Source organism: Amphibalanus amphitrite, unplaced genomic scaffold (assembly GCF_019059575.1).
Source record: "Amphibalanus amphitrite isolate SeventyFive unplaced genomic scaffold, NRLGWU_Aamphi_draft 000199F_arrow, whole genome shotgun sequence".
In the NCBI taxonomy this organism is placed as follows: Eukaryota; Metazoa; Arthropoda; class Thecostraca; order Balanomorpha; family Balanidae; genus Amphibalanus; species Amphibalanus amphitrite.
Window position 1 is genome coordinate 606,068 of NW_024881694.1, and position 72,089 is coordinate 678,156.

At 49.5% G+C, this 72,089-nt stretch overlaps 1 protein-coding gene across 3 annotated transcripts; it reads right to left on the minus strand.

The window, feature by feature from the left end:
- Positions 1-6,728: 6,728 nt before the first annotated feature.
- LOC122384823 (paired box protein Pax-6-like) lies at positions 6,729-56,083 on the minus strand. 3 transcript variants are annotated; one of them, XM_043372598.1, is made up of 8 exons: positions 55,887-56,083; positions 46,366-46,424; positions 33,420-33,602; positions 29,886-30,029; positions 12,572-12,841; positions 10,002-10,204; positions 7,502-7,920; positions 6,729-7,212 (listed from the first exon to the last, which is right to left on the minus strand). In XM_043372598.1, exons 2-7 carry the CDS (start codon positions 46,388-46,390, stop codon positions 7,504-7,506), a joined length of 1,242 nt encoding a protein of 413 aa, XP_043228533.1. In that variant the 5' UTR covers positions 46,391-46,424; positions 55,887-56,083; the 3' UTR covers positions 6,729-7,212; positions 7,502-7,503. The 3 variants fall into 3 exon arrangements, 2 of the variants coding, with proteins under 2 accessions (XP_043228533.1, XP_043228532.1); XR_006257095.1 differs by lacking the exons at positions 46,366-46,424; positions 55,887-56,083 and adding an exon at positions 44,122-44,409 and having other exon boundaries at positions 7,502-7,903; XM_043372597.1 differs by lacking the exons at positions 46,366-46,424; positions 55,887-56,083 and adding an exon at positions 44,122-44,407.
- Positions 56,084-72,089: the final 16,006 nt, after the last annotated feature.

Here is a 72,089-nt window from a genome sequence, read left to right on the forward strand (position 1 = left end):
GTTTGCATCCGTCGGAGGGACTGGGTACTGGGCAGTGGGTAACGACCTGCCGAGTGGCCAGGGGTCGCCCACTGGACGCACTCAGAGGAGCACTGCGCGGCTGTCACCTACCGTTATACGCGGCCCGATGACCCAGCGGTGTTCGATTCGAACGACAACCGGCTGTCAGTATTGAAAAGTGGCGCATCCGCCAGTGGTCGACCTGTTCAATTGAAGCGCCGACAGCATTTTTAGGGCGACAAGAATGCGTGAGCAGGGGAAAATGTCAGTTCGATTTAGAGTTCATTGATGCTTTGGAAAAATGAATGCTTGTGACCGGCACGTAAGTGTCTTGTAATTGTATCGCTATTTATCAAACAGCTGTCATTACTAACATAACGCCGCTGAAGGAAATAAGTCATTCAATCAAAAGACCAATAAAACATTGATACCACTACAAACACCAAAACTGTTTACAGCAAATGGTATGTGCCGGTGTTTCCAATTGTTCAACTTGAAACTGGACATGACACAAATAGCAAGACAAGGCATATCGTAAATATTTTGATTTGCGGTGTACAATTATAAATGAAAATATGCTTTCTAGGTACATGTTTCGACAGGACTTCACACGCCTTGTCACCATGAGAAAGGAAATTTACGTAAAATGAGTTGTATGCTTACACGGGCTGTTGCACCTGCTATCTGTTCGCATTTATAACACCACCATCTTTCATATTCGGTACGTAAAAATGCTTTTAATAGTGATTTGTGTATGATGACAGGGGAGGCGTATGGGTCGGACGGAGATGGGGAAGAAAGGATAACGAGAGGATAGGCGGTCGTGAGCCATAGAAAATCGGTCGGGTGGTGAAGAAGACACGGTCTATATTGGATGACAGTGGCATATCAATGAGACAGACGATAACGTGGTGCCGGTACCGGATTGTTCTCGATCGGACAATCTGGGGCGGCTCCGATCAGCACCAGTAACGGTCCTGTCCGGGCGGAGCGGCGGTGGTCGGCCGGTCGGTCACACGGGTGGTACCGATCCGCCACACGGGCGGTGCCTGCCGACCGGTCACCTCTGCCCCCCCCCCCCCTGCTACCCCCGCTCGCCCCCGCTCGCCTCCCGCGCGCAGCAGATCCTATCGGCCCAGCGGCGGTGGTCAGGCGACTTTTTCTTCCGGCCAGCGCTTTGTGCGCATCTGGTTTGCGTTTAGACGATGACGGCAGCCATCAGTCATTGTTGCAGCCGACCGGGCCACCATGTAACCTCTCTATCGGCCGGGCCACCATGTAACCTCTCTATCGGCCGGGCCGCACCGTTAAACAGGTGTTCTCGGCGCACTGGTGGCTGCTCCAGATAGCGCGCCGACATGGTTTACACGTGGACACTACAGCGGAGTGGGGAGCTGAGGATAAACAGTGGCGGTGGGTGGCGACTGATAACCTAGTCTAAATCCAAGCTGCTAAAATTAAATTTGGGCAGTTTTGCACCGTAATGAATACTAGAAGGGCACCAGACTGGAAAAAAGACTGCAACTTAGGCTGCTGCCTGGGGAATATCGTACCTTTATCAGAACTCCTTCCACTCTGACAGTGCCAGAAATAGTTCAGGCACGCCTGTTTTGGACTGCTTGACGTTTGCACACAACGACATGCACGCTAGGGCGTCAGGCATGCGATAATATGTCGTCAAACGATAAGCTGCATATAGAAGAAATCGGCCGGGAAACAGCGAATAATGGGCGGGGCTTAAGCTTAACGGGCGGATCCACATTTGCATTTCGGCATTTGCATTTCTCGCAGCGGCCGAAATTGAAAGCAATATGCCGTTTGCCTCATACCTAGGCGGCGGAACGGAGGCACCGGGGCACCGTGCCCCCTTGATTTTGCCATTTTAACATTAGCCCTATGGGCGTTGCATGGTAAGAATGGGACCGAAAGTCGGCAGTGCCCCCCCCCCCCCTTCCTAATCGAAGATGTTCCGCCGCTACTGGTTTGTCATACCGTAAAGTGGGGCTATTTGAGACAGTGGGGCTATTTGAGACAGTATTTAAAATCGTTATAAAATGAAGAGCGTTTGATTTTTATGTGATATTTTTGCTCAGGAAGGTGTCGAATCGAGCAGTAAATCGCCTGAGCAAAAATAAAGCATGAATTTCAAACGGTTTTTATTTTATAGCAATTTTAAATACTGTCTCAAATAGCCCCACTGTCTCAAATAGCCCCACCTTACGGTACCCTCGATAAAAACTGTTATGTGCCTAGGATCGCACGTTTGTTTTGATTCATGTCTAATCTTTATTTGAATAGGTTATAGGTAATCGAATGAACATGCAACCAAAATCAAAAGTTGTCTTTTTCTTAACTCCTTAGATTTTGGTGCCTTATGCACTGCTGAACAATTATAGTTGTGTAAAAAAAAAACAGTATAAATTTCAAAGTACAATATGAGTGTTATCACCATACCCCCAGGCCAGTACCTGCTTCGTTGTTGTTACAGTTGCACAGTGCACCGCAGGCCGACATCTTTCAGTACGGGACGGTCTTCACGGGAAAGGTGCACGGTCGAACATCGACAAGTGGCGCCTCTAGCGGCCGGAGGTGTAAATACTCAGCCAACCTCTGAGTCTGGACTGACGCTCCAGTCTGGCACCTATCGGCGATCGGCGACTCGCCCCGGACCTCTCGCCCCGTCCCACGGCGATTGTTTGGCAAAGGACTCTGCGCTGACTTCCAGGACGACGTCTCGAAGGAGTCGCTAAGAGGTCAGCCGGGGAGAGCGCTGGTTCTCCCGCCCTTGAGAGCGGCGGTTTGGGCCGCGTTTAGCGAGCGCGCATTGTTCGCCGCCTCTCTATAATCCCTTTGTGGTGGGGCCGGAGTCGAACCGCACAAAACCACCTCTCTCGACCAAGAATGTGCCGACAAAAGCGCGCAGAAGTCCACCAAATTGACGGCCAAAACTAGCGGTCGAGAGTGGCGCAATTAAAGAGATCAGCGCCTCCTACCCTTCGACGTGATAATAACAACAATCGTTTAGCATTTCCCACGTTGGCGGCGCCATTATCACATTCCAGACTGCGGCGAACCGGGCCGATTGAATTGGTAAAGGCCGATGATTACACGATGCTCTCTGCGGGCTGTCGGCGCCGGCCTCAGGAACAGGATGTTATGCTGAGAGGAGCGGTGGTTCGCAGCGCGGCTCAATGAAGGAGGCGGTGGGCGGCGAGAGGCAATCACTGCGGTCTGATATTCCAGCCGGTCAGCCGGCCGGCGATGGAACGAGAGCGAGATTGAACAGGGGCTCATAACGCGGTGGGAAGAACGGTTTGTGGAAGCGTGACTATGAGTGTTTGAAATAGTCACACCAGTCCTATCGAATTTGTTGTACTGAGCATGCGAAATGCAAGCCGTGCACTGCTTCAGCTAGTGTGTGCAGAAAGGGAAGTAGGTCGGTAGCTCTTTGCTGCGACTTGGAGTTAGCGAACAATGCCAGAAATACCCCGCATTGAAACTAAAATCGACGATGGCAGCGCAACTACCAACATTCATTTACGCTGCAATTGTGAGCACAAAACAAACATTCCACAGTGACTTCACAGCGGCAGTCATTATAGGAACCGATCAAACGGCGGAACAGGCATCAATAAAGGACCGGCACATTTGCGGTATGTCAGACATAACAGTCCTGTCCGACAGCCCCAATAGTCGTGTTATCGGCGTTCCAGGGTCCAGAGATTCCAGTGCGGAACACCTGGTAGACAGCAGACAGTGGACAGCGGACACTGGGTATCGGGATCGGACAAACGTGGATGTCAGTGTGAGTCTCACAGAACAATCGACCGCGCGTATCTGCGGTTTTCCGGTTCACTAGACTGAGTCTGATCTCGCGAACATTATCTGAACATCAGTTCATGTTGCGGATGACACACTCACGAAAGCGGTCATCAAAGTCCTGCACTGCGAATGACATTCCAAAATGAAACAGGTAACCAGTTCGTTAGGAGCCCTCAGTGATATTTTACATTGCACTGTGCCGTAGAGAGGCATTAGTTTTTGTTAGAGGGAACTATTGATGATCTTTCGTTAAATAAGACTGTATGAACTTATGGCACCGTACAAATGGCTTATTAAATCTGACGCTAAATAGGGAAGCTTGAAGAATGGATAAATGATAAAAAGTGACCATGAAGAGAAAATGAAGAAACCTTGCGACTTTATTGAGTTCCATGCTATTCCACGATTTCTTCTGTTCCGTTACAGTGTATCCATTCAGTGGAAAATAAAGCTACTATCGCACATTTTCCGTAAATACCTAATACCTTTCAATTAGTTTTTGGAGACGAATATTATGATGTAATGAACACTGTCAAACAAAAGTCACTCAATTTCAAATGAACGTTAGAATAAATGACTGTCTTTTATGGAATGTTTAAGCATTTTTGTTCAGCGCCTTTTCTGGTATCGCCTTTTGGTAAATATATATTTTCGTTGTATCGTTGCGAAAAGAACACTATAGGTGTAACTCTCAACATACATGCCGCTTAAAATATACAGTGTCATCTTATCAACTAAGTGCCTCAGCAACAAGCAACCCAGGCACACTGCAGAGCCAATGAGACTGATTACACGCATTCAGCAGACTCAAAGTACTGGTTACGTGACTACCGCCTGAGGCGTTGTGTACGCCCGGGGTGACCTATCCCACCGGCTGCATCCAGGGCTGAGGCCAGTCGATGACGACAATGAATTGTTTTGAACAAGCTCCCAAGCACATTGCTTGTTCCCAAACACATTGCTTGGGAACAAGCACATTGCTTGGGAACAAGCAATGTGCTTCTTCCTGCCACAGGAAGAAGCACATTTTTCTGGTGTTAGTCGAATCTATAGATGCACGCACTTTAAAGGTAGTGTGCCACCTTTGAAAGATTTCCCATTTTATTTTTCCTAGGATAAGAAGCTTCTGTTTTTACCTAATATCGCAAAAAAATCAAAAATGGGCCTGGAATAGTGCCTTTTTGGCCTAAAAGTTTATCGGTTTTTAGATATGTATAACAACTGTAGTGGGCTCACCTGCAAACAGGCGTCAGGCAACAATCGCGAATGCGGCGCACTTGTGACAATAAGCAAAGGTCATTATAGTGTTACGACCATACGACGTACGGGAATGAGTTATCAGCTGTCTAATCGTAGACAACACAATGTCGAGCCTTAAACTGTAAGCCCGTATTGGTATTGTTTCTTTTATTTGGCTGTCGAACATTATTTATGGTTTGAAATATGATTTTATGTAAAATAATTGATATGAAAAAGCCGTCTTATAAGTTATGACCCCATTTCACCACACGCAAGTGGCAGAAATGACAATGATCAGCTGACGCATTTTTCTTGGCCGAAGTCAGAGCGCGCAGCCCGACGCACCACGCGTATTTGGAAATTCCGACCTCGACGAGCATCAGAAGCCACCTAACAGGCGTGTTCGAAACCGCAGGAGATGATGATGAACGGGTTTATCGAAACTTGATTGGATGAGCCTATCGGTAATAGCGATTTTAGTATGTGCATTTATTGTTCATAGTGGTGTGAAATGTGGTTGGGGTACGACCGACAACCCGTCGGGGCGAATTTCGCACTGGGGTACTCAAAATTTGAAGAATTTAAGACGTTTCCATGAGTTTTGAAGGTATGGATAAGTTCTAAAAATCCGGTTCTCCTTACCCGGGTCATTAACTCCATATGGTCCAGGAAAGCTGGCACACTACCTTTAACTGCTAGTAAATGTGCTGAGTGTTTCCAGGTGGTAGTTGAGTGTTAAGTGTCTGCAGTGTGTTTGCGTTCTAACTTCGTGGCTCAAACACCTACAAATATTTATTATAGGTGTGAAAACATCATTCATTTTTGGCAAAAGGACATAGGTGCTTAATTGTTAAAGTTGAAGTTGAAATGTGTGCGTGATATTCAAGGTGTGCTGTCGTCACTATTGGTCTCAGGACCAGGGTTTCAGCGACTAGCAGTTCGGATGCGAATGCGGCAAGCAACTTATTCTCGCCCTCACTGTTGGGCGAGGTGTATGTAGTCGGCCGGAGTCTGAAGCCCAGGCTTCTCGGACACAAGCGATCGTCTCCTTTCATATATGTACAAACCTATGTAAAATGCAGTCACACAAAGGCGGCGAATGGCTATTTATTTCACCGACGTCGCCGCTCACGGAGCGGGCAGGGAACAGGGGACTTGATGGCGTGATGCTCTATAGATGACACGTGGTTTCACACTTGTGATTACACATGTTTTCTGTGAACCTTTTTTATTTATCCATGAACGGCATGTTCTGATGCTCGGAACAATTGAGAGTCGTTACATTTTGGTCAGTTTTTTTTGGCCCTGGCGTGTGGGTGCGACCAGAATTTCCCAGTGTTTGTGATGTAGACCTTTATAAAATTAACTTCGTGATTGATAACATTGATAGTAACAACTCTTTATGATCACTTGCTAGGTGAGTATACTGAAGAAGCACGAAACTAGAACAGTGAAAAATCAAGAGCTTCAGTACATCACACCAAACTACTCTTCACTGTAGGTGGCTACTGGCTAGTTGGACGGCCTACATTTAAAATCGCGATGCTTTACTGTCGTTGAAGAAGCGCAAATGTGTTCGAGATCTAGTTTATGAAGACGACTTCCAACCGATGTCATTTGCTAGTCAAACAAGCTTCGCTGCCCCTCGCCATCCTCACACACGCGGCTCACTAGTGCAGGAGATGTATTTTGTTTGCCTGTGACATTGACCCGAGACGACCAAAACGCACATAAAGGTAACAATCAATGATCAAATGCGGTTGTGATGCTATAAATATACACACATCGTCACATTGTGACCAACAACATATCTGTACAGCTCACACGCTCAATACACGATACACAATACACACACACAAAATACACACACAAAGGACACGCGTAATTCACAAGCAGTGTTTTACGCACACCAACTGGCGCCGATTTCGCCACGATTGCGCAGCGACTGGCTCGCTGCCTTCTGGAGAACACTGGTGGGTGGGCGACCGCGCGCGCGCGCCCCGTACGCGAGCGGGCGCAAAGGGCGCCAAGCCGGGACTGTGCGAGTGTGACCGGGGCAAGACCGAGAACAAAACGCTACACGGCAAAATAGAGCTCTCCAAAGCGTAAGCCGCGTCCCGCGCCGGTCGAAGTGATCACGCTGCCGAGTACCTGCGATGAAGAGAGAAAACGGAAGGTTAGCGATATGACGATGGAGAATGGCAAACACGAGTGTCAGCTATAATGATATGCATCAAACGGTACATCTATAACCATGGTTTGCAGCATAACAATTTAATTTTAGATTTATTTACAATCTTTCGGTTTTAAACAATAGCTCACACGAGTTAACAGCAGCCAGCAGGAAAAGTCTCGCAAAGTTGCTGTAAAAGTATCTAAAGCTGAGCTTGCCGTATCAACCCTGAACCTGCCGTCCGACCCAGCAGGAAGTCGTTCTCACCTTTATCTATGGTCGGGACGGTCGCCGGAGGGCGTGTCCTCCCCGACGCTGACGTCCGACTCGGCGCCGTCATCCGAGTCGGCATGGTGCCTCCCCTCGACCGGCTGCGTGGACCCGTCCTGACCGCGCATGGACAGATCCAGGCCGACGCAGTCCGAGGGCGCGGGCGAGTCCACTGACGCGGCGCGGGGGAGGACGGGAGGCGCGAAGGCGCTACGTTCGCTCTGGATGCTGGCGGTCGGCGGCACCGCCGGGTGTGGTGGGGAGGGGCCGGAGCAGGGTCGGGGGGATGGGGGCGGAGAGCCAAGGGTGGTAGCGTCCGAGCCAGGGGAGCCAGGGGGGCCGAAGCCCGGCTGGTCCTGAAGCATGTTCATGCGCTGGTGGCGTCTCCACTTCGCTCGTCTGTTGGAAAACCAAACCTGCCATTAGAGAAAACAGAGTTACCTATTTTATCCCCTACCCAGTGACTTCTTATCGCAAAGTTGCAAACATGCGCTGCACAATGTAAGTGAGCCCCGGCAAAGCAAAATGAGCTGGTAATTAAACCGCATCTGGCTCATATCGACTGATCAAGAAGTTGAGGCGACAGCAACAACTGAGATTGCGTCACACATTATCGGGGCCTTAATTACGTCGTTTGTTGAACTAAAGAAAATCAATCGAACAACGACTGTCACTAAGTGCAAACGAACCGTTTACCACTCCCTTTTGTGTTTTTTACATTCAAAACAGTCCTAGCTTCCCAGCCAGTTCTACGCAACGACTACCGCAGTCAAACCGAAACTAATGATGGTCGCTTCAACGACACAATGCACCCATAAAAACTCCTCAGCCGTCTGAGTAGCTTGAGAAAGAGCGGCGAAACAAAGCAGTCCCTGGCTACGCTGTGGTTGGCAGCCGAGAACACAAAGGCTGCGCAGTGCGCATCCATCTTAGTGGCATCAGCGGCACAATTGCGCACCTGAGCATTCAAGCTAGTGGTCTGACTAAGCCACCCTGCCTTTAGGCATCACATAACAGGCAAGTTTTCGAGCAGCGATGGAGACTTTTCGCTACCTAATATGCATCCCTAGCCTAGTACTGTGTACCGGCCATAACGAAACCCCAGATAACACTGGAGTCATAGCTTGATGTGATTTTCTCGGGGCGAGCACGGCCATCCCGGCTTAGTTGGTCTCCGGGACCGCGGCGGCGCGAGGAGTGGCGGGAGTTAGGCGTGCACCGTTCGGCTGTCTCCCGCTGAGCTGTGCATCGAGAGCCAATCAGGGACCTCTCAGACACGGTGTCGGCCAATCACCGCCCACGGTACTGCGCTGTGACGTCATCCGAAGAGCACTGGACATCCCAGACATGGTTGAGCTATGCTGATGTTGGCTGAGATCTGAGATCTACCTATTGTAGCCAAATGGGATGCATTCTGCTCGTGGGTGAAGCTGGCGTTTTGCCTCAAAATCAAGCTGACTTCTGGTCCCTAAAATAATTCGCAAAATTCAAATTTTGGTAGCTCAGTGATCACAAGCTCAGCTCAGACGTTTGGGTTTGCGAATCCACTGTCCGTCTCCATCGCTTCCTCTCTCACTCTTCCTTCATCGCTCCTCATCCCTTTCGCCATCTTCCTCGACACTTTAAAACTCTTACTTATCTCCCGCCACCCTAACTCGCTCTCTCCCTCTTCCTCGCCCCGGCCGGTCGTGTCGTGGAGGGTCTCTGACTCTCCCACCCCCTTTTCTCGCCCTCTCCCTCTCCCTCGCCCTGACCGGTCGTGTCGCAGTGGGTGTCGGACGATATGAACGTAGGTCGGACCAGACCCTAACGCACTTGGTCACGAACCGGGCTGCCACTCGTTACTTATTCACGCTACTCCCCGAGCGGCCGAGCCGCGCCACCGACGGTTAATTAATCAACCACGCCGGGCGTCAACGCATCGGGATCACTCTAAAATACAAATATTATCTGATGCGGCGCACGCCATCGCCGCGTCGCGCCGCGTTCGGCACGCACGCGCCGTTTTTGTCGAGCTCTGGAGACGGTTTGTTTTTGGCCGGGCGCAGAAACGGCTCGCGTTCGGTTAATGAGCGTCCGAGGTCGGATTGGAGGTGCGATAGGCGCGGCCAGTGGACGGCCCGCACAGGTGCCCGCCCTGCCGCCGTGACGGGCCGACTGACACCTCCGCCAGATGGGCCCGATCGCACCCGATGCAGAGAGGTAATTATTTCAATCAGACGCAACGCTTACGGCTGTACGGCGGCGCAGCCTCTCGCCTTCATCGATTTCCGGCGACTCGTTTTGAGTGACAAGCGTGTCGTTTGATAGCGAGCTATCTCTCCGGTCGGTCAATTAGATTCATTCAATCAGATTCATTCAGAGCGATCATTCATTCTCATCCCGTCAGATCCAGTCACACGTCACATACGTGACCACCACAGAGCACCCCTCCCCCTCCCCTTCCGGTCCAGTCCCGGGCAGCTTTTTCTGACTCTCCACTCTCACCAGAACTCACCTGAACTCGTGCCTCTGAGAGGGCCGTGCGGCCGGCCAGCCGCTCGCGCGCGTTGACGCACGGGTAATGAGTCTTCTCGAATTCTTTCTCGAGCTCTTCGAGCTGCTCCTGGGAGAAAGTGGTGCGGTTCCGGCGGAACTTAGGCTGCTCGGAGTCAGAGTCGGCGCCGCGACTCGCCTCCACCTCCCTTCGTGACTCGCTCTCTGTGGAGGGAGAAGGAGCTTGTGAGATTAAAAGTGCTAAATGGACTGCAAAAATAGGTGCGATATGAGATTCAATCATGTGATGCTTAAACATGATCGAAAGGTGCGTAACGGTTAATGATCATCCTTCCTCGGCAAACGACCCCATTTATTTATGACTTTTTTATGTGTTTGCCGCAATGCAGCCAATCTTACCAAATAGCGCATTTGGATATTGGTGCTATCGCGGATCATTTATAATAACATACTTGGCCTGGTGAGAGCCAAGTATGTAAGAGCCAACAGACTGTTGCTTTCTCATTAATAAAAATAAATAAAGAAATGAATACAGTAAATAAATGCAAATAAAGTCTTATTTTCTAGTTCATGTTAATGACAACTGAAGCTCGACGAATGCCTATAAAATCTCAATCACACTCTATCTAGGGAAGATCCGTCCGTGCGGTGCCAGCCCACTCGGGCCCCGGACCGCGGGCGGTGACGGGTCCACAGAGCCGACCCGGTGACACAGGGCCGGTCCGCCGGCGAGGGGTCATCAGTCACCGGGCCAGAGGGCCGCGACCGCGACTCCACCCGACCTGCCCGCCGCACGCAAAGGCTCCTCCGCCGCCGCCGCCGCCCCCGCCCGCGCCGACCGCTCAGCGCGGCGGGGCGGGCCGGCGCGGGGCGGCGTTTGCAGCGCTGCAGCGCGCCGCATTGGTCGCAGCGCAGTGCAGAACGCCGCCCTTGTCGCGCCTATCAGCTGATCGTACAACAAACGTAGGATTTGACGGTCCACCCGATCAATTATCCCCGAAATTACAAGCTTGTTAGAGAAAGCATTGAGGACCGCAGCTCTACACCTCTTCATTAGCGCCCGGCTATAACTCAGCGGCCGATAACGTCAGGTCAAATGAAATCATTAGATGGATAATTAGCCGGCGACATTAACCGGATGGGAATTTATAATTGGATTCGGGGCGGACGGGGCCGTCGGCTACGGCCGCTTATGTCACCTCCGCGTCGGAGCCGTCTCGTCGGGCGGTGCGCCGCGTTTGGCGCCGCCGCGCCGCCGCTGTCACACTAAAAGCCCGGTGAAGCATGGTACGGCGCGGTTCGATGCGGCTGATAGTGGTCACCTGCTCAGCATCCAATTAACTTTACGAGCGGCGGCCGCGCCGTCCGCCGGTGTCGTCAGGTAGTAAAGCACGGAGTCGACGCGGCGGCGACGGTGTCGGCGGCGGCGGCGGCGGCTCCTCTGATCGTCCCGCGCCGGGCGCGCTGGGCGGACCCGGCCCTGTAACGATACTGCCGGCCGCCCGCCTGCCTGCAGTCGGCTGATCGGGCCACCTGTCGCAACCCACGCATAGGATACTACACCGTGTGCAAGATGTTAGTGACTATACGGTGACTTTTGCCTAGTAAGAAATTTCACTAACGGTAAGTGAAATTAGAAAATCCACAGCCGGAAATGTAAATTAAAATGGATGAATCAAAGTGAAACGCTCGAAATCAGTGGTGTCCTATGTTTGATACTTGAGCAGCCGCCGTCATCTTTGAATCGTTATCTTCTGTTTCGATCATCAGATCTTAAACATAAACTCAGGCGAGCTGTCCCGCATCCTCCAAATCTCCACAGCTCTTTAAGATAACATGACACTTCAGGGGATCAACACACAATCAACTGCGCCGCATTTGTGAACACCGGATCTGCCCGACTCTCACCCGGGTCTCAATTGTCTCGAGTACCTGCTGTGGCAGCTCTAGACCCGCTCATAGAACATGCTCCAGCGGCGGCCGCCCGCCCGGATTTTGTCTCGCTCGAGCCGTCGGGAGGCGACGTCAAGTATGCTCGGTCGTCGCTCGCCGCGGGACCTTTTGAAGTCGGGATTCGAAGAGCAAAGCCGGGCGCGCTCATCCGTATCGTATCGTGATGAGCGGCGCCGGGATGCGTCACGGACAGCCGAGACTTGATTGGCGCCGGGCGTGACTGTTGGATTCGCCCAGCCAGATGGATCCAGAGTAAGTGTTCAGAGGAGCTCGCGAGCGCTCCGGTTTGACATGTGCCTCTGATAGGAATCTGAAGGGAGGTCGCTGCGACGGCTAGAAACTAACTTATGCTCACTAACCCCGAAATCTCTTGTAGACGTGAGCTTAAATCAGACAATGGCGGACATGATGGCCGACAGGTTTTGTCGTTTAGAAACGTCGAGTTCGTGCACCGGAAACTTAAGCTTAATTAATTTGTTCATGAATTTAATATTGATTGTTTTGTTTCAAATCGGATTGCATTTTATCTGCTTTGGCTCATCTTAGGTTCTTTATTATTCACGAAGCAATAGAACTTTTGTTCTAATTTAGGCACACCGTTCCCGTATCCCCACTCACCGTCTAGGCTCGGTTTGGGCGATGTCGAGCTGGCCGAGGAGGCCGTATCCCCTGCCGGAGGGGTGACCGTCAGTCCCCCGCCGGTCGCCGGGCTGGGGGTGGACAGATTGGGCCACACGGCCGGCGGGTACGGGAGAGCCGACGCGTACGGATGGTAGAACCCGTACCCGGCGGCGCGCGCAAACTCGGCTGCCGCGCGCTCGGCGGCCCGGTTGCGCAGGATTCGGTTGATGCTGCTCACACTGGGAGCCGTGTTATTGGTGCAGACACCTGCAAATGGAGAGAGAACAGAAGAGTTAGAGGTCACTGGGTCCGGGGTACGGGAGGTCATGGTGAAAGGAGTGGGTAGTGCTCGCTACTGTTCCGTTCCGGCTGTAGCTTTTGGTCATTTGGTGCACCAGGACATACGAAAATGAAACGGATTTTAGGGTAGGCCGAATGTTGATAGCATCTAGCTGTATTTCCGGCGAAATAACCGATTGTTTATCTCATGTCATTCGAAGCTAACCAGTCAAGCACTATTCTCCAGGCTCATAGACTTTTGCAATGTTTTTAGAAATATAATTTTGATCATGAAAACGTTTTGAAATCAATGCTGTATCTGGTTGGACTACGAAACATATGCGAACGACTCACGAGTGAGCAGTATAATATTGGCGATGAAGCACGCATATTTCTCTTCTTGTTTTACTGTTTGCTCTCGGTCGACGTCATCCAATATCGTTTATCATCAACCATCCTCGCACCGATAGTGCACATTCTAAGAGGGTGTCTGGCTGACCAATACCATCGAGACAGACTGGTTCATGTGCCACGGGTCCGCGTATACTCAGTGTACCAGAGGACCGCCATTTGTTGCAGATCGTGCAGATAACTGAAGTCGAACAGTGATTGCATGTCGGGTCGGTGGGAATGTGCAACAATAGCTAACGCCTGTAAAAGATGTGTTAGGCAGCCAGCGACATGGGCTTAAACGAGCGAACCAGAGGGAAATTGAGATAACAGCAAAAAATATTTACGGGAAAATGTTTGCCAAATGAACATTTAAAGCGATATTCAAGGTGTAAAACAAACAGCGTACAAGCATGTAGGTACATTGTACACTGCATTACAAAGAATCGCAAAACTTCACGGGGTTTCCAACGGTCTATGATTTAAGTCAGGTTGTATAAATAATACCGGCAAAATTCATATAATGAGGTATAGGATAGGAATAATGGCACTATACCCAAGGACAGGTAATACAAAGATGATAGAGAAAGATATAAGCAAATTCACTTGTAACCAGGCGTTTATTTGTCTAATAGTTTGGAAGTTCAGTTGGAACCAAGAGAATTCGACTACATGTACTTCAGTCGTTTTTTGGAAATGTTTGTGCAAAGGCGTGTTCTGGTCATTGGACAGTGGACAGCCGGTAATATTTTACTAACGTCAAACTCGCTATATCGCTGAGCTTGGCCTTTTCCACAGCCTACATCGTAAATAAGCAAAAAGACACGCTGGAAATGAGAAGATTAACAGTGTGTCTTACACTTCACGTGCAGTGCACCGTGCTTACTGCCGTTCAACCGTGCCTGTGAAATATGTCCACTGCATGTTCGAAATAGGCATTCACAGAAAAACTCCACGCCTTTATGTCCAGGAGACGCTGGGGGCGAGTAGCTCACCCCGGCGCCACATCAGATCTGATAACTGGTCAGTTCCGGAGAAATGTCGCGATTGCATGATCGGTCCGGCTGTGTGGTCGGGAAGTTTTCACGGCGCCGCGAGCCGACACGGCCGGGGGCGGCCTCTACTGGCCGCCACTTGTCGGAAAACGGACCCGGCTCGATGCGGGCGGGGCGGTGGGAAAGCCTCACCCTTCCTCCTGCTGCCCTAGTGCTGCGGCTACCCACCGCCAGTCACCAGCCTCCAGCTCTCCAACCTCCAGCTGCTCACCGGCCCACTCACTGCCCTTTTAACTACCTCCCTAACCGCCGGGCCCACTATCCGCACCCACCCACCAACTCCGACACACATGGAGTCATCAGCGGATGCAAATGGCTGCCGGTGACACTGGTGACGTCTGTGACATCACTGACGCAGCCGGGCTGCTGATGCACGCCCCTCAGAGTGGCACGGGACGGCGACAAGCCGGCGGCCGCAACTCAGCATCGGCCGACGTCACTTAGGCGTGCTGTGCAAATTAGCACGATTCGACTGTGCACTTAGGGCGCGGGGGATTAGGGGGCGCGCGGGCGTCGCAGCCTGATTGGATATTCTGTCCGATGTGACTGGGCGCGCTGACTGGGCCCGGACAAAGCGGCTCTGAACGCTGACAATGTTTTCGGCAGATAAGCGATGTTCGAGATTAAAAGGCTGCAGATGAGGCAATTTATTTTCAACGTGACTCACAATGAGACGTAGATTCGATACATGCTCTTTAAAAACGAATGTTTTAGTAAAAGCATGGGACAAAGTTCGTAGTACCTATAGCGTTACCTATAGGCATACCCATTATAGGCATTTAGGCATTAACGGTAAGCTCAATACAAAGAAAGCCAATTCGGTAAAACAATAAAGCATATTAGTCAGGGGAAGGAGGCCCAATTTTGGGCCGAATAACGCAAAATTGGGTAGAGCTTAGCAAAGGGTGGTTTCTGGGACAAAAATGACCGCTGAATCCGAATCTGACCGGTGCGCACCTCTAACTAATGTTGCACCACTTCCAGAGCACGTGCAACTGCGTGGTTCATCTTTTTTGGAGAATGGTACCTTTTTAATGAATTGCAGTGTAACGTCGTTGATATTTGAGATATTGTTTTGAGATTTTGTCCCTGTGCTACAAACACATGGCGTAATTGAAAGCTGAAGTTTTGCAATGTTCGGGCAGCCGATGACGTCACCGTGACGTCATTTACCTATAAATGAGTTGAAAAAGTCGTCTTGTCCTTAAAGCATTTAACTTTATTCCCGTCGTATGCAAATCAGGGAAGGGAAAATAATCAAACATGATCTATGAACATTTCTGAGTCGGATCATGCTAAAATCGTTTTTGCAGAGGTACATGTGAGTCACATTGAGAACGTGACAGTCCAAGTCACCACCTGACAAATTTGGTCAAACTGGATGAAGTAGCACAGCAGATTGATGAATCACGTGAAATAGGATATTTTTATATCATTTTTACCGTGTTCTGGCGCTGCGGCGGCATTTAAATCCAAATACTGTTGGCGTTGAATTGACTAAATATCGTTCCTTTGGTCTTATTTATAGTTCAAATTATATAATTTTTTATTTATTTCAAGTAAATATTCATTCTTATGATTTATGAATAACGGAAAGTCAGCGTGGGTTCAGCTTAGTCGTTACGTGCGTTTGGCTACCGATAAAAAAATGATCCAGAATTGTGCTTGTCATGAAGACTGGGAAAGAAAATAAGAAGCTGTGGTTTATCAAAAAGGGCAAAAATCACCTTTGTAAGAAAGTGAAATATCTTAGATATTTGAGGCAAACAATCCAAGATCGAAGCGAGACCACACGATTGACGATGCAGGAACAAAACAGTACCTACAAAAATGATCTGAAACCGAATGCCTCCTCATAAACCTGTTTTGTGTGAAGTGCATTTTCTTGGGACTAGGGGAAGGAGGGTGAATTGCGCCACCTTAAGGAAAAACGCTAATTGTGAGAAAACCGCTGGAGATATAAGCATGCATTGGTGACCATTTCAAAGAGGAACTCATTGGCTACGATTTAAGAGCCTCCCGATCAATTAAGAATGTTCGTTTGCTTCTGACAGCTGCTTTTTCAGAAACATGTAAAAGGGCGCATTTGCCAGCAACTGCTGTAAATTGCGCCAGGGGGATGGCGCAATTAGAACCCAATTGCGCCCTATACTTTAACATGGCTAAGCGAATGAGACGGAATGCATACACCCCGGCAGTCTAATCTCATTGCGGCTTACTTTAACATTCATAATGTTATTCACGCTGGTTAAATAATAAATGTAGGTGTAAATCGCGATGTTTTTTGCCCAGGTAGATAACTTTACATGTGTTCGTACGCTTGTAAAAGTGCAACAAAAACGTTTACTGTAACCGACTAGATATATGTGAACGTATGCGCCTATACGGTTACATTTTCAATCGTTTCTCTCGAAATTAATAATTTTTATTGTTTCGACAGCTTTATGACATCAGTTTTTACTTTTTTATCATAGCTGTCACCTCCCACGCCTGAGTCCATGTTGAAAATGTCGTATTTTGTCAATTACACCAAAAGTTCGTAGCCTAAATGGCAGCTGCATTATAAGTTTGACGAGAGAAATAATTTGCAGACTGACGACAGCGGGCTGCTCCCCTGCCTGACATTAAACTCCTTCCTTATTGCAATCAGTTAATGATGCATTCATGCTGTCGTGATACAATAGCTACACCATCATTCTATTTGCGCCCCCCTGGCGCAATTGCCATGGGCGCAATTAAAATTGAGGTACTTTTTAATAAAAGCGTGGACGTTATCATAAAGATGTTGAAGGAAGTTAAACTGTTTTAGTGAAATATAATGAAAAAAGGGTTCTTCATTCTAAATATCACTCTGAAAATCACACAAATATCACACATTTTTATAGCCAACGGTTCAAAATACTGCAAAAAAGCTAAGAAAACGCCGTAACATGTTTGATGGCGTAATGAGCCTTGCTGATTGGCTTCATCGAGGAGCTTGGGCCATAAAAGGAACTATCCAGTGGGAAAAATAATGTTTTCGAACACAAAATTCAAAACATGCCATTGAATCCGTGGGAACGTTGGTGGGCGCAATTGGTTAGGACTTAGGAGGGCGCAATACACCCACTTTCCCCTACATTGCAAGCAGGGCTGCGGAGTCGGAGTCGGAGTCGGAGTCGGAGTCGGTCGGAGTCGACATTTGTGACCGGAGTCGGAGTCGGAGTCGGAGTCGATTTTAGAAACCCGAGCCGGAGTCGGAGTCGGAGTCACCGAAAATCTGTCGACTCCGCAGCCCTGCTAGGTCTGCGGAGTCGGAGTCGGGAGTTGGAGTCGGTCGGAGTCGACAATTCTGCCCGGAGTCGGAGTCGGAGTCGGAGCTGGTTTTTGAAAGTCGGAGTCGGAGTCGGAGACGGAGTCGCCGAAAATCCATCGACTCCGCAGCCCTGATTGCAAGTGAAAATTCATTTGTATCAAAGGAGCATGGATTAGTGATTGCCCTATAAAGTTGAAGCTTGGTGACACCTTCAACATGCATGCGGCTCGACACCATCAGATGCTCTTGGAACACACATGGAACCGTTTTAGACAAAGCTGCAGAATGCAGATTGATGATGACGGTCGCGACGAGCTGAATATGGAGCTCTCCCAACTCGCCCGTCTGAGTCCAAAAGAGATTGAATAGTACCAGCATGCGGCTGCTGGAGAAGGGAGAGCTGGAGCTGGCAGTACGGGCCAAGGATCTGGCAGGCCGGGAGTAGGTATGGACGCCTGACGCGACTCCCTCCGGACGATCCCGCTCGGAAGCTCATTGATAAGACACCGCCACCTAGACTACATTACAGAGCCCACCTCCATTGGATGCGGAAGAAACAGGAAGCCCAGGAGGTGGGAGTGCCGGCGCCGTCGCCGCCAGATGAGGACGTTGCTGGCCTCCAGCATCGACCCTGTTTCCGACGAGTGGGGAAGTGGGTGTGCGAGGAAGCTGGACTGGGTGGAGTGCCCGTAGCCCCACTAACCCTGCACCAGGGAGAACCGCCGTGGAAGCAGTACAACACCAACGTCCACTTCGGCTTACAGCTTCCGAAACCTACCAAGAGGACTGACCCACCAGAATTACGGAAGACTGCAACCCTGGAGGCCCTGGCCGCCTACCCAAATCAAGACCTCACAATCTGGTCTGATGGCTCTGCCCTAGACGGTACCAAGAAAGGCGGCGGAGGAGCCCTCCTCGAACTGCACCGTGAGGGACGCAAGATCAAATGTACCATACCGGCAGAAGTCGTAGGTATGCAGCAGCATGCAGGCGGAGCTGGCGGCGATGTCGAAGGCGTTAAAATGTTTCCTGGGACTGCACCCTCGCTGCCATTCGGTCTGTCCTGCTCTGCTCGGACTCCCTGTCTGGCCTCCAACTGCCCAGCCGAGGCCCAGCAGCGCAGGAATCGGCCCTGACACAGGGCATCTGGGCTCTCCTGCACTCTGCCGCGGCCGGGGGCAGAGCTATCAGTCTCCAGTGGATCCCGGGTCACGCGGGGGTCGAGGGTAATAAAGAAGCGGACCGCCTAGCAAACATCGCGGCAACATCAGGCGACCAGCGTCGGATCCCAGTTGACCTGGCCTGTGCGCGCATCGCCATCAGACACTGGGCCGGCCGGCTCACCCTCGATCGCTCCAAGCATCACCCACATCTGGAGAACACCCCTGGCCACGACGACCTCGACCGATGGGGACAGACCACTGTCTCGCAGATCCGCAGCGGCTGCTCACCCCTGGTCCGGGCCACACTCTTCAGGATTGGCCTGGCCACCAGCTCTCTCTGCGGACAGTGCAGCGAAGAGGACACGGTCGTGCACCTGCTATGCGAGTGCCTGGCCGCGCAAGAACGCGAACCTGGCTCTGGGGGCCGCTCCCCACCCTCTAGGATGTGCTCTCGGGGCCGGCTAAATACGTCACGGAGTTCCTCGACCGAGTGGGGCGGATCACGCCAGCTGTGGACCAGCCCCGGTCTGCCGCGACCTAGGGCACGGCCGGCAGTGCGCGGAAGAAGAAGAAGGGAGAGCCGGCTGACGCACCGGAACAGGTGCATCTATCCGAGTCCTGCGTCAGAACGACCAGTCGCTCTGCTCCGTCGACCTGGCCGGCGACTTCACGTACCGGCTGGTTGGCGTCGTACAACTTAACGGCGGTGCCAAGCACTCGGGATACTACCTATGTGCGTATGCCGCGTGGCGTGTACTGTACAGAATGGGACGGAACATATTGTATCATCACGAGACGCGTCCGCTGGATGGACGAGGCACTCGTCCTGGGCGAAGGCCACCGCCCAGGGTGCACAGAGTCACCGTGCCGGCGACCGGCAGCCGAACGCCTCCTGATAGTAGCCGTGCTACCTTATGTGTGTTCGCCTGTGCATGTGTGTGTATACTGTATACCTATGTATTTACCAAAAGAGATGAATACAACCAACCAGAATCAAATTCTCTTCGGTTAGTTGTTACGTGTTCTTCAATGCTCGGGTATGTGACGTCTAAGAACATGAATAACCACAAGACATTGATAAGAGCTTGGGACATAACACATGTGAAACCCTCTGTGACGAAATTTACGCCCACCTTATTAGGTAGGTACGTATGCCAACGTAATAAGCTAAAACTACGCCTGTAAAGAACACATCTAATTCTAAAATCTCGCAAGCATACAATGCCTTACGAATGCTTTGCGGCGCCAACACATATTATGTATGAACGACTTCTATACCTTACTTTGAATTTCGTCATGTGGCGTCCTGAAAACGTCATCAGCAATTTTTCAGCTAAAGCTTTTGATCAAACCACATAAGAACAATGAAAGCATTTTCCATGCGATTATCTTGATAATCGGCCAAAGCGATTGGTAAACTACATGACCATTTCCAGTCAGATAACCTTTACTAGCGTGGTGATAATCGACCTGAGCCCATGAACTGCGGTAAAATATAATCTTAACCAATCAAAGCCAATTTGCATACTATTCGATGCGTCTCGGTGAGAGAATCACAACGATGGTAAAATGGACGACATGCAAGCATTGTATCAAAAGTTATTGCACAAAAACTATTTGGGGTAAAAACGCACGCTCCGCGGATTTCGCCCCAAAAATTTAAGGCAAAATGGTACTTCCATCCAGACGATTTTTACTTTTTGCAACGGGGAGATATTTTCTGAGCATGCTCAATGCATTTTAAACCCGCCAATGAGCGTATCCTGTGAATAAAGTTAAATGTTTTGTTGTCACATCTCATTTTCTCGTCAATTTACGAATAAATGACGTCACAGTGACGTCATAGATTGTCTGCGATATGCGTTAACTAAAATTTTCATTTATGCAATGAATTTTGACTATAATATTAAAGTTTTGGAACACAACACAACTACACGACAAGAGTTATTTTAAAATATATAAAAAGGGTACCATTCTTCAAAAAAGAAGAACTGCGCAGTTGCACGTGCTCTGGAAGTGGTGCAACATTAGTTAGAGGTGCGCACCGGTCAGATTCGGGTTCAGCGGTCATTTTTGTCCCAGAAACCACCCTTTGCTAAGCTCTACCCAATTTTGCGTTATTCGGCCCAAAATTGGGCCTACTTCCCCTGACTATCATCATCATCATCAATTTATTACAACATCCTTGACGGACAAACACATATACATGTACACATACACATACACACCTATACCTACATACACTACGAGTACGATCAGTTTTTCAGCCGACGGGGCCTATGAATGGCCTTGATTGAGAGCATCGCATGTCAACAGTCTGACGAGGCTCCAGGCACAGGTATCGTTTTGGGCCATCAGCCATCGTAGTGAGTCGGTTAAGCCACAGGGGACAGTAGGACATGTTACCCACTCGGGCGATACGTGGCCGCCAGCGATCCTGACAATGCTACCAAGGCTTCCATCACACAAGGCGAGCACATGGTTTACAATCGAGCCAGTATGTCTCGTAGAACTTGTGTTCAGAAAAATTCGCGCTAATGCACTGAACAAAACGTCACGGAGACGATGGTCCCCATCAAAAGCATCCCTGAGGGCAGCAAATTGCGAGCGGCGCAACAGTGCCTGAACATTGGGGATGTTAAGTGCTTTCATCAGCGCTGAGTGATGAGCACTTCGTGGTAGCCTTAACGCTGCCTTAAGCGCAGTTGCCTGCCACCGTTCTAAGCGTTCGATGTCCGCGGAACTCAAAAGGGAAATAGAGCAGCCATAGAGCATGGTTGGGGACACAATCGCACGCCAGAGAAAGGCTTTGTCTGCCCCCGGTAGAAACGGACTGAACATGCCAGCTGGGGACAGACCGAAAAACGCACCCCTGCCCCTACGGATTCGTTCGGCTACCTGGTTGGCGCCCTGTAACTGCGAGCTCAGTTGGACTCCCAGGTGCTCTGTCTTTGGTTGGTATCGGAGAGTTTGCCCACACAGATGCCAGCGGGGTATTTGCGTAATGAGCTCTGCGCCGAAAATGAAGCTGTGACTTTTTGTCATGTTAGGCGAATTGTGCACAAAATCTATCCTCCACTTGCTCGCGAAGCTAGTAACAACATTCAGCATGCCTTGCAAATCACTCGTGTTACCGGACATCAGAAGAATATCGTCAGCGTATGCCACTACTGGGATATGGTGACCGAACAGGATGGGGCCGAGGCGAGAGTCATCAAGCTCCTGAATCAGTGGCATGAAGAACATGTTTGTTAAGCATGGTGACAAGAGAGCTCCCTGTCTTACCCCACGACGAATTGCGAAAGCATCTGACCACGCTCCAGCAAAGCGCACTCGGGAAGTTAAATGAGCGTACCATTTAGTCAAGAGGGCCCAGCTTCTCTTAGGTAAGTGTTCGTGTGCACGGAGCAGAACAGCTGAGTGCCAGAGCCGGTCGAAGCACTTCCGAGCGTCTAAATTGGCCACAAACAAAGGAACCCTATGCGACAGAAAATGCTGCGCTGTCTCATGAATAAGGATAGAAGCCTATATGGATGGAGCAAACTCACAGAGGATTATCGCCTGCAGGCGAGCGAATCAGAGTACCACAACCATTCAAGGGAACGTCAAAATTTAGTCAATAGGTTTTCACCGTCACAAAAACAAGACCAAAAGATCACCTTTTGTTCGCTAGTGGGCAGTCTGAGAAAGAAAATTGCCAAGTAAAAGACCTCGAAGAGCTTGTTTTTGCTGAGACGTCTAAAAAGCCAGGGACAATGGCTGTTAGAAACGGCGAAATAAAAAGGATTTCAACGGGGCATGGCAGGTGGGACGAAGCAGGTCTATAAGTGAAACTAGCCTGTCTGTATAATCCTGACAATGACATATTTTCTGTAAGACAAACTTTTTGTTTAATACCACGAAAGTGCACTTTCGCACGAGTCGAAGCACGATAAGGATCCACATCAACCAAATGCCATCAGTTTCCTCAAGCGATGGACAAATTTCAGCTGCCTGTTGTCGTTTAAAATTTGAATGACAGTCTGAGTTTTCAGAAGGCTCCACACTGCGCTTGTAAGGTGACGACTATTGACGTGATGCTTTCTGAGCACCCTGAGCTTGTGCCTGACCAGCATCGTTCGCGCCACGCAGCCCGCGCCTGACCTGCGCATCACGGCCGGTCCGTATCAGCGCGACTCGGCTGATGACTGTGATCTGTGCGCGGCGCGTGACCGCTCTGTGTTGAAAGCACGACCCTCCCCGCTCAAATAGATGGTGCGATCAATAATCACCGGCCAACCCTCCATTACTGGCGTCCAACGAAAATTGGCGCCGCAGTCCGCATAAAAACGAACTCGAACCGCGCCGAATAATGATGTAGTTTTCACCAGGTCGTGTTCTTCTATTACTCTTCCATTGTTGAAGTCCGCGTCAGCCAGCTGATGCGGGTGCGATTATTTGAATTCCAGCACATCATTTATTTAGGACTTATCAAGGCGGTTGGGATCCGGCCGATACGAGCGGTCATTACATTAGGGACGAACGCGAGAGATAGGCCGGCGAGAATGGGCAGATCGGTGGCATCTGAACAAATCTCGTGGCGCTGAAGCCGAGGTCAGGCTCGGATAACACGTATGAGAGGTTCCATCCGACGATTCTCGACACGCGACGCTTTTTGTTCGGCTACCGAATCAGCGGGCCGCAAACTAGCGCATCGCAAACAATGTGCCTTTTTGTTGAGTTGCGTTATCTTAGAGAAACACAAAGAGTCCGAAAGCATTCAAAGAGCCGGATGAGTCAGGCAGGCGACATCCGTGGGCCCGGAGCAAGACGAGCACACTGGCGCGCGCGGCTGGACTACAATTGAGCCCCCGAGCCGTGACGATCTCGGCAGTCAGGGTCGCCGACGTACCGAGAGCGCACCGGCGTAATTTATTGTTCTCCGGTCTCATAAAACCATTACGTGGCTGTCTCTGACCAGATTCTGTCCAATTATGTCTGGCGTGCTGTGGCAGGTTTTCACAGGGACGCAGCCGGCGGCGTGGGCCCTGTTCTGGCCCTGATGAGCAGCTAATTGATGTCGACATGAGCGCTCGGGCCGACTGCCGGTCCGCTCGTGGCTCGCGCACCGTACCCCGGCACAGACACGGATGTCATTGCCCCGCAGAAGCCGGCGGCGCCCGCGGGGGCAATCTGTTCCCTAATCACCGGCCGCGCGCGGCGGGGGAACAATAGAAGCTCGTTTAGAGGTCAGGCAGACTGCCGTGCGGCAGTGATAACTCAGCAATGACCACTGGCACTGACCGGCCGGAGGTGCGGAGCTCTCTTCACATTGTGAGCTCGGACCCACCGTCACTGGGTCAGGCCAAACATTCGTTAGGGTGCAGATGCAGTGTGAAGCCACCTCTCTCTTCTCCCTGCGGCCGCTCGGCACACCTCTCTGCCACGGCGGCCTCTCTGAGGTGGCGAATGAGATGCACGATGTGCACATTCCTTCTCCCGTCACCGACAGCTAGCCATCAGACCCGCCGACCGTCGCCGCTCTAAAGATAGCCGCCGCAGATAATCCAGCTAAGTCGCCGGCTGCCTGCGTTTACGATTGACTTGAAGCCGCGCGTCCCCCGATGCTGCTAGCAGGCGAGACCGTATCGGCGCATCACTGTCGGCGGATAACCAACAGCCCGGCGGACCGAGAGGCGGCGGAAGAGGCCGGTAATCCAGCCAGCAGCTGAGGGGCGCCGCTGAGTCTGGCAGCTGCTTGGACCACCTTCAACGGTCATCAGCAGTGGCGTCCGAGCGGTCACCGCCGCCGCGCGATGACGGTCATCGCCGCGAGATGACGTGTCATGAGACGCCAGATGACGGGCGGGCACGTGGCGGAACAGACGGCAGACAAATGCCGCTCCTCGCTGATGGTGTTTACTGGCGAGAAGTGTCCATCGTGACATGTGCTGTGGGGAGATCCCTCCGTGCTCTCAGTATTGTGTCGCTGACTCCCTCTGTGCTCCTCTTGCGTGGTGCCTCCTGCGCTTTTCCGCTGGCGTTCTGTCCTGTTCTACTCCACTATCCCCCGCTCTGCTCCGCTCTCTACCGCTATGTCCCGCTCTGCTCCACTCCCTCCCTCTGTCTCCCTCTGTCCGTCGCCCTCGTGCGGCGGCGGCGGCGCGTTGTCTCGCGGCTCGCGCTAATGTCCGGTGCTGACGGGGCCGTTCGCCGGCTCAGTTTGGCTGCCCGTACCCGGTCTGGTGGGGCCGATCGGGCGCAATTGGCCGCCATCATCCCGCCGAGCGGCGCCGATCGGCCGGAACGTCGGCAGATGGAGGCGGCCGGCCGGCGCGCACTGCACTCGCCTCCCATTGTGGACTGGTGACGCAGCCAGACGCCGACACCGCCGCCCCTGCGCCGGCGCCGCGGCCGCTGACGGGCGCGGAATGCACCGCCGCCCCGCCGCAGCTCCCCCGCCGCCGCCGCCGACACTCCGCCGTCACTGGTGGAGACCACTCTGTCGTCATCGGAGCGATTCCGGTGGACAGTTCTGCTCATGGATGGTGGATGACATGGGAGATGGCTCAGAGATTCGTGTTTTTGTGAAGTGGTTAGCTAGCTCGTGACTGATAAAGCTTTCAGCCACTCCTAATTTAGTGAATTGAGTCTTAGGCTGGAGACTTCCAGTTTGCGGTTAACTCGCGTTTATTTTGGTGGCTAACTTCCTTACACGCTTAAACTGCTTCGCCGTGGCTCTAAAACTGCAAGTTTATGTTTGTGTAACTCAAGCGTGTTATCTGTCAGCAGAATTACATTATGTGCAGTTGTACTTCTTCACGCTGACACAAAATTGTGGTGGTCGACATAAAAGGGAGATGAAGTTTTAGCTCAGAGTAGTGGGTACACAACCTGTCGGGCTCGCTAGGTTCACTTTTCTCAGTAGTGCGAAGTGCAGCCATAGTGCACTTTGATCAAGAAACTGGTTTGCTGGAGGATATCCGGGGCTTTGCTTGCTGAAGCCAGTGTTTGCACAACGTAACAATAACTTTGAACACAGCTCTGAGACATAAGCGGTGGACAACTCGATTCGAGGCAATCATACTTTCAAGGGTAGCGTGCCTTAGCCGATTAAACTCATGTTTATTCAAACTTGTGAGCTATCCTCGACGTTTAGACTGACGGACCACATGAACCAGCCGGCTTTGAAGTCCGCTATGGCCTGCAGGTCGAAGAAACATTGAACTGAGCTTAGGACTGCCAGGTGTTGTATGATTGAACACTGACATGACTGGCACTCCTTTGGAAAACATACCGTTATTGCTCAAGAGCAGCGCCATTATTTCGAGGATCATTTTGTTGACTCCATGACCACATTGATATTCTGTCTCTGAATGCCTGGACTGAGCTGAGCTCTAAAATCAACTCGCTCTAATTAACATAGCTGTGCCCGTTTACAAGCAGGATCAGGCGTGCCGACCACCAACCGCGCCGCTTTCACGTCACTTTCGAAAGATTTCTCTCCCACGGGTCCGCTGTTTTCCGCATTACAATATTTACAGCCCTGGGGCTCCGTTCTTCGGCTATTCGGCCCTCAAAGAGACCACTTTGCTATTTGCAATTGCATCTTGTTTTTGCCGTGGCATGCCGCCGCGGAGTGCATTGCTCAGTTGCCGGCAGAGTGTCAGTAACAGTAGCACCAGTTGCGGCAACAACGGCCGACCGTGTTGTAACGGTAGCGAGCCGTGCCGTAATTAGTCGTAACAATCCATAACGGCGACGACGTACAACAGTTTGCGACACCGCTGTTGGCCGCGAGGTGTGAAAATCGCGCGGCAGGGTGCAGCGTGGACGGGTCGGTTGGTGGGAGCGCTCCCGGCTCACGGGGAGGAACCCACGCCACGGGCGGGTGATGACTGATGGAGGTTTGGAATCGGCGCTTCCCGACATATTGACGATGAGTTAAGCTTGATCGACGCTGAGTAGCACATCGGGAGAAAGGGAGCGTTGATGGATCCATGGAGAAATGCTTAAAATAATGAAGAGCTGTCAGATGCTGTTCATAAAGTTTATTTTGTATAGGAAAAGCGTGGAAGTATTTCGGAATGTGTCGCTATAAAGGTGACATAAATTCATTAACTTTGCATGACATGGTATTTACAGCATCAGCTGCAGCAATGATTTTTTTTTTCAAGATATCGAGCAAAGAAGGCAAATACGGAATTGTGTTTCTAGCGACTCTGTCTAACGTCATCTTAGCTCGCGGAAGTAAGCTGCTACTTCTCCCGTAAAAGACATTCGAAATGCTGCGATGTTCTTCGAAAATGACTGCATGTGGTAACTGCAGGAAACAGCCGATTGTTGCAGAAGCTGAAAATAGATGGTCGTGCATCTACATCAATGTAGGAGGTCGAACACACTTGCAAGGCATCCCTAAGCCGCTCATAACCGTCAGGAATGGTAGCTGACATTTCATCATTCTGCTGTGCTTCGGACGCTCAACATGCCTGTGGTGATAAATAGGGACTCTTTAGCTATTAGAGGATAGCTAAAAATGTTTATTTTTGGACATCTTTTTATTTATTTATTTATTTACTTCGTAGTGGCCGTCCCCTATCTATGACCGAAGTCAAAGAGGCTATTCTTGGCACTGAGTCAATAAAAGATGGTGATGAAGTGGGTAAAAGAACATCATGCTATGACATAAAAAATGCTTAAAAATCACGATAAAAGCGCACAACACAATGCACATACATATACATACATATCACACTTCGTCCGCACCAGACGTCAGTCGACGTTTCAGCTGGTTTCTAAACTCGGTGACGGTCAGATCAGTAAAGGCGGCGGGGAGAGCATTGTACAGCTCTGCGGCACGGTATGTAAACTGCCGCTTTCCCGCCGCCGTGCCGCGTATGTCAGGGAGACTCAGCAGGTTGTCACTGCGAGTGCTGCGCACATGGTTGGGCCGTTCGCGGTTCGTGAAGAACCGAGCAGCCAGAGACTCGGGCTGCCCAGTCTGACGGACCTTATGAAGCAGTGTGAGGGTGTGATGGACGACCAGGTCTTGGGAACACAGCCAGCCCAGGTCTTCTCGCACGGCGGATATGTGGTCAAATTTACGCTTTCCAGAAATGATGCGGGCTGCATAGTTGAAAATTTTTTGAATGGTTGCCATGTTTCTGCCAGAACCGTTGCCGTACACTGCCAAACCATAGCGGATGTGCGAGAAGACTAGGGCTGAGACGATGATAGGAAGGGATCCGGGGGGTAGGTAGTGACGTAGGTGAGAGATGGCGGTCAGGATCCCTACGCACTTCCGAGACAGCTGTGATACGTGCGAATCCCACGAAAGATGACGGTCGAAAGTGATACCAAGATTTTTCGCCTCGTAGCCGGGAAGGAGAGCTGTACTCCGAAATTTTACAGAGAAGGGGGGAAGGTTTCGTAGATTTTGCCGAGTGCCGATAGGGAGGAGCTCAAATTTCGCCTCGTTGACTTTCAGTCCATTGGACCGAAAGTACGCGTCCAGGGATTGAAGGGCCGCCTCCATGTCACCGATCAAGGCTGGAAAGGCGTTTTTTCTGCCAGAGACGAGAACCTGCGTGTCGTCGGCGTACTGCGTGACGCAGGCGCCGGCGGCATGCAGGCTGAGGTCGTTCGAAAAAACCGTGAAGAGAAGAGGGCCGAGAGAGGAACCTTGGAACACGCCTTTGGTAATTGGACGAGACTGGGAGATAAGTGTTGGAGAAAGGCTGACGCTCTGTGTATGGCCGGACAGGTAGCTGGAGAACCAGGAGGTGTCGATGCAGTAAAGCTGCAGCTTGGATAGTAATTTGGAATGATCGATGACATCGAAGCAGCGACTCAAATCGATGAGGCAGAGAAGCGAGATTTGACTTTGATCCATTGCGTGAAGCGCGCGGTCGGTGACGTTAATGAGGGCTGTCTCGGTAGAGTGTTGGGGCCTGAATCCGTGTTGGGATTGGGAGAGGAGATGGTTGGATGCGAGGTAGTCGTACAGCTGGAGCTGCACCACCTTCTCCACTACCTTCGCGATGACAGGAAGGATCGATATAGGACGGAAGTTTGAAGGATCGTCGGTGTTCCCGGACTTGTGAATTGGATGTACCAGGGCGTGCTTCCAGGATGACGGTACCTCGTTAAGAATGATGCTGGAGTTAATGATGTGCAATAAAACAGGACCGATGATGCTAAAAGAGAGCTTAAAAGTACGAATACAAAGACTATCAGTGCCACTAGCGGAAGAGTTGCGCATACTAAAAATGACTAGCTGTAAATGACTAAGCGTGATGGGCTGAAGGGTGAAAGCGCAGGCGCCCACCCGCGGCAGCCGCACCGGCACCTCACGGGCTGGACCCAGTGCAGCCACCTCCGCGGCTACCCGCGGGCCGACGCCGACAAAATAATCGTTAATGGCGTCAGGGGTGACAGCTGGAAGCACACCCCGGTTTGGTCGCCCATCGGTAATGAGGTGACGCATGTGTCGCCAGAGGGAGCTGGGGCCGTCGCTGCGAATCCTATCGGATATGTGCTGCCGGTTGTCCGCACGTATAGCAGAGCGCACCTCACGGTTGAGCTGGCGGTACTCAGCTGAGGCGTGCCCACCGGCCCGCAGCGCTGCCCCTCTCCGTATAATCAGGTCACGAGTCTGGTCAGATACAGGTGGAGCCACCGGGTTTCTGAGCCGAACATCTCTAAAAGGGGCGTGTCGGTCGATGACGAGGCGGAGCCGATCAATCGAAAACTGATTGGCTAATATCCCGATACCAAACAATGTTTGCGTGCTACATTGATTTGAATCGGCATGCAAACTTATGGTCAACTTAAGCCAGTAAATTGTTTGACATATAACCTATCAATCTATTTTTACTTTTGTAAAAGTGTTGAAGGAAATAAGCTTGATTGATGATTGAATCTTGAACTTTTTCAGACTGATTCTCAAACTAAGCCGATTTATTAGTTCCTTTAATGCGATAAAGAAATGGCATAACCAGAGTGAAGAACAAAAGCGAGAGAGGTGCAGCACTTGAAATGATAAACAATGGATTGGACTCGGAGTCCGAGTGATGTCCGAGTCGAAGCAGGAGTGGAAACCGGGGTCGAAGTTGGGTTCGGAGTCGGCGTGATCGGTACTCACTACTCACCATCTGCCACCAGTTTTTCTCTGATCTCCCACGCGAAGATGGTGGGGTTTTCTCGCTTGTACTGTTCGATCTTGTTGACCACCTGTGGGGTGGCCACCTTGGGCTTGCTGCCCCCGATGACGCCTGGGGGTCTCAGAGAGCCGCCTGAAAAGGAGAGGGGGCGTTAGAAATGCAGGGAGATACCGATAGGGATATCTGCTGGGCTGGAGAGGATGAAGGAAGGCAATAAAAGAGATAGGCAGTCAGATACAGATGCTTGCTGTACCGCATTGAAAACATCGAGTTGATGCAATGACGTTCAGCCTGGCGAAACGGCTCGATCCAACGCCCTCTCAAGACTCTCCTTAATTAGTGCAAGGCTGCTACCAGGATGCAAGGATGTATTTTTAGACATCGATTAGACGCTACCTACCGCGAAACTTCTGGAGCTCAAAGCGCGGTGAACCACGTTGGTGAAGGACAACTCGTCACAAGCTACCCTAGACAAGCGTCAGTGTCACAAAGTGAGCTATCTCGCCGTGTTAGGTGGAGACGAGATGACAACCCATCAGTCAGAAAGGCACCAGAGCGACTTATCCCGAGACAATCAGCATGTAGGCATTCCTGTTTGAAAAGGAACTGTGACAATCAGCACCTGCTACCAGATCAACATTGCACCGGTGCAGGTGGGCAGTAGCCGTGGGTGCCGAGTCTTGCAATGCAAAAAATCACAGCCAGGCTTTATTCAGGCTGCATATTAATTAGACGAAACAAGAGTGAAGGTTAATTCTTTTAAAAAGACTGAACTCAATGTTATTGTGAAATCTTAAATCATAACCCGGCAGTTGCTGGGGTATTTCGCCACCCACCGTTTGCTGGGGGGGGGGGGCGTTAAACGCCCCCAGGCGATAACTCGAGAACCAATAGGCGCAGCGAAACGCACGAGGCGGCAAACGAAAGAACGCGACGAGACGCTTCAGATGAGTACTTTAAAGTTGAATTTTGAGGTCACAGGTCGGGTCAAGGTCAGGTCAAACACCTGAAATCGGGCTTTCAGTAGCATGGACTTCAGGACTTCGCAATGGGCGCCTCTCGTCATAAACTCTGTCAAAACGGTGCACAATCCATCATATAAGGCCTACAAGAGTGTCAGCTCCATGTAGGGGTCATTCAAGCATAGGCCAGGGTCAAGGTCAGGTCAACCGGGTAGGCACATATCTCCGAAAATCAAAACTGATATTCGCAGCCTGTGACACATGTTTTATGGGTAATTTTGGGCGTAGAACACGATGGTGACATTCATTTAATCATATGTGTACGTGTTTGGCTCAAAAAGTTAAATTTAAGAAATGCATGTATCATGGTCGTGAAGTAGTCACGAGAAATTGCCGAGATTCAGTTCAAGATTTTGGAAAATGCGGAACGATAATCAATAATCGAAGATAGCCATTTGATTGTTCATGGTATTGGCAGTCTAATGGCGTTTACGGCATGTCTGTATGTCTATTCTGTGATTTTATATGATTTTTTAAACATATGCCGTTTTTGGTCTAAAACTCAGAAATCATGACGTCACTAAAACCTCGATATCTCAAAAATTTTCCGAACGATTTTTTTTGAAACTTTGTCACAATAAACTTGAATCAATTTCCTACAGGTACCCAAAATTTGGCGCGCCTGCGGCGCGCCGTTTTTACGCTATGGCCCGGCGAAAAAAGTGGGGGCGTTTAACGCCCCCCCCCCCCCAGCAACTCGCGGGTTAAATGGTCATAACTCATAAAACAGCTTACGTACACTAACTAGATCACTGCTCCGACTCATTCTTTGGACTCGCACTGTAAAAGACGCATATTCCGTATTGGATTGGAAAACGACGTTTAAATTCAAGATATCCCCTGGTGCACAACTTTGATCGACGTTTGTTCAATATCAACGACTATCAGCCTAAACGTAACGAAAACACTAAATTACATCGGCGCAACGCACGCGTACACAGTAATCACCATATTTTGACAGCGAAATCGTGCATCAACAACAAATCAGTCGGTCGCGACAGCGGAGCGCACAAATCAGCGCCGAAAATGTCCATTGGCCCGCTGTAGTAGCGGACATTTTCCTGCCCAACTGCAGTGGCACACGCGCTGATCTCGGGCGATTATCAGTACCAATAGAACGGCAGTGCGCCGGCCGTCAGCAGCACGAGACGCAAGACAAATGGTGCCTTACGCGCCGGGAAAATTCGCCACGGGTCGTACCCGGCCCTGTCCGGTCGCAGTGCGTTGAATCATTGAGCGCAGCGTGGTGTGGAGACGGTGTCGCCGATGCCGACGGGGCTGGGGCGATCCACGAAGCGCGCTGCGACGCAGCTGTACCGGGTTATGCTGCCGTGACGGAAGTAATTGAGCCCACAAGCAACTCTTCAGCTAATTCATTAACACTGCATGTAGTGCACGGAACCCAGGCTTCGCTCGATTACATAACGCCGACTTTGTGACCGGAGTGCAGTTTGGGGTTACAGTAAGGAGGATGAGTCGTGTCGAAGGCTGTCTGCCAGTTCATTGTATGAGTTTCCGTTTATGTACGGTGTTTATTTACTTTTACTTACTCTCCATGCCTAAACTTTTGGTTGTGTGAGATACTGTGTGCTGTGGTAGACTTTCCCAAACTTGAAAATATTATTTCGATTTAACTTGTTATCTTTTGACCTAACTGTTTTTAGTGCTTTTTACTCCGCTAATCGACGCGGAGCATCAATTTTTAAACATACCTACATCAAACAGCATGACCAATACCCGGACATTGGATTGAAAAGGCAGCACCGTTTCGTTCTCTCGCCAGGTGCCGTACCCATTAAAGGCTGCCAATGCCTGTTCACGTTAGCTCGTGGCTGATTGGACTCGTGGCCATTTCCCTCTGCAGAGTGTCACTTATCAGCGATGATTGCGAGCTTGCAGTGCCAATCGGAGGTTTGCTGCATCATCTCTTATGCGCCGCATCACCGGCCTCACCATGAGCAAATACGAGACTATCGGTGACCAAGGTAGTTTAGATGCACGGCCCTGCGCTGCCGAAGCGTTCCTTTGCAACCAAAGTTGACACCCTTGATTGCGAATAACTATTCAGCTATCGAATGCCACTTGGACTTGAGTGAGCCGCCTTTAGCCCTGGAGCTTTTGAATAAGGGTGCAGGTGACTGAGCACTCGCCCGTTCTGCACACACTGATGAAGCAAACTCTTCGCCATTGAAGTGTTTATGATGTATAGGCAAATGTGCCGATGATCGAGACAATCAACTGACCCACCTTTTTAGAAACAAAGTTGGTCGTTGTGGAGTTTGAAAGGCAAATTGGAACGGTAAAAGGCACCACTGGGTCTTGGATGGGTTAGAAGCATGGAATGTTATTTGGGTGAACATTAGGTTACTAGGTATCCCATTGGCGTTTCTAAAGACATCGACGTTGAAAATCAGTACAGCAACAATGACGCATTGGGGCATGACATCTCAGGGCAGATTATGATGTCTCCACAAGACGTTCAACGTATTGTTCTACTTACTGAGCAGCTTGGTGACGGCCGTCTGCTGGCTGATCATCTGCTGGGCGAGGTCGTACGGCCTCATCGTGTAGCGGTTCAGCTCAAGCAGCCGCGCAGGAGACATCTGAGACATCTGAGAGAGCTGAGACATCTGAGACAGGCCGTGCGAGCTGTACAGCTCCCGCAGCTGCGGCGGAATGGCGCCTGCAATGGAGCGGAGGCGCGGAGTTAGTCGCGGAGTTGTGCAGTCACCGAGTTATGGTAACAGATAACTCCGCTGCACACTCGCCATAGAGGTACACAGAAAACACACCCTCCGCCGAGTTAGGCATGCAATATCGCCGAGTTACCCTAGCTTAGTTACACTCTCGCCGAGTTACACACTTGCAGTGGAGTTACACTCGCCTAGTTACACCCTCGCCGAGTTACACACTTGCAGTGGAGTTACACTCGCCTAGTTACACCCTCGCCGAGTTACAAGCTGTCACTGCCGTCTCCTCACGGCACAGGTGTAGGCTGAGAGGCTTTTCGCATGCGAACTGCCCGTTAACCACCTGTGACCCATCTTTGACCCAGCAAACTGCACACTCGAAGGTGATCGAACTAATTTACAGAGGGGATTCTGGGGTCTTAACATTAGGCTGAATCACGTTACAAGTTTTTGTCTCAGCTTTTTCTGATGCTATAAACTTAGCAATTAGCATGCTTTTCAAGGTACTCGATATAAGATTACCAAACTACATGCTCCAATTTTGTTTCTTTTTTATATTGTCACCTTAACTTAAGCAGACTTGTTATCACTGTTCAGTAACTTTCCCTAAACGAGACACCTGAAAAAAACTAGTCCTTCCAAAGCGAAACTCACCCGAAACAACCATTTCAATATATTTCCAGTCATTTCCCGTTATCGTTCAAGATGGCGGCGGCGGTCGCTCAATGGCTACGCATTCCTGGTTGACGCGGGCGCCCCGGTAAGTCCGCGGTCGCTCCCCACACACTCATTCCTCCGCGGTGTGAATGACTCATTTCCCATGCCGAGCGTGGCTGACGACTGGCTTTGCCTTCCGTTAGCCGACAGCGTTACTTGTACAAACCTGAGAATGTCCTTAAAGGCTGTCTGGCTTAAACCAAAAATGACGCCGACAGTAATCGCATTTATGTAAAACCGATCATGCGTGCAGTTTAGCGGGCAATACACGCTATCGGGGCTTACTCGACTGAACTGTTCGACCAAATAACAGAGCTGATTGATCACGATAATCGCATTAATCGCCGTATCATATCATTCAGCCATTCGTCTAGGCTAGCCTGATCTTTCCGATGTTGTATTTTCAAAGTATGCTGTGTGCTTTGCGATAACGACATATCGCCTTATCTTTAACGATACTGAGAAGATTCAAATGCACTTTGTTTTATGGAAGGACTGGGTGGTGAATAAATTGAAAACCATCAAGATACACCGTAGAAACACAATTTATTTACCACAAATCGACACTGTTTGCACATCTACACAGCGACATACGGTCACGGCAGCACCAGGATTCACTGCTGCCTACTGCACAGTGCAATTGCACATGCATGGCAAAGCGACGCGCTGATTCCCGACTCCAAAAGCTGATTGGTGTGTTTTAGCAGATAACAACATTGTGCCCGGCTTATGATGGCTCTGTTACCATGCCAACCAGGCCGCTGTGCATAATTTGTGCTGACATAATTTGGGCGTGTATGCCATTGATGCGCTGCAGGTAAAATACGATGCAGCCGTAATGCGCGCAGTTGTCACCAGACATCGTTGCACTGAGCTGTATTCGGTCACATTTTGCACATGCATGTCATGCTATTTAACTCGACAGTTTCATAATTGTTGACTATAGCCTAAAGGAGTTATGCGACAGTTATTGAAAATTGATGATGCAAAAATATGAAAAATGTTAAAGGTATTCAAAAGGTTTATAGATAAGTATTTGCGTTATAAGAGGACGCTTAGAAATTACTGAGAATTATATTTTTATTTAAATATTGCTCTTCGGCTGACCAGCCTTTATTTGAAGTCATAATCGCATCGTATCAAAATCGCGTCGAGTCCCGCACCGAACCGAACCGATATGTCTGCCCAGCCGCAGCGAGAGCGCAGCAGCTCAAATTGGCCCCTGCAATTGCCAGACGACGAGCGGCTCGAACACGATTATCGACATAGTACACGGTGACAGCACCGCTCCTCTCTAAAAAGACTGTGCCCGCTCGGACCGATTTGGACAGGGAACGCTGTGTTCTGCGCGCCTGGGACGCGATGGCGACGCGTTAGAGGACGCCGGTTCTGCAGCGTCGCCGGTCGATGTTTGACACAAAGGGCCGTGACACCCGTGTCACCGTGTCACAATGTGAGTGTCACCCGTGTCTCTGAGTGTCACAAAGGTGGTGACAGCTCCCGGCGACCGCGTCCTGAGACGGTCCGGAACGGTGGCTCACCGTGGGCAGAGGCAGGCTGAGCGGTCGGACAGGCAGGCAATAATAATTATTTTGTTTTTTGAAAACCCATGTCTCACAATAAAAAGTTAGAATTTGTAGTTTTTTAGCATAGTTATTACAAGGATAAACTAATCTCTCATCAAATTTCAACGTAAGAAGCGTGAAACAAGTGTACAATATATGCATATATGTCGATTATTTGTGTGCAAAAGTTTGCTTTTAAAACGTGATAAAGTAGTGATTTATTTGTAAGATTATACTCATCATATAAATGTGGTTTTACATATTTTGAAAACATCTAAAACAAAACATTGCTTTCAAAATGTGCACCTTAACTTGCTATTGAAATTTGAATCTCATCAACAAAATAATATCGCCTCATATGAATGCGTGTTACTTCAACGCAATGAGGTTTGCAGCCTTTACATTATCTTTCTAAAATTTAGAATTATCCTTTTAAAATTTGCGCCGGTGAGGTGCACCGCGGCAGGTCGCCAAACACACGAACGGTAATGCGTCAGCCTGGTGCATCCCAGCCCACAGGCGGTCATGAACAAAGATGAACTGAGCAAAGAGATTTCGGGAGATTGAAAAGGTGCATGCTATGTCAATGTAAATACATGTGATGTCAGTATGTAACCAAATGAGAATTAAAAAAATATCCAGCACAGTTCAGTCAATGAAAAAGGTGAATTGAGCTGGGTCACTTTCAAAATATCCCAGCAAATATTAGTTTCCATGGAAGCATAAGCAGTAGCGGCCAAACACCTTCAATTAGGGGGCACTGCCGACTTTTGGTCCCATTCTTTCCATGCAACGCCCATTGGGCTAATGTTAGAATGCCAAAATCAAAGGGCAGGGGGCACGGTGCCCCGGTGCCCTCCCCGTTCCACCGCCTGTGAGCATAAGTGATAATTGACTCATCACCCAGTTGCCTAATAAATCATCTAACTTGTCTTTGAACATTACAGACAGCCTAGAACCTACAAGATTTAAAGGCACTAAATTCATTTTTATTGATTACAATCATGCTCAAAGAAACGTTGTACCATATAAAACTATGGGCACTAAATAAGTTTACTTAACCCGCGCACCGACGGGGGTCTGCGCCAACTTAGTACCGACGGGGGGGGGCGGATAACCGCCCCCCCCTGAGATCTCGAGAACGAAGCAAGATAGCGACAAGCGGTAAACGGCATCGGATACGCACGGTCAAGATCTACAATTTTTACTAAGGTCATTTTCAGGTCAGGTCAAAGATGACGTCACAGGGGTCGAAAAAGTCAAAATGGCGGCGCTAAATATGGAGAGAGTTTTTCTCGAATAACTTTCGAATTAGTCAAGATAGGAACAAACTAAGGGCATCATCGTGATCCTCTCGTCAATCCGCATCGAATGATATATATGTTGACCTCGAAAGGTCAAGGTCAAAGGTTGACCTCAGGTCACGTGACCTCGAGGTCATCATGTATATCATTCGATGCGTCTTGACGAGCTGAACACAATGAGACCATCCACGCGTCTGTATCTTGTTCCTGTACGGAGTTATTGGCCAAAAACCTTTGGTGACCTTTGATGACGTCACATGACCTCACAGCTGCCCAACAGCAAAACAGACCTCAAGGTAGTGAAGGTTGATCGTATATGAAGTCATGTATGGTATATGGGGCCATTCCGACCCGTTTTAGTGGTAAAAACAGGGAGTTGATTTTTCCCCCATTGACTTATAATGGGGAGGTCGCGAAATTGACCTGACCTTAGGTCACCGATATCAAAATTCCGAGATATACAAATTGTAGCTACTAATGACCTAATAACATCCTGCGACTTTCAAAGGCCTCCGACTTCTACTGTAGCTCTGGCACGGTGACAAAGTTGCAAAAAAGTGACTTGAGGTTGGGTCATTCAAAGTGACCTGGTGACCTGACCTTGAAAGGTAGGAGGTTCAAACTTGCACACCATGTGTAAAATTGATAAGGGAATAGTCATACCAAATTTCGCGGCGCTACGCGCCGCGGTTTTCCCGCTATTCGCGAAAAACCTCAGGGGGGGGCGGATATCCGCCCCCCCCCGTCGGTGCGCGGGTTAATATTGCGCTCGAAACTGGCTTGATGTATTTGAAAAAAAAAATTGTCCATGAATGGAATTCAACCTCCTATAACTGTTTGAAGTCATGCTCGCCGCTTCTCAGAATGCACAGCCTCTCATTAATGTGAGGCCACTTACGTAACTCCTTTGAGTTGGTTGAAGCCACCAGTTTCAGCCAAATCTAAAATGGAAAAGTTGCCTATCCCCATGGGTTTTGCTGAAAATGGTTGCGCACCATGCTATTCTTGGGGTTCTGTTGAAAGTGTATCTGATAATGCAATAGAAGAGAATGAGATATAGAAATTATTTGATACCCCATTCAATGATAAATCGTTTTTTTGGAAGATAAGCCAAACACCCCAGTCCTTAGGGTAAGACATATCATAACCCATTCACAGTATCGAATTAATGATCGGTAAGCAATCCAGCGCAATAAAAATCAGTGAGTTTCCAACCAATGAAGACGTCAGAATTAGTTCACTCATCACTGGTGCCATCGGACATCATTTCATTTCACAAATTTCAGCCCCATGGTGTTCGAATCAGCGCAGATGCTAACCTGCTGGTTTGGAATGAATGAACAAACGGCACTATCTGCAGAAAAGATCTCAGTCGTGCTATTATATGGCATGGTAGTTTGCTACATTTCGAATTAAAATGAGTGAGACGATTGTGGTTGATGCATAGTTTCCCGCTCAACAATGACATAAGTATAACCAAATAATTTCATTTTACCACCACATGGCCCAATAAATAGTCCCAGAAGGGTGAACAGTATCAAAACGAACCGACCGAACCAACTCAGCGGAACCGATCCGACCTGTCCGATCAAACATAGCAAAGCGAACTGAACCTACCGAATCGACCCGACCAACCCGATTTGACCGACCTAACCGACCTGACGAACCCACCCAAATCGACCCTGCCGTAGCGCGCTGGCCGTTTTCCACGTTTTGTGAGCCATCAGTAAACAAGCGTCACACCGTTCGGCGCAGACCGAGATGACGGCGATAGCGGGCCGGTGCTGCGTGCCGATCGAGTCGTGCACACCGGCTAGTTGCACGTGCACAGACAGCTACACACCGAAAAACCACCATCTAATCGCTTTAATTAACAGCGATTTCCTGCTTAATATGCTGCGTACCGGTTTTGAAATAGGTTGACAATCGCTTCATTTGTTACACTGCAAAATAATCGACGTTGTCATCAGATAAGAATGGTAGTGTGCTAAGTTTCTCTAAGCACTCTGATTGTGGTCTTTGGTGGTCGTGGTATTTGCAACTTGGAATGAATAACTGTAGTGGTAGCTCAATCACCGTGTACTAAATTCATCCAGCAATCGTATTTTCAATTAGATTTTGTGCTATGCAGAAACTTATCCTTATTTTCATCACCATACATCACCCGGCTACTCAAATTATTGTCACTTAGTGACTACCTGAGGCGATAATCTGACTGTGGCCATGGCCAAATGTTATGTGACGATAGGGGATTCTATACAGCACAACCCACACTGAAAACAATTCAACCCGCGGATTGCGAGTTGGCCCGAGTATCGCGGGTATTTTGAAGAAATTACCCGCTCTGCGCGAGTTTTTGCTGCCGGGTAGGCTGACTACCCGTTTAGCTTCCCGCGTTTCGCAGAGCATCCCGTTATCATCGTAGCTTTCACCCGCTTCACGGGTGTCAACACCCGCTATACTCGGGTAAAACAGCAACCCGTCATGCGCGGATACATGAAACCTCCTCTGGCGGGGTCAATCACTCGTCCGCAGCGGGTTGTGGCCGCAGGCGTTACTCGCGCCCACGGAGTAAGCGCATCACGCAGGTTTTGCATCGTGTAACTCGCTGCGCCAAGGTAGATGACATGCTATACGCAGGTTGCCTTGATCACGCATGCTGATGACCACGTGGACTTTCTGGATTTTTCTGCGGAACCTGCAGCAGCCTGCATACGCCGGTCCAAGGCCATGCATGCGCCGGCCTGCTTCAGCCCTTCACGTCTTGGCCGGCAGAATATTTCGCTGGAACGCTCAGCAGAATATTCTGCAGTCCGCGAATCTGGCGCATTGTGGTGAAGTTTGCAGACCGTTCTTAGCACATTTTATTGGTAAAAATAAGCCTGGATAAATAAATATTTCCCGATGCAAATGAAATATTTGTCCAAACTATTCCTTAATATTTAAAACACTATAGGCGGATTCATGTCAATTGTCTAAGATAAGCCTTTTTACTTTCTGTATTGAGTCCGCCGTCAGTTCTTCATTTTAATCTGATATACACCGACATTTCAGTCGATTTACGTCAGGTCGACTGTGGCGCAGTTGGTAGCGAATCGGTTTGCAATATCAAAGATATCGGGTTCGAATCCCGGCGGGTTGGCGGCGTTTTCCTCCTTGAACGCCGCCACTGGAGGGTACTTTACCCTCCATCTGATTTGGACACCCTACCAGCGGATATTTTTACTCGCAGAAAGCGAGTTCCCAACCCACGCAGCGCAGGTAATACGCCATGTGCGGATTGTGTACCCGCTGCGAACGGGTAGGTTGCCTTCTGTGTGTGGGTTGAGTCCCCATCCTATGCGGGTTAGGTACACAATCTACTCGGGTTGACAGCCTGCGATATGCGGGTAAACGCACCCGCTGGTAGAGTGTCAAATTAGGTGGTGGGTAGGTGTAGGGGAGAGTGGGGTCAAATGTAACACGGGGCAATTGTAACAGTGTTAATAATTCATAAACTTACCAATAGAATGAGCTGATGTTAAGACCGAAAATGCGTAATTCTATACTGCCTTTCCCAACAGAGTTTGAGGCGAAAGTGCCGGGTATGTCGATGGCTGTGCACAGTAATGTGTTTTTGAGAGCATTTTGTAAATTTTTATACCGTTATATTTGATTAGCTCACTCCCGCCATTGAAAAGATATCGACTTCAGACTTTGTGTAAGCGTTAGCAGGCTTGTTGTCCATAAATTGAAAGCATTAAATGCTGTACATGCAACATCTTTTTTGCACCAGTTTCGTCTAAAATATGTCAAGGCGCGACGGGGACAATTGTAACATTTTTGCAGGGGTCAAATGTAACAGGCTATAGGTCAGTGGCCATTATGTCAAACTCGTCAAATTTTCGAGGAAGATGAAACATTGCTAGAATTAAGAGAACTGTAAGTTTTATCGCAATCGGCAGTTTTTTACGAAATTTATTTGCGAAAAACCGAGGGAGAGGAGGTCCATCGAACCCCTGCATAAGTGCGAGGTTTTAAGCCTTTTTTCCTGAGAAGAAACGTACCTACCAAGTCTGGGAAGATGAACAAGTGTCCAATACTTTCGTTAAGTCAAATTTTTGGGAAAAAATGTGTTGCTGTAGCCTGTAAGTTAACATGTTACAATTGTCCCCGGGTGGTGTTACTTTTGACCCCGTATCTGGGGTGAATTGTAACAGCTGAATTGACTTTTTCGGACAACAATTTTGACCCGAAAAAGAAGTTATTTCGGAAATGTTTTAACTGCATTTTAAAGACAAAACATCGTAGTTTCTGATAATAAAAGAAAGAACTTTATAACTGCAAACGTCTTTTCACCAAGTGATAAAATGCAAAAAATGTTACAATTGACCCCGTTCTCCCCTACCCGCCAGCAGCAGGTTTTACTCGCTGTACGCGGGTTGAATTGTTTTCAGTGCAGACTTTGACGCACGGTGTAAGCGGGATTTACGGGACACTGAGCGGCGGTCCGGCATCGAGACGTCCGTTCACATAATGCTGCCCCAACATAGCTGCATGAGAAGATTATTAGATATTCTGACAAATATCCACATATACCTCAATGGTAAACTGGGATGCGCACATGAAACATGGTAGAAATTTTCAGTGGAGCAAAAACTAACAATATGGGCCGCCCCGTGCCACGATATTGTTCAAAATGATTGCCTGTGTGAAACATATGGGATGCTGCAATTTTGGGGAAAAAATTCACCTATGAGCAATTCTCAATGCATAAGGTCAATCTGAACCACATATACAAAAAAAAAGAATACACAGCAGGCACAAAATCAAGAATGCATAGGGATTAGAGATGCCACAAATTTGCAATTTCATTACCCGCTCCGCCCCGCAGCTACCCCTTGCCCAACCACAACTACCCGCAAGCTGATTTTGGCTGAGCCGAACCCGCAAAAAACCCGCAATTTTAAAAACCTGCTTTTGCGAGAAAAAAATACAGCTGGGTCAGTGCTAGAGCTATATAAACCTTACTTGCTTCATTGCTGTGCAGAAAAAAAGACAGCCAAACAAATAGTAAGGACTTGAAATTGCTATGCTAAGCCCTCAGGAAGTGCACACTGGATAGTGGCAAATGAATACATCAATACATTTGAAATGCCTTTCTGAAAAGAGTTCAGTAAAATCTTTCTTTCACCTTACCCTTCAGCATTGGCTGAGGATCAAAATTTCACTCTGGCTGCCTCTCAATGTTGATGTTAGGCTTCTGGAATGATATTGTTATCAAAATGAATGTTGATATAAAAAGATATGCGGTTTCCAGTTAAAAATAAATAGTGACACGGTGAATAATGAGTATCCAGTCGATCTACACATAAAACAAATTATGCAAAATCCCAGCAAAAACCAACTAAGCACCAATGAACCACGGATTTCTGGGAACATGCGTCAGAAGCGTCGCCAACAGCTGATTGCAAGAAAGTTACAGCGACTAAATTCTTGCAGCCGTAGTTAGTGCGAACTTGTTGCGAAAACAGCGTTGCATAATGCATATTCATGTGCCATTCTGATAAAATTATTTTACACAACAGCTACAGTTTTACAATTCAGAGTTAATTCACCGGTTAAGAAAAAGAGACAGAAAATACGAAATTAAATGTAATAATTTTATAGATCTGAGGCCTCTTGCACCAAAATCCTCTTGCACCAATGCTTGGATTATTTTGCATCGTATACCCAGTCCAAGTCTCAAATGTAACAATTTGCATGCAAAATTTAGCAAGCACATGTAGGATTATGTATTGGGCTATTGCAAACAAATTTACCACCGTTAGATTATATTATTCTGAAACCGGTTTTTCGATTTTACCTAGCTAGGTAGCTTGGTGCAAGAGGCCTCTGGTCTTGGTAATCCTCTCTGGCTGGTCCTCTCTCAGCATACAAATGATAAGGACATAAGAAGACAAAAGAAATAAAAGAAATACGTGGTTTTGAAACATGTATAACTGCTATTTTGAGGTATTCAAAAACCAAGACAGAAAAATTGATTGTAAAATTATTATTGCGTCATCAATGACAGCTTTCCTTTGCCTCAGAGACCAAAATTGACGCAGTCAAATGCCAATCCTTGTCAGAATGTCGGAAGTGCGCCAGTATTGTCTTGCGTTATGTTTGGGCCGCATGCCTGATGCCAGTCAATATTTTGATTTTTTGTAAGGGTAATTGGTGTGTTATTTTCGTAATATAGGGTGGGACAGAACATAGAGTAGGATTAAGGATAGGTAATCAATGAATTTGCATCAAATTTTGTTTAGCTGATAGCTCTTTTTTATGCCGACCAGACGCAAATAAAGTAACATGTGGCATTTGCTCTGATTTTCAACATCTCATTTTAGTCTGGTTTCTTATAATGTATATCTAGTGCACACTGCACATAGACTTCAGTTCAGCTTCCTATAAGTTTGCTTTCAGGTTCTTTTATGTTTTATGGAATGTTTTCATCAGCATTTATTTATGCTTTGTAGTTTGTTGCTTGTACCCTCCCTGGTTTGGTCATTGCTGGACTGTGGATGCTATTGCTGGTTGTTTTCAGTTTTGCATTTGAAATGTGCTTCCTTGATATATTTTTATTTTTGGTTCTGTTTTAGAAGTTGTTTTGATGAATATTGTATTGTTAACCTGAGCAAATGCACTTGGCATTGTGTTTTGCATCTAAAAAAATACAAAAATAAAATTTATAGGTTCTTAAGTCTGACCGCCAAATACCCGCCACACGACAAGTTTTGCTTCTCGAACCCGCCAAAAACCCTGCGGGTTTTGAAAACCCGCAGAAAGCGGGTTCGCGGGTTCAAAAGTGGCATCTCTAATAGGGATAAGACATCAGAGAGGGCCATCAAGAGGTACTCATCTGTTGAATATTTGACACCTGATGTGCGTATCTGGGACCGTACCTGGGTGCGGGGTGGTGGGCAGTGGGTGCACGGGCAGCGGTGCAGCAGTGCGCGGCGGCGTCAGTTTCCACGAGGGCGCCGGCGGCGCAGCGCCCGCCGACGCGGGCGCAGCGTCCGAGATCAACATGTCGATCGAGTGACGGAGTCGACCGGGGCCCTCCACTGTGGCGGCACGCAAGGCACGGCGGCGGCGGCACGGGCGGCGGCGGCGGCGGCGATCGCGGCGGCGCGGCGACACGGTCTGAGCGGGCGCGGCGCGCCTGGCCGCGCCCGCTCAGCGCTGCTCGCGCCGCGCTCACCCCGCCCCTCCCCGGCGGCCGGCGCGCCGCCGCCGCTCATTGGTCGGCGCCGCGGCCGGCCGGCGCGGCGCGGCCTCCCATTGGCCGAGCCGGCGGCGGGGGCGGCGCCGCCGGCTGCCGCGTCATTGGGCCAATTACCGTGGGTGCCGGTAATGTTCGGCCGAATTGGTGGCGGGTAGTTATTGAGCGCGGCGCCGCTTCATTAGGGCACGGGCGGTGACGTGTTGCCCCGCCCGCCGGCCGCCGGCCGCCCAGCGGCGCAGGCCGCCGCCAGAGCCGCCGCCCGCTCGCAGCAGCACAACACACGCACACGGCACATGCACGAATGCACAGGGCGAAGCGGGGAGCGACGCGCCCCAATTAAGACAGTTGCACGCACAGGGGTATGGTCTGGGTGCTGGCCTACAGAACGTATGAGTGAGTTCAGATGCGCTGGGAAACTGGAAAGGCTGGCCTCTCAAATATGAAGGAGCGCTTTGATTCTGAAGGCATCAAACATCCACAAAGAGAATGAATGAGTCGCGCGAATACCTACTTGAAAGATCGACAGTTGAATCAGTACCGGCATGAATAATACTGAACGCTGATAAGTCACAAGAATCTCGCTTTCAAACAAAACATACTTTTAGTCGCATGAAGCCAATTCATGCGACTGATTTCACTAAGTTGCAGCATAAGTTCACATCTTCACTTAGACCCAGTTTCTAATTGGTAGCTGTATGTAATTATCACTCACCTCGTTCTAAGGTGAGTGAGCTTTCCAAAATTGAAAACATATCCATTATTCACCCGCTGGAATTCATACGACTAGTCCTGAAGCTTACCTACGTAGTTCCCTGTTTTGCTATCATCAAGCTATGAAAAAGCCAATTTCAAAAATAAAAACTACAATAAGCGCTGCCAGCCAGTAGCGAAGTAAATTTGCTAAAAGTCTGCTTCGTGAGAAAAACACGGAACAAATAGTGCATGGACGCGTTTCGATTATTAAATCTTCATCAGCATGACATAATCACAGAGAAAACAAGATATGATAGATATGTATGATATGATATGATAGATATAAAACAAGATATGTGATTATGCCATGCTGATGAAGATTTAATAATCGAAACGCGTCCATGCACTATTTGTTCCGTGTTTTTCTACTTGTCTCTATCAATATACATCTGCTTCGTGATAATGTAAATCCCTATATGTCCCAGCCCTTCCATTCAAAATCTCGCACGGTTGGGATCACGGGTCTCCAGCGGAACTGGTAGGTCGTTTCGTGATACGGTTTGGCGCGGTTCGACACGGTTCAACACGGCTCGACACGGCTCGACGTGGCCTGACGCGGCCCGACAAGCGACCAACGTCCCCCGCGGCGCCATTTTCCAGAGTTTTCGGGACGGCAGCCACATCCAGCCGCAGACCTCTAACCCTGCCCATCCCTGCGCGTCTGCTTAGGTTCAGAAGCGTTTTGTGTTCTTCTCTCTATTTGTTATACTATTTTTCGCCATTTCTGGTAACTCTTATTATTTGGCATGATTAAATTATTCTTGCTGTTGAGATGTTGACTTTCAGCTGAGTTATTTCATTGACTTGGACGCAGAGAAGTGCGAACGTCTGGTTCACACTGGTTACAGCTTACTTCAAGTGTAAAGCGGCTGATCTAGATAGCACAGGCTAAAATCGGAAACATCAGAGTTCACTTCGATGTGAATCGCACTGGACTTGACTTCTTTATAGGGCCTTGGACTTGACTTAGCCGTAATCGCCACGCTGTATGTGAGAGGCTAGTGATATCAATCCATACATACATACATACATACATACATACATACATACATACATACATACATACATACATACAGACTTATAGTACATAAATTCTGCTAAAATGCTAAAGCCTCTGCTAAAGCCAAGAAGTTTGAGGTGCTGCTCTCCGACTAACCCGGATACTCACTGGCTACAGAAGTCAGCGGATCCATACTGTCCTTGCTCGCCAGGGCTGCGACTTTTGCTCTGAAAAAGTACACACCGAAATGTCAGTCTCAGTAGTGGTTGGAAAGACGACGAAAACAAAATCAGACCATAATCCCGGCCGGGCCCGGGGGGTAATCCCAACCACCGCAGCCCGGGGGGGGGGGGTTTCGCCCCCCCCCCCCTGTCTAACTCCGTAAATAAAGGGGCTACGGAAACAAAAGCGATACCAAACGAAAGGTCCTTACGAGACGATTCTAAAGCACCTAAAATTTTTGACCTTTGGTCAATTTTCAAGGTCAGAGTTCAAGGTCAAAGGCAAAAACCGGCACATGTGTAGTGATCTCAAAGTAAGCCTTCTAGAGGACGGCAGGCTGCATCAAACCGGCAAAATTGGGTGTCAAACGAAAGAAGAAAATCTGAGGATTCCGAAACTATGCTCAAAATCAAAGGTCAAGGTCAAGGTCACGCTCAAAATTGACCTCAAACTTGGCACTTTTTCGCACATCTTGCGTGCTAACTTCCAAGATGTTTTGAAATGTTTTGAGGCTTATCAGTTCCCTATTTGTGGTTCATCTTACGATACAAGGCTTCTCAAAGGTCAAGGTCACAGAAGAGTATCCCTGCTAGAGGCTATTTCACTAATTCAAGTTAGTTATAATAAGTAAGACAATTTTAGATATTATAGGATTAAATTGGACTTACTCCACAAGAGAATCGTTTTGCCATCCGGAAGCTCTAAATGAAGGCTGAGAGGAAAATAGATGCCAGATTCGTGATCAGCGGATACAAATCCATCCATCATAAACGACCTTTCATGTGTCAAGGTCAACCAGAGGTCATTCGAGGTCACATGAGGTCAACATAAAATTTGACCTTTTACGAACAAAATATATATCATTCGACGCGGCTTGACAAGGCGAATGCGATGGTACCACTGCCGTAGCTCTAGGGCCATTTTTGTCGAAGTCATTTGCGAAAAAACTAAAACCACATTTCGGGGTCGTTGACCTGACCTCTGACCTCAGGTCACCAAAACTATTTTTCTATTTTTTCTCTAGGTCAAACGCTACACAACCGTGCTCGTAATTTGTCTTTATCTCTAAAACTCTATTTTTAGCAGCTATTTGAAGTTTGCGTCTGTGACGCCGAAGTTTGCCGTGCAGGGGTCTAGAAAAATGGACCTTGTGACGTCATCAAGGGGGCTAGGTCCAAATTTTTTACTTCAGAAGATGTCAAATTGATGGGAGAAAAGGTACTGAAAGTTTCGCTTTCCTATCCCTAAGCGTTCGGGAGCTATCGCAAATATTCGCCAGAGGGGGGGGGGCGAAAAGCGCCCCCCCCGGGCCCGCGAGGGATATGGTGGTCGCTCTGAAATATTCGCAAATATCCGTATTGAATCAAGAAGAAGCGATACAAAATCCTAACGACCTGCACGAACGGTAGTCAATGACTTGATATAATCTGTCCTGATTTCATTATCAAGGCGGATCACTTTACTGAGTGAGCTCGGAGTCCAACAGGAAAGTCGTCCCATGACTGACAGTTGGCAACCAAACGCACGACATAATTGCCCGCCTATTTGCACTAGACGGATATTTCTCGAGCTCTAATACCATGCGCAATACATGCCAGCATGTAGCGGAAAGTCACCTTGAGGTGACATTTTTCATATCAAACTTGAATCGCGTCGGTCGCAATCAGTACCAGAAATATGTCGCTTTGCAGCAGCAGCGTTGACAGCGATAGAGACAGCGGTATGCCATTCATTGTGTCTCTTGACCATGTAGGTGTTTATATATGCATAGGAGGTCACGCAAAAAGGGGAAGTTTTCGAAACGCTGGCAATGAATATTAGGCATATTCTCTGTATACGGACGATTGGAACGGACTCAAAGGCCTTAACTGACATGACAAATTAATTGAAATGCTGCCTCATGACAACTCAACAAAACCGTCTTATGTAAATGACACTGATAAACATCGAAAGGGCGATATCCTTTGTGGGTGCTAATCAAAATGAATAATAAAGAAACATTTACGCACCATCCTTACTTTCTGCGTCCACTAGATCCACTAATTTGCCCATTATCCGATCTCCTGTGTCGGTAAGAATGGTGTGGCGTTACTGATAATATGCTAGCTTGCGCTCGCACCAGCAATGTCATCATACCAAACAAGAACACTTGCCATTCGTTATCGCTCTCCGCACGCCTTCCCGGCTCGCCTACCGTCGACATGCCGATTCCGATCAGTTTCTGTCACGTGCGCGTGCGGTACCCCCCCCCCCGTCTCCTCCCCCAGAGGGGGGACCTGTCAGCGTGCGTCTCCAGCGGGCGGCGCGAGCATCCGACAATAAATTAGGCAGTCATCTGACGGCGTCTGATAGACACGATGCCGGCTCGATTAGACGATCGAGTCCTGTTCTGCGCACCTGCCCGGCCCCAGACGGTGGGATAGAGCGGAGAACAAAGACGAGACAAAGCTCGGGGCAGCTGGAGACACAGGCGGAGTCTCAGTTCCATCGGGAACACCGGTCCTAGCTCACATCCTGTCATCGCTCGAATTTATTCATGGTCTTCCCTGCTTCTGCTTTTCCTGGTTCCAATACAACCACCACCGCCAATTACAAGCAGGGCAACAAACCATCGCCATTGGCACCCAGTTCATTGGCTTTCAGCAGTTTAATCCATTCTGTAATTTCTGTAGTCCATCCCAGCTCAGCCCAATCCAATTCAACCCAATCCAAGTCAGTCCAGCTCACTTCATTCCAGCACATTTATGCTGAGCCCAGTCCAGTTAAGCCCATTGCAGCCCAGCTCAGCAGAAGACTCCCAGTCCAGTCCACAACAATCCCCCAATCCATACAGCGGACAGCGGACAGCGGCAGCGGTAGCAAGGACAGCGGGCAGAGCGCAGCTGGCAGTTGGCAGCGGACAGCGGACAGTGGGTAGCGGGACAGCGGGCAGCGGCAGCGGTAGCAAGGACAGATGACTCGCCAGCTGTACGGTTCTCCGGCCCGTGTCCTATCGTACGATCACTCCCAGTGACCGGTGTGCTGGTAGGCATGTCGTTGTATGTACGTACATAGTACCGAGGACAGCGGATGTGTGACCGGACCGGGATGAGGTGTCCGGTTTATGTTCGGATACTGGGATGGTGGGATGGTGTCGGTGTGGATACAGGATATGTGACCAAAGTGAATTGGTATACATGGGGAAAAGGCAACGTGCATGACATCAGATTCTGCTAGAATTCGGAATCGCAATTCATTCATACCCTGTAGTTTTCTCAGTTGCCATGGTCATCAAGTAAGGTAAAGTGGAAACAGCCCGGTGCATGGTCTTCGAATTGCGATGGAAACCTATGGAAATGAAAAATTGTAAGGGCGGAACGGAACTAATCTACCGGTGCATTTAAAATTGCATGAAGCCTAGTCTTCACACGTCTTTTTCCTTTTAAATAAACATTGCCTTGCATTCCTTCGCCACCGTCAGTCGTCCGCATGATTAGTTTCGATCCCTTGCATAATGCACGCTAACCATAGTTGCACCATGTTGACAGGCCGTAACATTCTTCGGCGAAAAATTCGCCTCTGAAATGGGTTCGGGCGGTGCGCGGAGCGCGTGAATAAGTCAGCTGGCGAGGAGCGGCGAGCGGCGGCCGGCGGCCGACTCCGGCCGCGCGCGAGCTTCTCACCGCTTTTATCTTGACACTTGACATATGACATTTCAGCGAACTCGGTGTCCGTCGCAGCCGGCAGTGCAGCCGACAGCAGCATTTATTAATGGCTGCCGGGGCGTGTTGAAATGTCGCGTCCTGTGTCGTCGCCCGATAGGAGGTCTCTGATGCAGTGTGCAGCCGCCGCCGGGCTGCTCGGCACCCCTCCCCTCCCCTGGAAACGGCCCCTCCCCGCCCCACTGCGCCCCCGTGGAGCGATCAATACGAGCCGAGTGACCAGTGGGGACTGAAGACGCGCCTCCAGCAGTCAGCAACCATCAGGTAGGGGCAGGACATTGGTCAGAAATACGATTTCACTTCACTTTTATGAAGCAAGTTTGAAGGTGATTTTTTAGCGAGATTTCACTATATGCGTGGCGTTTTCGACCTTCCGCTGTCCAAGGCGTTTAAGTGAAAATATTTCACTAAGAAACAATGCACCTAAATGGATGAGCATTTCAATGGGATGAATTCCAAAGGTCGGGGGTTCGAGTCCCCGTATAGTCCAAATCTTTAACGAGCTTGCAAAAGATGACTGATGTCATCACTGTCAACCGTGGAAGCCGTATGGCTACCCATCTACGCTGGAGTATGAAAAACATCATCTCATAATTTGGTGAATGTAGTTCAGTTTGGTTTCTCCTTGTTTATCTACATATGTATAAACTCCAGTAAGTGGCTGTAATTTTCAAAATTGAAGGAGCGATTATGGCTTTTGACCTAGCCTCTTGCCTAACTTCAAACCAAATAAGGCTTCGTATATCGTTGAGAGCTGTTGCGAGGAGCATGATAAATGTAGGAAGTATCATTAGAATATATGACCTTCTCCTCGGAAAATGACCAAATGAATGAAAATGATTATTTATAAATAATCATTTTCATTCATTTGGTCATTTTCCGAGGAGAAGGTCATATATTCTAATGATACTTCCAAATAAGGCTTTGTTCAGACATCAGCTTACAAGCTGCATGCAACCGTGCTTAAATGCTACCTTTATCCATAACGTAACCAAAGGCATGACACCGAATACCATTCATGAAATTACTCCTTGCATGTCTGATGCCTTATCTGGTCTCACTGCTTTAACTCCAAAAGTCAAATCCAAATAATGCTACCGCGCCATCTTTCCGCTATCAGCTGCAAGTACCAATATATCATTTACCAAGTCTGGTTTACTGGGACATTCCTACCCCGACCAAGGTAAATTTGGAGCCACTTTGGAGCCACTTTGCATGCCGGCTGCCGACTCTAATCGTCCGTGCCGCCGTGACACCCGGCTCCGCTGTCCTGGCGTGTCGCCGGCGCCCCGCTCCGTGAGGCGCGCCCGCGGGCTTATGGCCAGGGCGCTTTGATCTGTTCAGGGGCGGATTTATTACCTCGCGCCGGAGCGGAGCGGTGCGGAGGACAGCCGGCACGCCATCCGCCTCGCCAGCCGAGCTACTTGGGTCGCCGGTGCTTTATTGGAGCTTCGGTGGCCGGCCACTTTGGTCCGCGGTTTGCAGAGCGGGCGGGATGACGCCCGGCATGCGAATGAAGCTGATTAGGAGCTGGGTTAATTGCCGGCTATGCAGCGCCGGCTGGCTCACAGTGCCGACAACGGCGGCCAAATAGCGGCGCGATTTATGCTGCCGAGAAGCGGCGACGACAGTTAGGAGTGCGGCAATAATGTTGCAGCGCTGAGTGAGACATTCGGCCCAGATGATGTCCCTCGGAGGTGACTGAAGCTAGGCGAGGTGATGTTTTAGGGGACATCGAGCTATCGGAACGACTCGATGTCCGAGAACTTTTACAGCTTTACAACATGGACGATCTACTCGTGTATCAACCTTTATCAGTGGTCACACAAAACCTAAACACTAAACAGTGCCTCGCCACCCATGGCGTCCCTTCCGAACGCTCCTCACCAACCCCTTGTTGCTCGCTCCCCTCCCCTGAGGATCCCCCGTCGGCCATGTCGGTCGGCTCGATCGACCGGCGCTGCCTGCACCGCGGCGACCGTTGCCTGACCAATTACCGGGCTCATTAGCGAGCGTGTATTATTGAGCGGGTGGCGAGCGCTGTTTGCCGTCCCGTCGTTAGTGGCGATCGACCTGGTGGCCGGCCGCCATTAGACCTGCCCGGCGCGCGTCGCGCCCGACGGAGCCGACCAACTGCGACGCCGCCGCCGCCGCCGACGACGACGACGGTGATGGGGTACTGGCCAAAGGAGGAGGGGTTGGAATAGAGAAAAGTGGGCTTCTTCGGAATGTTTGAGTGAGAGGAGTAGAGATTCAGTCACCACTCGGGATGAGAGGAGTGGAGATAAGGGGGAGTGGGGAACAAGAGATGGCTGCAGGGGACTAAGGAAAAGGCAAGGGTTTCTGTCATCGAAGTCCTAGTCAAGTTCTCAATGTTCCCTACAACAATGGAATGGATTCAGTGCTTTGCTTATTTTCTCCACTTCGATGGCTCTAAATTTCATTCGACGCTGCTTCTCCATAAGTTTAATTTCTTCATTTGGTGTTGATATACTTGTGTTCAAGGAGAGGGGTTTTCCCTAATGAGCTAAGTACAATAAGACGCTGTCGATTCTCTACAAAGAACGCCGCATTGTCTGTTGCTCAGAGTCTTTCCAGCTGGCTTTAGTCGAAACCGACTGGAGATGGAGTGTGGCCATAGCTCTCAGCTCATCGGACCGACTGGGCCATAGGGCCGCATACCTGCGCCACAATGAGCATACCTGCGCCACAATGCGTCACACAAGCCGCCCCGCTTCGCCACTAATGCCACCCGATATGGGGGCAAGTGACTCATTTAGCATAGCTTGTTATGGGGCGATTTAGCCAGGCAGGACGGCCTCAGAGCTGCCAGATGCCGACAGAGCTGCCAGACGGACCGGCTAAGGAGGCGATAAGTGGCGCAAGGAACGGCGCAGTGAGGCAATCAGTGGCGCAGTGTCGGTGGGCTCAGGATGAGCTGTTTGTGGAGCGAATGGGAAAACAAGGCGGGGGTCCGCAGTGCGATCAGCGTCAGAGATGAAGCGATGCCTTGCCTAGCCATGAGCTGGGTTCAAGCGATGACAGGGTGCCTCGTACAGCTTGGCTTCTCCTTCGTATGACCATCATTTGGAGTTCAAAACATTAACATACAATCCTCGCGTTGATAGTGTTAACGTAAAATATATGGCATGATAATTACGTTACATGGATGAACGCAGTTAAGTTGATATCTTTATCAGTTTAGTGTATATGGCAGAACAATCACTCGAAAAATGCAAGTTTTGAAGCCTCAATAGCTATGATAACCATAAAGCCGCCTATTCCGAAGCTTCGCCTCATACCGTGCCTTAGAAGAGGTGTAGCTATTCAGCAGGAGCCATGTGTGGTGTGGCACACACGCTTTGTTGCAGTACAATCTAAGTTGCAGTAAAATGAGGCGAAATAGGCTGCGAGGTAGGCTGTGCCGCGCGGCACCGATGTCTTGCGGTGCAGCCTACCAACACACATGCAAATCGAAATTTGATGATACATCGCAATACAGCTTTTTTGTTCGAATGTGCTGAAAAGGTTCACCGTTTTGCAAGCCCTAGATTATTGAGTTTTAAGCGTAGCTGAAAAATGACATAACATCAAGAGTTTTCAGATTGGTCTCCCTTATTTCAAATGCCTATTCAGTGTTAGCCGTGCCTTAAAGCTAAAATCCAGTCTGTTTAGACCAAACTCCTCCTCAAGCCCTATCAGGGTCAGTTGTGTCTCGAGACCACATAAAAGTTGACCGACCGCCCTCCTAACTAGCGCCCCTCTGGGTGGTATATGGAGACAAATAGTCTCCGCTAAACTGAGACAAATCGCGGCCGTTTGCGCAGAGAATGGCTCTGTTCGGCCGGACCTGCCTCACACAGAGGTGGTCCACAGAGCGGAGAGACTCCAAACCCATCGGAGCACGCCACAATGGTGGCAGTGAATCGGGCTATATTTCGGGACTAATTTGGGCACAAAGTATAAGTCTTGTGTCGACGATTGTTTGTTGGTAAATGACCAGAGACGGAGAGAAGGGCAATAGGAAAGAACAGCTAGTGCATATGTGAGACTTACTTGCGGTTGTGTAATCATTCAGGCATTTTATCATCTGATTTTCTTAAGTGCCTCAACATAAATGATAATGATCAACATGTATTTGATCTTGGAGTGAGCGCACCCGTAAGGTCGAAGTCATTATAGTTAGCGACTTTCTGAATGTCTGTCGTTCTGTAGCGAGCAAATGCATCAAGATGTGTGTCAAACCATTAATTTCCATCCAAGCTGCAAACGAGAATGATTTCATCTTGAAATCAGACGGCTCACTAGGTAAGACATCGGGTATGCAGCTCCACGTCGGCATATCGGATAAGCTCACTGAAAGCGGGGTCACTCCTTCCAATCATCTCACAGTCAAATGCCAGAGTCACCGTCGACCGGAGATGGTCACTAACGGCTCTGTCGTCATAATGTATTGGTTCCGGCGCACGGATCAACCATTTTTACCGCAATAAGCCATTTTTACCGCAATAAGCCGCGCTGGAATGATGGAACGATCTGCGGCTCCACGTAGCGAGATTTTTACCAGTCATTTTTCACACGGAAAAGATGATATGTGAAGGTGATTTGACAGTGTCGATAATCTGACGTTTGGCAGATAAAAGGCAGCACGTGGGTAGCGGAAACATATCTGCCTGCGGAAAAAGTCACGGGGTAGGTAACGACATTTGTCTCCTTGATGCATTGCTGAAGTGGACATTTGACAAACCTGATCAACAGATGGTATGACAGCTATAAGATGGATTGGAAATGATTTAAAGTGGTAACCTTTTTCACATGATAAGATTTATTGAATGGAAGACGAGGGAGACGCACCGAAAATCTTCGCCACATACCTATTTATTAAAATGTCTATTGCTAAGAGTTTTACATAGTATTGAGAACAAAGTTGCGAAGCACGACGTGGCTTGGGATTTCTTTACCGAGACGCTGCTCTAGCGGTGAGAAATAATATTACATCTGAGAGACTACTAGTTGACATTTTGATCACAGATATATCAAGCTGAAAGGAATACTCGTTGAATATTGCTACCAGCCTTTACATAATCAACTTGAATAAAAAGCTATAATAGGAATTACGATGATAACCTGGAGGAGGTCCTCATATATTTTTCATCTACAATACTTGCCTCCTCAGAAGATTAAGATACTTTTTAGTACTCCTGACACTCAGGTACCCATATGAAAAAAGCGAAGCATAAATGACGAAATCAGCATATCTACAATGTTTTCCATTTTAGTGGCGGCGAACTGAGCGAGCCCGGAGCGCTGAGCCAACCGAACAAGAGGCGAATACAATGCTGTTCGACAGCTGTGTCGCGGAGCAGCACCAAGGGAAGGATGGCGCACAATGGCACACAAGTGCGCACCGCACGCCTGTTTGGCTGCGGCAAACCTCACTCGACATAATTAGGAGCGGCCAAACAGCGCCCGAATATCTGCTCCGCGTCGTGTCACCGCCTTTTTTTCCCCATTCGTCACATGATACTCGCTGCCGCCGATCGCAAAAAAAAAACGTCGACAGTGACGCTGACAAAGACATGGCCCCCGGGGTGTCGTCAGCGCGCGTGCTCCTCCGTCCGCCCCAGGGCGCGTCAATAGCGGGGCTCCATTACCGACGGCGAGCGGCGCCGTGCACAGGTCATTGGGTCCCCAATCGCCGCGGGCCATCGCCGCCAATGACCTTCGATCGGACCTGATCACCCTCTGACCTCCCCGGACACTCACCGTGCTGGGCGGTCGGCTCGGTCACCCGGGTCACTCGGCGGGGTTGGCCGGTCGGCGCGGTCACCTCGGTCGCCTGCGGGGTCGACGGGTCAGCAGCGCGCAGTGCGGGGCGCCCCGGGAGCGACTGTGGCCGCCGGCCGAGCGCCAGCGCCGCCGCCGCCGCCGCCAGCCGCTGCCCGGCAGCGCACCTGCTTTCTAACCAATTACCTGGCGGCGGGCGGCGGCGGCGGGCACGGCGCCCGGGCCGGGCGCCGCCGCCCGCGGCCGCCCCGGACCGCCGCCGTGCCGGTCAGCCGGGGGGGGGGGGGGGGGGGACCGGAGGAGCTGACGCGTGAAGTGGTCTGCACAGGAAGTGGGGGTTCATCCTGATGGAGGAGATTGCGGCCGTCCCGTGTCGCAGGAGGCGGACCAGCCGGCTGGCCGCTCGGAGCTGGTGGGTGGGCGCTGTGGGCCATATAGGGCAGCTGGGGGCAATGCTGTGGAATTTCGGAATTGAACATCATGCATGATGTTCAATTCCGAAATTACATGTAATTGCAATATTTTGGGGGCTAAATGCATTGCTGGTGGGGTTGTATTTATATCGGTTAGTCAGCAATGATGCTGCAGTCTGCAACACCGTCACGAAAAAGTGATCAATTGGCAATAGAAGCTCATACATTAAACATAGGTGAAAGATATGAACGAATGAAAGATCTTTCGGTAGGAACTCCCGTTTCATCTAGGCCATGTTTAATCGATTTTTTAACGAAACGTATAAGGAAACGATCAGCGCGGAAAGAAATATTGCAAAACAGCAAATTGCTTCTCCTCTCCTTCGATCCAGGTCTCTAGCTCACACCAAAAACTTAAAATTGCTTAACCCGGCAGTTGCTGGGGAATTTCTAATTTCGCCACCCGCCCGTTTGCTGGGTGGGGGGGGGGGGCGTTTGACGCCCCCAGCCGATAACTCGAGCCAACCAATAGGCGCAGCGAAACGCACGAGGCGACAAACGAAAGAAAGCGACGAGACGCTTCAGATGAGTACTCTTAAGTTGAATTTTGAGGTCACAGGTCGGGTCAAGGTCAGGTCAAACACCTGAAATCGGGCTTTCAATGGACTTCAGGACTTCGCAATGGGCGTCTCTCGTCATAGACTCTGTAAAAACGGTGCACAATCCTTCATTTCCTGCCCTGCTCTTCATCCTTCAGCCCTGGAAAACTGTTACAGGAAACCTATTTTCATTGACCTCGAGGTCCCCGATGACGTCACAGGTCAGATCAAAGTAAAAATTATCAGCATTTTTGCTGGTTCATAATTAAGGCTCTGAAAGGCCGGCTGACAATTCCGATCAGACTCATTTTTGGTTTACGCACTCTTTGATATATGCCTTAGATACCCTAAGGGTACCGAACTTTTACCTCAAAATTTTCAGGTCAAGGACAGGACATCCTAGGTCACGAAAAGTGTATATCATGTATCGGGTCACGTGACGAATATTTTATGGTCCATGTTACTCGTAGATTTAGAAAACAATGTCGTCTGTGTCATATGAGGTCATTTTCAGCTGAATTTACCGGGGGTCAGGTCACTTTCAGGTCAGAAATGGTCAAATTTTGATAATATTTTTTTTTTCAATAAAAAAGGAGCCTTTTAGATGCAGTTTGAACTCAGGAACACGATGGTGCCATTTATATTGCTGTACGATGTCAAAAACATACTGGAGAATGGTTTTGAAAAATATAAAATTGCAAAATTTTGACAATAATGCAAATGCCAAATAACTTGCCTATTATTGAAGATATAGGGCTAAAACTTGCTATTAAGTTTATGAGTGTGTGTTCATACATTTCAGTTTTTGCGAAAAATTAAAACTTTTCAAAAAAAAAATCAAAATACATATTTTTCAAAATTTTCAAAAGTTCGAAAATTTGAGATCGCAGTTTGATAGCTATGTGTATTTGCAGTCCAATAATGCAAGGAAATTGGATGTAGCTTTAAAACTTAGCTCTTGAAAGCGTTTGTCGTAGTTCAATATTTTGCATCAAAATCGGCCGACATGACGTCACTCTGACGTCACTTCTGGTCAAACTATGGTCGATAAAAAGTTGAAAATTTAACACAAGGTGTCAAATTAATGCCGCTGAGGGTATCGCAAGTTTTGTGTTGATCCGTCAAACGGTTCAGAAGATATTGCCGAAAAACGGGAGGGTACTCTGTAGAGCCCCCCCCCCCCGTCATGCGCGTGTTGGATCTCACAGCTTGTATATCTCGAATTTCTTTTGGAGGGTCACCCTAGGATGGTTCGGCCACGTGATCTTACCATCGTGTGTCAATGGGGAAAATATGGAAACTTATTTTGCCGCCGGAAGTGATCTAAACCCTAATTCAATATACCCTGATCTAAACCTACCTCATTACCTCAAGCACGTGGAATCGTGATTTCACGCTCTCCCTTCCATTCCATTCCTTGAATGTTTATTTGCAAGGCATAATGTTTTACTTCTGCATTGTTGACCTTTTGTAACGTCATTTAGGACGTCACTTAGGCCATCGGAGTTTTTCGTCAATAGTACCCAACCAGTTGAGCTATTGAGTAAGGAAAGCTACCAGTGGTGGACCCAGGAAAACTTGCCGAATCGACTAATATGTGAGATGACCTGCTTCTCCTTCTCCTTCGACTAGCCTAGTGACCTCGGGGCATGACCTGACCTTTACCTAAGGTCAGCATCCTAAGTTGACCTCATCCAACCAAAAAAACTTATCCTTCGACGCGCTTGAGCATGACGAACACGATGGTGCCGAAATCGCGTCTCATATACCATTTTTGGCGAAGCTAAGTATTTACCAAAAATCGAACTCGTACCTTGAAGCACTTCACCTGACCTCAGAAATCACCAGTTGATCTGAAACCCTAAAATCGGGGACGAATCGCCGTGTCTCGTAACGGTGCATATGTTACGCATACACTCGTATTTTTTCGCTGGGCTCTAGCTCAGCTAAGGGCGAAACAGCTTGGGGGTCGCACCCATCAGGGGCGGATCCAGAAAATCTCCAAGGGAGGGGCCATTAGAAACCAGGAGGCCCCCCCCATAATCCCACCTGTTGGAGGCCCCATCTTCCCACTTGTTGGCCCCCCCCCCAAAAAAAACTGCGTCTATTGAGCTTATCTAGCTGTTCAGGCAACATCTCAACATCTGTGCAGGCTTGGAGGCCCTCTGTGCAGGTTAGGAGGCCCTGTAAAAGTGGTCATCTCTGTGAGTATAAGAGACCTCCAAGTTATGAAAAGCTTTACCAATCTTCTAACAAAGAAGTCTTCTCAGCTAGTCTTCTAAGAAATAACTAAGTGGGTAGGTTAAAAAAACTCATCGGATTTCGGCCACTTTATTTTCAGGAGGCCCCCTTTTCAGCTTTTTAACTTTTTAACTTTTTATTTTATTTTTGAAAAAAAAAATCGGCCAAGGGGGGGGCCATGGCCCCCATGGCCCCCCCCCTTGTATCCGCGCCTGGCACCCATCTTGGCCGGGATATATGTAGAAAACCGATAGGTCTGGCAAGGGATAAGGTTTCCCAGTGCATATGCATTTGTAATTTGTATGCTAAAATATACCTATTGATTGAGTCACCGTAGACGCAGCGCATATATGCGATAGACAACACGATATCACAAACGGTGGTAATGCCTTAAAGTTCATCTGCATTTGGTAACCTGTCTTATCGTGAATAAAATAAACGCCGTTCCTTGATCGACAATCGCTTTCAATTTAGCGCTCATTTGAAATTTTTGGATGGTCCTGACCTGACCCACCGGCCTCAAAGAGACCGGGTCGACTGCCGGTGCGGCGGGTATCGAACTGAGATGGACGGAGGCTCGACGGAGCTACCGCCCAGACCCGGTCCCCGCATCGGACAAAGCGGCAGGTGATGGTCCGCCTGCTCTGGTCCAGTCCAGATGGTCTACCCACCGACCCCCGGCCCCCCCCCCTCCATGGTCCGGTCGCTCCCGAACGGACCACAACAGGTGACTCCATCGATACACCGCCGCTACCGACGCCACCTACGTTCGATCACCTGCCACCCCCCCCCCCCTCTCCTCCGGTCCGCAGGCAGGGCGAGTGGCGGATCAAACCCCAACAAAGTTTTTGCCTCGGGCGTGACTCCATTTTCTATTGAGGGGAGTCGCTGATTTCCTTTTCACCCTCCCCTTCTTTCACCCCTGGCAGGCACCCTGCGGTGCGTCCCACACCCCTCCACTGCGACCATTTTCCGACCAAATTGCGAATTTCCGCCGCCGCCGGCGGGCCGTCGGATTGGCGGCCGGTGCCGGCCGGGCGCCGCCATTGGCTGCAGCCGTCACGGGTGAAACCGTGCTCGCCCCTGAGTGAGCACGGTCGCGTTCGGTCGGGCCACGCGGAAACGGTTGGACGCGCCCGGCGCAAAATGGACGCCGCCGCAGCGGTGCAGCCGGGCCCGGCGCAGCGCCGGTCTCGGCTGCACCCTGCACCGGATGCACGGCAGTAAACGGCAGCGTGAGGAGGCGGCCACCGACTCCAGCGGGGGCCCGGCAGGTCGGCCGGTCGGGGAGTGGATTAGGCAGGGCGGCTGGGGCCGTGTTTGAGCGACAGGAAGTCGGCGGCCGGTGGCGATGGCTATCAGGGAAGCAGCTCTAGCTGGCTGGCTGGACAGGCTGGTCAATCCGGGCAGGAGGAAGCAGCCAGAACAAAGAGATTGCCAGCCAGTTAGTGCTCGGGCCTCCCTACGCGGGAGCGGCGACGGCGAACAGGAAGAAAGGGATTACACTCATCAGTTCATTTTTTCACAGAGCCAAGTCCAGATCTAGATCAGTACCTAGCATTTGCAGAGACCGAGCACCGGCTCAGGTCCGTACGCATCTACACAAGCTAGTACAACACAAGTGGCGCCAATTGAATGGCTACCGAAAATGGCTGTCCGGTTTTGTGATGTTCTGATGCAAATTAAACTGCTTGAAGTGACGGGAAACGAGTGCAGAGAACAGCACTTATCATTGAATATCACATTCCTTTCAGTCCTGCAGTATGAATTCAGTTGCCTACAGGATGTGTAAATTTAGACTCAGTTCTGGGCAGCACTACTGTGCGTTCCAAGAAATATACGTATTTGCGATGGAGGACCTTTTGCTAGCATAAAATTAACACTAGCGATCATTATTACATGTCAATGTCGGTCTAATGCGGGCCACAAAACCGAACATTTCCTTGGGCTCCTACATCCTCATATTACCAAAGAGTCCTAGCCAAGGTGTGCCACAGAAAAGCTGCCATATGTTCATTCAGAAGAATTTCTTGATTGAAAACCAGACCATCCTCAAAAGCAGCCTTGTCAAGTACCCGAGCTTTCTCCTTGCATGACATTATGTCATGGAGTCGTTCTCTCGTGTCTCGACTCTCACAGCACTCCGACCGACCTGTCACCCAAATTCCCATACAAATCCGACGACATACAGCGTGTGCCGCGACACACTGCGACACAAAAGCGGCCATTGTGCCGGCGGCGACAAGCGGGGCGCGGCGGCGGCGGAAGCGGCGCACTTTTCGCGGGCGGCGCGCGCCACGCCGCTCGCAGCTGCCGCACTCGCACCTGCAGGCCAGAATTTCTAATCTTTTGTAGACGGATGGGTAAAAACGGCGCGGCCGAGGCGATAGCGCACGATTGGTCACACCGGGCGACCAAGCCGAACGGCGTCGGCGGCGAAGACTTGCAAGGAGCGGGATGGAGGCGGGGAGGGGGATGTCACAACTGGCGTCAGGGAAGCAGAAGATGGCGCAAATGGGCAAAAGAACAGCTCTTGAATGCAATGAATGAAACCGAGCGAAACACTCGAAGAAGTTCGTAATGGAGCGGGCATTGCGAGAGGCATGGTGCTCGTAAATCTTAATTACAGAAAACAGATTAATCGTGCTGGTGCTAATCGTTTTTCTGAAAATACGTATTTTGAAAAAAGTAGGCGTTGAAGACAAAGAACAGCAAAGGACGAGCTTCTGTGATAATAATGAGATCAAGTTTTCGCCAAATCTGACGTGAATCCATCCAGCAAATTTATCTTCGAGATGCTGTGCCGCAATACGTTTTGAGGTAGCTAGGCTGTGCCGCAATACGTTTGAGGTAGGCATGCTGTGCCGCAAGACACCAACGACTGCTGCGCTGCATCGCAGCATATCTGAGATTGTGAATCGACGGCATTTCGTTGATGCGGTGGTAAGCGAAAACGATTTAAACTTGCGCGACGCTGTCAAGTGGTTTGAAAAACATTTCCTATGTTATTTCAAACTATAACATTGAATTGAAATTATAACATTGAGTTTTTCGATATGCCTGTTTGGTGTGCAATTCCCACTACCAGATGGATCTCCCCGTGCGTTTTAGCACCCATGCAAGCAACACGTAAGCCGGCAACCAATCGGGAAAATATTTGTTTTCGTGGCTATCTAAGCGTAAATACTATGCCTATATTTCCGTAACATCCGTTTTCTACAACTATTTTTTAATCTCTGTCTACCAATCAGCGATGCTCGACTGTAAGCTAAGTATCGATCAAGGCAAAGCCTTCTCCTAGTTTCTTCAGGCCATATTTGAATTAATCCCTCAATTTTCAAATGACCAAAGTCCCGGCATTGCCGCAACGTTCGCCAGCCCTCTGCCATTCAAACTGTATCGGTCAGTTAGCCGCACCCCCGCTCAACTTCCAGACAGTCGTGACCAGAGCTGCTCCTGCCGACCGGAAGCAGACGCCCGCGGTCCGGCCATCTTCCTGCCTCGCCGGCCGATAGGGCACGATCGGTGACCCTCTGCTGGCCATGAGAACACATAGATAAGTCACAGTTCGCCCCAGGCAGCCGCCGCCGGCGGCAGAACCGTGAAGGGCAGCTGAGGAGGGCAGCGGCCATGGCAGCGCCCGAACAAGGCGAGTAAGTCATTTGTGAAGGAGAGATCGGACGTGATTAAGTTGGCAGGACGCGGCACTCGGTGGGATGCTTTGGGATTCATGAATTAGCCTAAATGTGTGATGCTCTCGGAATTACCATTGTTTGTGGGGTTAAATCTGATATGACGAAAGTGTGATGGAAATTGCAGAGGTGAAGAAAAACACGCCGCCTCTCAGTTGTTCTTGTGGACATGAAACCTCAGAGGCGAACAATAAACACTGAATGCTGAAAAAATGTTGAAATGTTGAATGTTTGAAAAAAAACTTTAACTACAAAAACATACGTTGAAGAGAGGCTGTCGCTTCTGTAAAAAGTGCGCGCGGCGTAGGTACGCGGAATAAGGTTTTGCTTAGTCCGGCGTCTGGAATTGGATGCCTGCAGCCAGGTCTCGACTCTGGGTGACTTTTATTGAGACGTACGAGCAGCATAACATGTCAGCATCCTCCACTGAACTCATACAACAAACATTCTACACCGAACTGAATCCAAGCACAAAAGACAGCATCGGTGCAGACTGACGACATTCCGTTATGTTTTCTACAGTCCTCCGCTGTCCCAGGCTGACCAATCAATCCATTGATGAGCCGCCCGACAGTCGAACTCGGGTCAAACAGTCGACCGCCACCGTTTCCAATAGCGGAACCGCCCGCAGTTTTCATGTTCTCCGGACGTCTACAACTCTACAGGCAACCTTTCGAGTCCTCGGTCTGTAGTTTGTCAGGCGCTGTCGATTCAGCGGACAGTTTTCCTTCATTTGGCAGCCCTCTGCGATGATTGGTAGTCGGCGCATACTTTGGCCGTGTACCGACTGTCGTCTGTTGCTGTGATCGACCCCCGATCGGCACCTGGACAAAGGCGGTGCGTGGGCCGCCGACATGACTCGCCTGGTCGGACACTGGGCGGCCGGGCCATGTTGCGGTGTTCTGCTCGACATCTGTAGTATTAATTACAACCAGGAATGCTGTACTTTGGATGTGCCGGTCTACCAAACCACCGTGGACATGTCAGTACTGGTTATTGCCTAGTACTTGGACCGTTCACGCAATGTTTATCAAATGCGCGAGCAGAGGTTTTCGGAAAGAAACTTGGCACGGTAGTTGGACTGGCGTTAACACACATTCCAACATGAGACAAATCACATCCTAGTCACGGGAGGAAGTCATATGCAAATTACACTTTAGGCTATTTTCCTCTCTAAAATTAATAAGTACTTCTACAATCTACAATATAATGTTCATATTCCATTTTGCACCCTTCCGTTCAAACAACTTTACAACAATCGTAGTTTATACTTTCTTCCTACGATCTGTAAGATACCAGGAGTATGTTAAAACTTCCTATTGAGTTATCTTTATCTGATATAATCTCTGATAAGCTAATCAAGACATACATCGGAGCGTCGTTGTGCGTGTTGTCCAGGTACATAGTTAGCAGACGTATGACTATTTTCCCTTCGCGCACATGTCAAACAGCGCTTGCTGCACCATGGTCGCTATTGGTCAAAAAGCACGAGTAGACCCGTATGAACGACTTACGTTATAGTCATGGCTCATATTGCCGTATATTGGTATAAGTTAAAATAACGGAAAAATTTGCGTGACAAATGATTTCAAAAAGTACAATTGGCTCATTAAACCATGTATGTAGATGGAACAGTAGTTCAGTTAACATTTGCATGCATATCGGTAACCAAACGTCCTTTTTGCCTATTAGTATAATAATACACGTTCGTGCAACTCTGCTGAATAAAGTACACGGTGCACACCACTGGCTACACGGGCGTTTTCCACCATATCCTGTGTCTGTTTTCACGCCTGTGCCGGCAGCCGCTGCCACCATCTGCACCAGCTCAGTAGCTGCTGACGCGCGATTCAGGCCGTTCGGACCGTAAGTTGGGGCCTGTCACAGACCGGCACCGTCGGTCAGACGGACGGCAGACATGTTGTTTGGCCACCGTTTGGAAGGGAGGCGGCCGCAGCGCGTTTCCGGCGAGCAGTGGCGCGCGGCGGCGAGCGGCGCCGCACCGCGCCGCATTCGCCGACGTGGCATTCAATCAGCTGAATAGACGACGCCTCCCGCCCCGCATAAGTGGCTTTGTGACCGCTGCGGATGTTGCCATTTTGTTCCCCGCATTTACACATGGAAAAACAATGCGCTAAAGCGGAAAAGATGGGGATAAAACAGCATAATTACCATGACGATAGCATCACGGCCTCACTTGGGAACGCACCCATAATGGCCGGGACGGCGACAGATAGGAAATAAACGATTACAGAAATGACGGCGTGTCCATTTTCCGGCGGCGTGCGGCCGCGCCACATTCGCCGCCCATTAGTGGCGCGTCGTTATTGATGAGCGGGTGCCGCCGCGGCGAATTGGCCGCAATCGCGCCGTCGGCACCGGAGGACAACAGGGGAGTGAGCGGCCGACGGGGCTGCGTCGGCGCGCGGCCGGAGAGGAGCCCGTGTCAGCCCGTGTCAGCGGTGTCATAGGGGTGTCATAGGGGTGTCATTGGGTGTCGTTGGATGTCGGGGTAGGCAGAGCGCGGAGGGCAGAGAGAGGAAGTGAGCGGAAAAGGTGGAGTCGAGATGAGTTGAAGTAAATATGTCTTTTGAATCAGCTGACGCGACGTTGTGTGCCTTTGTGTGACAGACTTTGTGTAACAGGCACACGGAGAGCGATCGCCCATGGTTATCGGAAAAGTGCTGAGGAGAGCGAGGAATGCTGGATCGAACGCTATTCGGCTCTAATTAGTATTGACGAGCCGTGTTGCAATGTGGCATGATGAGCTGAACTTCACCGGCTAATTTACCGCCAACCGACGCAGTCTGGAAAATTGGAGCTGGGAATACCGATTGCGAAAGTTCGATAGCATCATAGCTCGAACGGTTGACTTTCGTCGATAGATTATGACATGTGGGCGCCTGGCGTCCCAGCCATTTACCATTATCTTGAATCGCTCGGAGCCCCCATATTTGCGTTCTGATGGACACTTGAAGTGACATCTGTCATTTTTCCACCATGAGCGCCTACGGTCCAGGCATATAGAGGCAATGGCCGACCAATCACAATTAGTGCGACAGATGGCCAAGGCTTTCAGAAACACATTAGCTTATGGCTAGATATTAGGCACATAGTCTAGCTGTTAGGCTCTAGACAGACACTTGTGCATCGTAAATTATCCATCTATTTACTCTAATTGGAGCATGCGAATTTACATCCACGCTTATTCTGATTCAATTCCGGTTTCAGGATATTTTCAAGTCCCGCACACAAGCAAAATTTCAGCAATATCTCGAATATCTCGCAGCCTTTCCCGTAGCTCAGCCTCTTCCCACAGCCAGTTGAAAGAGCGCTGTTCTTCCAGTGTTGGGAGCCCGGGTTCGAGTTGCTCCGGCGCTCGCCGTATGAGACTCCTCTATCCGTTTTTTCCGTTGAACCTGAATGTAGGTATCCGTCAAAGTGCAGAAACGTTTGTACCGAAACGCGTATTTCTAACTGAATGCATCACTTTGATACATTAATAATAACGGGGCCAAATACTGTGATATAGAACAGTGTGAATATCTAGCACAATCGAGAAACCGGTGATTAAAACACTCACACTTGCAGATAATGCTCATTGTGATCAACCACCAGACTACAGTTCAGTTTCCGGTTTCTGTTACAGCAGAAGTGGCTGATTTTAATTAGTGTAGGCGTATTACTACCACGATTAGGCAACACTGGCAGGCGGTTTCTGCAGAATGAATAAAAATTTGGGATCATTGATGTGTTATCCTGCTAATGATTTGGAGATGTGGACTGCGAACACGCATGCGGAACAAAAGAAAGCTGGTCATTTACTCAGCACTTGCACAACGTGCGGTATTGTGCAGTGGCTAAGCTTGAGTGGTCTTACGCTGTAAGTTATGACCTAGATTTGTTCCAAGTTTCAATGAGAAGAGGTTATGCTTTAACTGATTTGAGGCTACAGTAGCCTTCACCATTGAACTGCCAATAGCATGGTTCACAGTTCACACTTCACAGTAGGTACATACATACATATAAACACGTTAAAAGTTAAACGTACCTAAAAGCGTACTCAATGCGCATGACATCTAAAAACATCAATTGATCATTACTTGTTTGCTATTATTTGTTATGAAACGCAAACAATTTAATACAAATGTCAAATGCCTAGAGACAGTTCTACATCAAAAGGCATTTGTAATTTGAACATTGAGAAATCTGATTACCGAAGTCAAAGATGTTACAGCTGAACGTCATGAATTGATCATGTGATTGTGAATCTTATCAAATTGTTTTCCTTATTGTGTTTTGCCTGACATGAATTTAATCAGATCATTGTAATATATTTTCAAATTTGATTTTTGAGTAGAAATATATGGAATAGCAGCATGTAAATTCCAATGTGCCCTTCTTGTCTTTCTTTCAAAACAAATTGCATGCTTGGAATGCAGTCAACGGAACAATGGTTAGCCTGATGTACGCTAAGCATTACATGCAAGCAATCAAACATTTCCTCCAAGCAATCCAGGCCACACCGAGGCGTATTTACACTTGTTAACCAGCCGACCGACGCCTTCATTGACGGAAAATTTGGCGGAAGTTGATCACATTTTACGGGTCTAGCTAAAAAGTTCACTGGTGGTCACCTGTAGTGGGCATACTCAGCAACTGTCACGGTTCGTTGGAGATGTAGACATTGTCACTGTGGTGGGTTTTGGCGATGCATTGTGTCGCACACGATGTTATCTCGCCTATTTCATGAGCAGATTAGCACGGAATGAACACTTTGGGGCATTCCAGGAGCCTGACCAAGACATGGCAACGGCAGAGCGGGACCATGCTGTAGTAACGGAAGCTAGGAAAGCTGTGTATGTGCAGGTATGAACATCAGTGACAGCTTGACAGTGCTTTGTTTGAAATTCCATACAACGTTTGCTTCGCAGCATTATTGTGAACAATAATTTGATTGATTTTTTCGTGGTGGTGAAAGAAAAGGATGGAGTTAAGCGGTTCAATGAAGGCAATAGCCCTTACTACTTGATGAGAAATTTGGCTCTTGATTAGGTATAGGAAACTGCTTGAATGCGTTTCTGATTGTGCTTTTTGCGTAAAATGTATAAAAAAATACCAGTAGCAAGTAAAAAAAAAGAAAAATGTTCCGGTCAGCTCAGCTGCCTGATGAAAAGAGCGAATAATTGACATGCCAAACCCCATCATCAACCGTCCCGCTGTCTCCGTAGTCCGTCTTCTCCCACTTCCTTCAGTGTCTGTCCTATACCGACTATTGCCGCGTCATTCATTTGCCACACCCGCGCCAGGTTGTCTGCACGGGCGCGTCACATCTCGCCGCGGCCGCGCCGGATCGCGCCGCGCGGTTCCCACGGCGCGGCACAATCGGCGAGTGCGCGCCGCGCGCCGAGATGCGGCGCTGATGCGGCCATTGTGACGCGCTGTCGGCCGGGACGCAGTCGGAATGCACTGCACAGACACGGGCTAATGGCAGAGGCGTCAGGCCGCGACAGCCGAGCCGCGCTGGGCGGCGGTGACCGAACCGAGCTTAGAGGGAGCCGACAGCTGGGCTGAGCTAGTCCTGACAGCTGAGCTGAACCAGCGCCGACAACTGAGCTAACGACCAGCGCCAATCAAACCGAGGTGACTGTTCTAGCTTCCCTTATATTTATTTCTGCGTGCACATGCTTTCCATCCCTTCACCGTCCCTGTTATATTTTCCGCCATGACCTCATCCTAGTTCACGCCTTTATTCCTATCCTTGAACTGTGACCATTCCTTCTCATCCCTGACTTGGCCATTCAGGGAATCGCATCCGCCACCACCCGCTGCCCCTTCATACATCCCGCCCTGACCTCACCATCCGTCCCTTTATCACCTCATTCACACCCCCCATCCCCTATCCACCCTGTTCGCACCTGTTGTTTCAGCATCAGCTCCATCCCGTTCCTCGCCCTCTCCACCCACCCTCTCTCTGCCGGCCGATAACATTTCATTCCCACAGCCATTCTCCGGCGCTGACCGCCGCCACCTTCTCCCGGCCCGTCGCGCTGAGGTCGGGCGGCACTATCAAAGCGATACCGTGGCCAGATTAAATGCACTTTAATGTCACTGATGAAAGGTAGTGATGATTGAGGCTGGGACGATAGAATCACGCCGCTCAGATCGGGACCAATAATTATCACCGTCCGTGGTTCTCACGGCTGTTCGGCGCACAATGGGAGCCACCGTGCCGCCGCCGCGCCGCAGACGTCTCGGCCGCGCCGCCTCCGCCTCGGCCGCGCCGCGGCTGCCCCGGCCGCGCCGCTATTGACACGGCGCGGCACAGACGCGCCGCGTCATCGTGCCGCCGCTCAATTATTGCTCAAATGCTCGATAATTGCAATTCAAAGGCAGCGATATTCAAATCATCGAGGTGAGTTGCACATCACATGAAATATCTGTCTGTAAATTACCTATCTTTTTGCTATTCGTCTTAGCGGTCGGGAATAATGGTTGGGCCCGGGGTCGGTCTTAATTGGCCGCGCCGCGATCAGCCGCGCCCCGCGTTTGCCGCCGCTCGACGCGTCATCTGCGCCGCGCGCCGCAATGAGTCGCGGTCGCGCCGCATTGGTCTCGGTGCTCGCCGTCCGCGCCCGCGGTCAGCGGCGCAAAGAGCGGCCTGATTAAATCCCATTGAAAATGGATATTATTAATACGCACTGTCGGCCGTCAAAGGCAACCGATCCGTCTTCTGGGATAACTTAATTACCGGAGACTGTTTTGGATGCTGCGCACCTGAGCGATTTGTGTTGAAAGTTGGCCGAGCTGACAGAGCTAAATGCACGGTTGCAGCGTCGGGGGCACTGAGAATAGGTGGTAATTACGAGCGTGAGGAGGCTGCTGGCTGCCTGTTCCCCTGCGTCCAGAGGCAGCGGGAGTGGTGTGGAAGGAAGAGAGAGAGAGAGAGAGAGAGAGAGAGAGAGAGAGAGAGAGAGAGAGAGAGAGAGAGAGAGAGAGAGAGAGAGAGAGAGAGACAGATAGAGAGAGAGAGAGAAAGAGAGAGAGAGAGAGAGAGAGAGAGACAGATAGAGAGAGACAGAGAGAGAGAGAGAGAGAGAGAGAGAGAGAGAGAGAGAGAGAGAGAGAGGGAGAGAGAGTTAGGAAGAGAGGGAGTGTTTGGAGATAAGAGGAGTGTATTTTCAAAAAGGTTATCGTTAAAATCTGTTATCGGACTTTTTACAATTATGCAGGCAGATGTCAAGGAAAAAAACATTTTCAGGAGAATACGAAGAAAGAAATCATAGCACTTCAATTCCATCATTTTTAGCGGTCGTTAATCAACTTCACATATAGCTAAACCGATCGCGGTGACGGCGTTTGTTATATCTATCAAAGCAGTGCACACTGCACGTGACGCCACCGCTGATGCGCTGAACGGGCTCGCCCCAGAGCCGTGCCGCGGCCCGACGGTGGACGGACGGCGCGCGCCAGAGGCTGCTCTGAGCCAGCTGGTAAACCGGTCACGTCATCAAGTGGCTCGAGACGTATCAGACAGCTGGTCGGATCTGACAGTCGACGGACGACCACAATACACACACAGTACACACCGTACGGACGACTCCGCTCAGCTCAGACAGCCGGCGGGCGACGCAACTCGGAGCTCAGACAGCCGGCGGGCAACCAGCTCTCGAATCAGCTCAGTTCAGCAAAACTCAACTCACCGCTCAAACAGCTGCGAGCTGCTTGCTCCGCTGTGGGTTAGTCATTTTATATAGGACGCATGTAGGCGAGCTTAGGCGGCTCATCTGCGGACATCGCGGATAGATACACAAGCATAGTGGTATGATTCGCTGTCACGTGAAAAGGCGAAAAGGGTCGCCTATGCCTGCTAAGTCATAGTCGTATTTAGTCGTGCCTACTCGGCCGAGTAAACCTCGTTTCTCAGTCTCCCAGGCTTATGAACTCTGTACCGACTGTCAGTCTATGAGCTCGTAAGTACGTGTACAGGGCGGGCACGCATGATCTCAGATCATTTATCGTGCTAAGCTATCTGCTATGTTGTGGCAAAGGAAGCGCGGCTCCATTTATAGATGAGATTGGTCTGCTCGATAGCCGGTATCGGCGAATCCTGTCGATTCTGGTAGTTGTGTCTTGTGAGGAATGCGAGATAAAAGATCAGGTAGTTACAGCGTATGCGGCGTTGTGAAATATTGGAATGCCTTCTATTCTGAGCATGAATGCATTTTGACGCTTGAAAATACCTACCAAAAATGTTAAAGCATATTTACTTCACTGATTGTAAGAGATATTGTTCATGTTATAAGTTATATTGCCTAATTTGAGCACTTGTGTCTTTCAGAATTTGAAGCAGTTTACACTTGTATTGAGCTAAGTGCAATTTCGAAATGTTTCAAACATATTATTCAAAGAGCGTAGCTTGACCGTTGGCATTTATGAACCAGGATTAGACTAAGCACTGTAGCCTTATGACGCATTGAAGTGGTATATTAGGACTTCCTTGAAATTATTCGAACTATCATTCACGCAAGCATTAGCAAATGAGAGCAATGAAGCCTACCTGGATGCTGCTTACCACATGGACGCTTAGCGCAAAGAGCATGTACGGTATGCTGCAGCATCGCTCGCTGGCGGTGAGCAGTTGGGCTTTGAGCTTAGGTACACCTCCGTGGCGACTTCATTAAAGGCAGCTGCCGGCATCCCTTTCATTGCTGCTCGGCGACTTGCCCGCCGCCCTCGGTCCGGGCCACTCGGGACCACTCGGGACCCACTCGGGACCACTCGGGACCACTCTCAAAGACCACTTCAGGCCATAATCGGGCCATTTGCGCAGTGACTTGGCCGGATCGGCTCCAACTTAGACGAATCGCTGGGTCGGCGCTCGGCTAAATTCCACTCGCCCGACGAGCATGCATTACCGCCTGGACCGGGGCAAATGCTTAGTGGCATACAAATGAGGCGAGTTAATCAAATCAGGCTGAGAGAGACGTCTTGCGTGCCGTCGTGATGACCATGTCCAACACCGCCGGCGCCTGCGGTTATCCCGAGCACGTCTGGGCGCCCGGCGCCACTTGTACCCAGTAATCATCCCTCGCTTCATCGCAACACTGCGACAGCATGATTGATCACGTGATCAGCTCTATGTAGTCAGCGCAACCCTGCCTAGTCGCAGCAGCTCCAGCCTGCGGTCAAGCGGGGGGGGGGGGGGTAACCTGCATTCAGTCAGTGAAACGCTGG

Coding starts and splice junctions, on each gene's coding strand:
- LOC122384823 (XM_043372597.1), bottom strand. CDS start 44,248: ATGTTGATCTCGGACGCTGCGCCCGCGTCGGCGGGCGCTGCGCCGCCG. Junction 10,205..12,571: donor GCCCAAACCGAGCCTAGACG/GTGAGTGGGGAT, acceptor CTCCCTCCACAG/AGAGCGAGTCACGAAGGGAG. Junction 7,921..10,001: donor TCTCAGAGGCACGAGTTCAG/GTGAGTTCTGGT, acceptor CTCTAATGGCAG/GTTTGGTTTTCCAACAGACG.